The sequence below is a fragment of the Gastrolobium bilobum genome, unplaced genomic scaffold, assembly GCF_033153095.1.
Source record: "Gastrolobium bilobum isolate Gb01-03AN ecotype WA unplaced genomic scaffold, APGP_CSIRO_Gbil_v1 utg41031, whole genome shotgun sequence".
Lineage (NCBI taxonomy): Eukaryota > Viridiplantae > Streptophyta > Magnoliopsida > Fabales > Fabaceae > Gastrolobium > Gastrolobium bilobum.
Genome location: NW_026895403.1, coordinates 75,591 through 147,290, shown reverse-complemented (window position 1 = coordinate 147,290; position 71,700 = coordinate 75,591). Strand labels below are relative to the sequence as shown.

Genomic DNA, 71,700 nt, shown 5'->3' with positions numbered 1-71,700 from the left:
GGGGTAGGGCTAAGCGGAGCGAAAAGGGTTTCCCATGAGATGGGAAATGAAAACGATTAACCCCACATGGGGTTTGTGAATAAGTGATTGTCTGATAATGAGCAAGAAATATACGTCTTTCTGCTAAACAGGATGTATTCAGCTCATAATTCATTAGATACTTTTTATGAATGTCAACTAAGTATCGTAAGTAAATTGCTCCCGGTTGTTCAATCATTTGATAACCAGAGTTATTCTTTGATAAATGATCACTATGAGTCAGACTCAATAGAATTTGATCAATCCTTTTTTTTGTCGTTAAGGTAGAGAACTGAACCAAGAATTCTCTTTCTTTATCATCAATCGAATCGCTGTTCGAGACCCAGGATTCTATTTTATCATCAATCCAATCACCATTCACGTTTTTTTTTCTTATCAAGGAATAAATCGCTTGACTTGTATGACTTAGATGTCTCGTATTTCTCGAAAAAACGATTCGATTGATGGGATTTGGTATAATACTTATGAGATCGACGAGATTCCAATATTTCTTCTTAGAACGTCTTGATTTGACCCCATAAGCGGGACCACTGTAGGATACCTATCCAGAAGTTTTCGCAACTCAATCATGTATGATGGAATCATCAAAGATTTGACCTTTTCGAACTCTGTCTGTAACTCACTAGAGACTCGAGAAACAAAGAGAAGGTGTGTACGAACGAGATATCCAGCAACAAGAATAAGGAAAAGGATTAAATAGAGGAACTCCTGAACATTTAGCGATCTCAGATGTCCAGAAATGTCTGCGATCGAGTAAATAGCTCTACGAACGAATGGATCGGATCGAATTGGAAAATGGAAATATTTGTACAAGTTATACCCTTCGTCATCACTTTGCGGAAAATCGTTAGGTATCAATATGTTAGATACCTGTGACTCGATTGGTGAAATAGTACCTCTCTCCAAAAAAGCATGTTTTTTTTTACCGTCACACAAAGAAAAAATGTTGTTGCGAATGAATAAGATATTGAGGAATTGTCCACACGTAAAATCATAATTATTGATACAGGCCTTTTCCACATAATCCACATAAAAAGGTAATTTGTTGTTACAATAGAAGAAGTGATATCGATTATTCAAGAATCGAAGTCGATTTGCTTTATAAAAAGAGGATATCAATGAACTTCTATGAAATGGTTTCACGGGATTCAGCCAATTGTCTTGATCGTGGGATATCATTGAGAAATAGGAATCCGTGTTATCAAAAGATTTCCTTCGATTCTTTCTAGTATGGAATGAGTCAATCATCCACTTTGGTATCTTCTTGAACAAAAATGGTGATATTGTTTCTCCATTGATCAAGAATTTCGATTTTTGGGAAGTATCATGGTCATCCAATAAGAAGGGTTTCCTTTTTTTCAAATGAACGATTTGAAGACCTATTGATTCTAACAACTGATTACAGAGTGGATCACTCGGACCTTTCAATTCATAGATGTGGATCTCGGACCTATGAATGGGGATACTCCCGAAACTCACAAAGAAAAAAGGAAGTGAGTTAGACAAAAAGAGAAGAAATTTGGACAAAAAAAGAAGTAACTTGGACAAAAAGAAACAAAGTGACTTAGACAAATCTTTTTTGTCGATAACCTCAGAACAATCAATCGAATATTGATTAATACGTAATCGATCGAACACTACTTGAAAATGGCTATTCTGCTCAGAAATGAAATGTTCCAAATGTTCCTGGAGATTCTTGCTCCCATTGGACCATTTGTATCTATATGCATTAGGATCCCTATTCATGGATCTCTCGATTCGAGAAATAAAAATAAGAGGATCGAACCATCTCTTCTGACTCTTTTTCAAATTTGATAAATGTTGGTTGATCGTGTATTTCATTATCGTTCTATGATTCAGAGTCTCATTTCCTATTTGATATCTTTGAATTCCATATTCGAAGTTGCGATCGAATCGATTCTTTTTAATCAATCGATTTAATACATTTCTTATGTACCCATAGATGCTATATTGGATTTGAATCAGATTTCGGCGGATCAATCTATATTGATTGACTGCCTCCATTATGTTCTTGCTAGCAAAGACCACTATTTTTGGCTTTGGATCTTCCAAATCATTCCCGCAAGAGGTCCGGACCCATTTTTTTATGATCCTTCGATAAAAAGATTCATTCTCTTCATATGAAATAAATGGAATAGATGAAATAAACCAAAAAACGGATTTTTGTTCTTCTTATTGGAACCGTCCAGTTCATCCTTCGGAACCATATCCCATCCTGGATTTGATGAAATAGGATGAATTGAGACAAAATACATAATTATCTTGATGACGTTCTGACCATCTGTCAGAGAAAAAAGAACGGTTGGCTCTTGGCAGATGATTATTCATCTGCTTCTCACGTTCCATGAATAGTCGGCACATTGAGGAATATCCAGAACGACATTTAGGGAATCGCTCTGATTTTATCTCTGTTCGTTCCGTTTGAAGAAAGGTAGGATCCCAACAAAGAATCTATCTTTCTTTTAGTTGTTGAATCTCTCTTTGATTGATCAATGTGTGATATTTCGAATCCTCATTCCTAATGGAATCGAAATGATCCCTGGATTGATCACAAGATCCTTTCAATTAGCTAGAATCTGTTACTTGAATGAAATTAGATCTCATGGAATCATCTTGAATATTTGATGATACATTCCGTACCTTGCTAAAAAATTGATCCTTGTTTACCAATGACACATTATTTAACCAAATCCAATTCTCTCTCGATATGTTCCTAAAAAATTCCGATTCATGCAGATTTTTCCCCCAACTGACGAAGAGATCTTGGCGAAATTGCCACATATGAAATTGAGCACAATTTTGCAAAGAAATAGCCCACTTGTTTCTCAAGAAGACATAGGAAATATGCTCAAGAAAAACACATGGGGTTTGGATCAGTTGACCGATGCTTATGTGCGAGATATAGCGAGGTTGCATAGAGTCCCAAAGGACATAGTCTCAGATAGAGATACAAGGTTTTTATCAAACTTATGGATTAAGGTTCGGCAAGCTTTTGGAACCCAACTCAAATACAACACAACCTTTCATCCTGCTACAGATGGACAGGCGGATAGGATGATTCAAACTCTTGAGGACATGTTAAGAGCCTGCGATTTGGAATTCAATCAATCTTGGGATAAGTGTTTACCTTTGGTCGAATTATCTTACAAAAATAGCTACCATGTGAGCATCTATATGGAACCCTACGAAGCATTGTACGGTAAGAGGTGCAGAAGCCTATTATGTTGGAATGATTTTCGAGAAGATGGCATTGTGGGTCCAGATATGATTCAAGAATCGATGGAACAAGTTAAGGTGATTCAAGAAAAGATGAAAACAGCTCAGGATCGGCAAAAGTCTTATGCAGATCAACGACGACGACCAGTAGAATTCAAGACTGGAGAAAAGTATTCTTAAGAGTGTCACCGATGAATGGGGTGATGAGATTTGGAAAGAAAGGCACGAGGAGTCCAAATTATATTGGCCCATATGAGATCATTGAGCGAATTGGTGAAGTGTCATACAGACTAGCTCTTCCAATGGAATTGGAGAATGTGCACGATGTTTTTCACGTATCTCAGCTCCGGAAGTATATACCAGATCCTTTGCACAAGCTACAGCCTAAGTCTATCAAGATAGATCAGAATCTCACCTATGAAGAACATCCTGTAAGAATTCTTGATAGAAGTGAAAGAATTTTGAGAAATAAGTCAATCAAACTAGTTAAAGTTTTGTGGAGGAGTCAAAAGGTAGAAGAAGCAACATGGAAGGAAGAAGACGATATACGTAATAAATACCCGTTTTTATTCGAAGAAAGTACGCAATTAAGTTTCGAGGACGAAACTTTTCTTTTAGGGAGGGGTGAGAGTTAGCAATATATTAGTTAGCAATTCATTAGCATAAAAATACAGAAAATCATAGTATATTATCCTATAATTCCTATTGTCCTATACCATTTTGTCTACTTGCTAATTTGTTTGCGTACCACAATTTTAAAATTCTAGTACCTCATGCCTTTTAGCTAATTTGATAAGCTCAAACTTTTAAGTTTCGAAGACGAAACTTCTTTTAAGAAGGGTAAGAATGTAATATCCCAAGAAAATAATAGTAATATATTATAAATTAGTATTAATAATAATAATGTGTGTGTATATATTTAGGATTAGATGATAAATTATGATTGTTTGAATTATTAATTGATTGGTCATTTATGCATTAATGTTTGATTGGTAATGTTTGATTAGTAATTTGATTAGATATGATGAGTTAGCATTGAGTCAATAATGAGTCAGTAATGAGTTAGCGATATTATGAGCCATAAGAAATTAAAAATAATAAGGAAATAATTGCACGAAACCCATATCCGAGCCCAAAACTTCAACTATAAACAGAGGCCTAACCTAACCAAACCAATTCAATTTTCAACATTTCTCCTCTACTCTTCTTCTCCTCTACTACTCTCTATCTTCTTACTTCAAAAGCTTGTTTTATTTTATTTTTATATTCTTTTAGTTACCAATCAATTTTTTGCCTCAAATTATTCTTTTTCTTCTAGAAGTTAGCGAAAATGGAGACCGGATAATCTTAATCTCTATGCTCTCTTAGAATATTTTTGTATATAAAATTTGGAGTTCCTAGGTTCCCTTAGGTTATATTTATTTATTTATATATATATATATATATATATATATGTGAAATTTTGTATATTTAATCATAATCCCTATAAAATTTTAGGATGGTTTCAATTGAAATATGTAATCCTTAGGGTATTTAAATTAATTTTTTTAACTTTAGAAATTAATAGTATAATTATTTTGGTATTAATAATTGAATTAAATATAATTATTTAAATTAAATTTTAATCCTTTAAATATAATAAATAGAAATAATTGGATTATTTGAATAATATGATTGAATTATGTATATTGATATGATCGGATTTGAGTTTTATTTTAATATATTCTTGAATGATGATTTGATTTGGGCCTTACTAGATATTGAACATTTGGATTATGATATGATTGGATAATGAAAATTTTGATATTCTTAGACAATCAAAATTATACTCTTGATTAAATTGATAAGGAAATTTTCCAACTATAACAATTGTGACAAGATTGAATTTTGATGATTGTGTGTGATTGTAATTAATTAATTAGTGGGGGGATAACTTTGAGATGGTACCTCCTAAAGTGATGAACACAATTTTTTGGCTTTATGCCTCTGATATATTTATACGATGTGAACAGATATTATCCGTTCTTCCCAAAGTGGTGTCTGACAGAGTTTTTCGGGATACTAGTAGCAACTTTGGGAAGAGGTGTGTGCTCACTAGAAAGAGATGTTTTGATTATGGTCAATTTGATTATTTGTGACTATCAGGGTTTCCTAGGTTACAAGGTAGACGAACAGGATTTCTCGGGTCTACCATGGTTCTCTTCCCACTAAAGAAATTTAATAAAGATATTTTATAATAATAGATTTAATTATATATATATATATATATATGATGAATATTGAATTATTATTTGAGTCAGCTGTTATTTGAGTTCATCTTTTATATTAAGTTATATATTTGTTTTTGATTAAGATTAACAGCCTTGCTGACTTTTGTGTTTGTGTTTGTTTGACTACAATGATCCTTCGAGGGAGCAGACTTTCAGTGAAACAGGTTCTAAAAGATGGAACTAGCAGCGGACAGTAAGGATAACAACTCAGATATTTATAGTTAGCTCTAGGGTTTAAATAATTTTTTTTATGAGCTTAAATAAATATATAAGATATATTTCTTTCATTGAACTTAGTCTTTAGTTTTATTTTTTTCCAATAAATTTTAGCCTTGTGCTTGTCTATAGTATAAGTGCGGCGGTAATATTTTTTAAATTTGATTATTTTAAATTTTGTAATTATTTATAAAATTATTGAAAATATTATTATTATAAATTATTAGAAATTTGGAGTGTTACACAGTGGCAGAGGATGCTTTTGAGAGAATGGAGAAGAGGATAAAATTATGTGTTTACAACAAAAAGCAATACCTAACCACTAGTCTGCAACTGATTGCAGAAGAAAACATTTTACCAAATACCAAAGCCACTAGCGGTGAAAGATTTCGATAGTTTCTAAAAGATCATAGGTTCAAACCTTATTGCTACTATTATATAAAAAAAAATAAACAACATACGAAAGACAAAAACTATATATAAAAAGAACACCAACAATAGGACATTCTTCGATGATTGAAAACAGCAACATTAAAGTTGACACATAAAATCAAAGAAAAGAGAAATAACCTGACCTTTTGCGCCAATTTTCCCTATTGGTAAGATTTTTGGGTTGTTGCGATCCTCCTTCACATCAAGAAAACAACATTATAAACAAACGAAGTACATCTATATTTCACAAAAACGAAATTTTTTTGCAAGTATGGACCGATCATAATTGAACAGTAAAATTTTTTTAATGCTAAGCACCTCAAGAGTCGATAACCAAAGCTTTCTTTTACCTGTTTACAAAACTCTTTGGAGAAATCAATAGTGAAAAATCTATATTGAATTGAACTTTTTCCAATCATGAGCGATCACAATATATACTGTTCAAAAAGAAATAAGAATCAATCATAATCAATCATTAACTTAAAATTTGAAAGAACCAATCCTAATCGACCTAATGACCTTAAAATTTGAAAAGAATCAATCCTAATCGACCTAATTAACTTAAAATTGGAAAGAATCATCAAATACAAAGATTTTCTAATCGACCTAATGAACTTAAAATTTGAAAGAATCAATCCTAATCGACCTAATGAACTTAAAATTTGAAAAGAATCAATCCTAATCGACCTAATTAACTTAAAATTGGAAAGAATCATCAAATACAAAGATTTGATAAAACACAAGGATTCCCTTTCACCATGATGAAAGCCCATTACATGTGGGGTGCTTTTATTAGCCCAAACCATATAGCCCCTTGAGTAAAAGGGTTGAGATGGGTTTATCACGGCCCAAAAGTCCTTTTTCTCCCATAACGCACATATTATAAAAATAATATATGATTTATATACATTTATGAATTTAAAATAAGGAAAAAATATTTGTTCTTTTAAAAGACATATAGCTGTGTCATTTTAAGTGAGAGAAAGATATCATCTAGTATTTTTTATTTAAAATTTGAATTTAAAAAAATTACCCACTTTCTCTTCCATAATTTTTATTGTTTGTATCTTTCTCTCACTTAAAATAACATAACTCTATATACTTTAAAAAGACAAATACTAAACCCTTAAAATAAATATAATAATATTTATTCTCTATATATATATAATTATAGGGTTTGTTTTTTCTAAATTTATTTTAGATAACTTTATCTAATGTTCATCAAAACGACGTCGTTTTGGGGCTAAAATCATGTTACTTTTGTAATTTTAATTTATTTCAGGATTATAATAGTCTTTATCATTCTCAATTTTTAATTTTTCAACCCCAAAACGACGTCGTTTCGATGAACATTAGACAAAGTTGTCTAAAGTAACATCAGATACTTTTTTCCCATATTAGGCTTGACGTTTCCAATGCAAAAAGTTGTGATTCTGTTCATTCAACACAATCCCAAGATTCATAATAATTGTATTTTAATAAAAATTATTTCTGTTTTCAGTTTCAACAAAAATCGAAAAAGCTTAAAAACTTTTAACTTCTTCTGATATTGAAATCACGAATAAACAACTGAAACGCGGAGCAATATATACAGGACAACGATTGAAATTTTATCTTATCTTACATCGTTTAAGTGCAGCCTTTATATTTATATTAATTAAACCTCAATGAAGAAGGAATGGTCCATAAAATAATGTGAACTCATATAATATATATGGTCCATAAAATAAAATTATCACACACATAATTTATAATGATTAAATAAATAATATAATGAAATGTTAGTATAAATAATTAAATAATTTTATATGTATTATTTGATTGTTATTTTTGTTGCGACAATTGTAGGTACCTTTAGCAATTTTAGCAGCTAAATGGAAAAAAAAAAAAGCTTAATCCGATCTACATTTATGCTCTTTACTTAATTATGTTTTTTCACTTTGACTCTGCTGTGATTTATGAATTTAATATTTTATCATTGACTATCATTTTTTCACCGTTTTAAAAGCGAGTGTTATATTATTTTTAATTACAAATTAAACAATAAAAGTATAAATTAAATAATAAAACATATAAAATAGGTAGTAAAAAATTATCTTGTAATTTTTTAAAATTTTATAAATTTATTTTATCATTCATTATATAACATTTAGTATAAAATTTATAATATTAAAAAGTAATATGCTGTTCCTTTCTTTAGAGTTACAACAAAAATAAAACCCTTCATTTTTATTAGAAAAATGATTTATACATTCAAATTATGAGTTATACAAGAAATAATAAATCTATCTAAAAAAAGAAAAGATACATCTTTTAAAAAATATTATTAAATAAATTTTGTCATTAGATTTTATTATATTATATTTTACAAATGTTTCATATCAGGTAATAATTAAATCAAATGAATTTATAAATTCAATAAAGAAATTTGAAAGTGATAATTCTAAATGATAATTTTGCCTCAAACCCAAAGCGTATGTTGCGTGTTTTACTTGTCATTTTTTTGTACATACTTATCAAAATATTAAAGAGGGAAGGATTATCTATATATAAAATATCAAAATAATGACAATAATAAAAGAAAAACATATTTGAATTCATTAGTTGTTGAGAGAGAGAAATACAGTGTATAATAATATTATAGAATATCAAATTATATTATATATAAATTCTATTACATTTTATTTTCTTTAATTATACATATATAATTTCATATAAATATCATTTAATTTTTATAAAAGCCCAACATCAACATCCATAAGAATATTAAAAGACTGATTGATTACCAAAAAAAAAAAAGACTGATTGAAGAATCAAATTTTTTTTGACAATCACCAACTTTAAGTAATAATAAAAGGAATGTTAACTTAAAATTCTCTATAAATGTCATAAATCATACCGTGAAAGAAATTTTAAAAGACTGATTAAAGAATCAGACATAACAACACACCATTAACTGCCATTTATTAATCAATCAATTTCTCACCAAAACACAATTAAAATTTAAAAGAGAAAATTATAGATTAAACAAAAAAATATTTAAAATTATAAAAATTCAAATATAGTTGATACAAAATAATTTAAATTTGGAAATTAAATGAAAAAATAAGAAATGACATATTTATACTTTAAAAGAAAATAAATTAAAAATTTAACTTAAAAAATAATTCAAAAAAAGAAAAAAATTCGTATGAGTATTTTTTTTAAAAAAAGTAATATAAACGTTTTTAATTTATATGTATAACCAATTTAAAAAATATAAAATTTTAAATTAAAAGAGAAAAAGCGTACTTTAAAAAATATGTATAATTAATATAAAAGAATTTAAATTTTAAATTTTAATAAAAAATTAAAAATTTACATCTATGATTCTGTAAAAAATAAATTATTAAAATTTAATCACTATAAAAATGAATGACCATCCAGCTCATGCATCGCAAAAAGATATTTGCCATTAAATATTTGTACTTGATATTTATGGTGATTTAAACCACACAAAATGGGGAAAAAATAACAGTGAAGTGTAAATATATTCAAACATAAAAAAATAATAATTAAAGCCAACTTGGCAACACTTTAATTTGATCATAAATGATTTGACATTTGCTTGATGAAAAAGAAGGCCGCCTTGAATTGAAACTTCTATAAATAATCATGGGATAATTTCTCTACTTTTAAAAATTTCCCTCTATTAGCACATATAAATATGGGTTCGCTTTTTCTACAGTCAATGTAGATAACTTATCTATAGTGAGTCCAAAACGACGTCGTTTTGAGGCAAAAATCAAGATATTTTTTGTAATTGTAATTTATTTTAGGGTTATAATAGTCTTTTTTATTATAATTTTTTAATTTTTCAACTCAAAACGACGTCGTTTTGGGAGCGAATGTAGATAACTTATCTACATCACTTTAGACACATTAAAGCCTATAAATATTTAGACTAAAAATTTATAAAATGCATAATTTACTTAAAAACTATTTAGATTCTCATAAAATATAATGATATCAGTAATAAATCATAGATTTGTTTAAGTATACCGCTTTCATGATCAACTTTCATTAATAACTCCCACTATTTTCTCAATCGTAAATTGAAAGGCCATCTTTTAATTTTTCTACAAAATAAAAATAAAAGATAATGTAATAACTCTCACGAATTATGGTGTATTATGATGTAGTTGTATGCAAAATTAATTATCCCTCTGAATAACAGATTTTTGTTTGTGGTTGATATTTGCAAAGTTGTGTGTCAATGCTGTAATTTTTTTCACTTGGAATATAGAATAAAATAACAACACATTTTTTTGTAAATATAAGGTTTGCAGTGCGATTAACCAACCACGACGAACGACAAAAGTGTTGATCTTTTTTCCTGTGCATCGCACGGATAATATACTAGTTTTTCTAATAAAAATGAAGGGTTTTATTTTTGTTGTAACTCTAAAGAAAGGAACAGCATATTACTCTTTAATATTATAAATTTTATACTAAATGATATATAATGAATAATAAAATAAATTTATAAAATTTTAAAAAATTACAAGATAATTTTTTACTACCTATTTTATATGTTTTATTATTTAATTTATACTTTTATTGTTTGATTTGTAATTAAAAATAGTATAACACTCCCTTTTAAAACGGCGAAAAAATGATAGTCAATGATAAAATATTAAATTCATAAATCACAGCAGAGGCAAAGTGAAAAAACATAATTAAGTAAAGAGCATAAATGTAGATCGGATTAAGATTTTTTTTTCCATTTAGCTGCTAAAATTGCTAAAGGTACCTACAATTGTCGCAACAAAAATAACAATCAAATAATACATATAAAATTATTTAATTATTTATACTAACATTTCATTATATTATTTATTTAATCATTATAAATTATGTGTGTGATAATTTTATTTTATGGACCATTTATATTATATGAGTTCACATTATTTTTTTAAGATGAAAATTCATAAGTCAAATATAATACATTGAATTGGATAAAATATATTCAAAACTATTTATTTTTACATCAATTTATGTAAAGAAAAAACATATAATATATATGATATTTTTTTAAAGGCTCATGGGTTGCCCAACTCAAAGGATTTTATTGGCTTTTTGCCCGGCTCTAACCCACTTGAGCTTGTATGGGTTGACTTATTCAATAACTCACTTCTCTGTCACACTCACATAAAAATAAGTGAATTCCACTAATACTTTTTCTCTTTTCTTTTTACAATGGAGGCAACTAGGGGTGCTAAACGAACCAGGGGTCTTTCAGGGGCTTTTTGGCTCGACTCGTGAAGGTTACATGTCTAAATTTGGTTGTTGGCACCAAACTTGAACTTGTATAAAAGCTCGTTTAATAAAAAGATCTCAAGCTCTAATTCAAAAGCCCGGCCTTAGAGCCTCTCAGACTGGCCTAGTATATTATTTTATTTTTTTTGTTTTATATTTTTTATACTACTTGTAAAAGCCATCTCTTTCTCCTCAATCCATTTCATCCCATTTTATTGGCTAAATAGACTTTTTGAATGATTTTGTTCTATATTATGTTGATTGGATATACATTGAATTTATGAATATTTATGGAATTACTACTGTTGTTGATTGTATATTCTGTTTGGATAAATTTTTGTTGTCTTATTTTTTTAAATAGGCTAACAGACTAAACCAGACTTTTATATTTTGTAAATAAGTCAGGCTATAGACAGATAGTTATATTTATAACAGGTAACAGACTTAGTCAGAGTGACACATTTAAACACAGGCTTAACCTTTTAAGATCAAAGCTCGACTCGACTTAACCCGTTAACACCCCTAGAGGCAACTCACTTTTAAGTAAGTGTGAGAGATAAGTTTTCTCTGTAGCAAAAATAAAAATATTTTTTTCCTATATTTACATATGATTTACATTTGTGGGTTTATGGGAACCAATCTTGAGATATCGTGTATTTGATCGATGAAATGCCCGAATGAAGTGATACTCTCTTACAACAAGTTGTGTTTCTTGAATCAAGCAAGCAAAGATGGTTAGTATGTTACCATTGTAACTAATAGGTTGATTCTACAATGGTTTCAGTGACAGAGCATCCCAGGAGTAGCTTCACACTACATTCTTAAAAGTTGTAAGTTGTTAAAAGGCCAAAAGTAAGCACACTGGCTTATAGCCGCAGCTGTTGTCATGAGCATCTTTAGCTATATTTTCAGACATTTAAATTCATGTAGTTAAAATATATTTAAAAAGACAAACCTTGGGATAAATGATTAGTAACACCATAATTATTATCTAGTGAAGATAAATGAGGAGTGCAACATTGTGGAGGTAACAAGCAATAGAATATTGAAGTTCTCAAATCACATATATCTTGAACGTTAGAAACCAGAAACCACAGATTTAGCTAATGCTCCAAATCTCCAATGTAGAAGTCTTCAATCATGTCAAAGACTCGAGTGGCATGCTGTGGCCTGCAATGTGAAAGTAAAAAGTGACGGAAGAGGATGACAAGATGATAGTAAAATAAAAAAAAAGGTTTTTATGGACTTTACTGCCAAAGCAAGTACAGAGAAAACAAATGGAGAAATGATCAAGCAAGGGATCAAGCTTTGTTAAAGAGGGGTCTCTCACTTTTCCCTAGTTTTGAAACTGACATACGATTAATGTTGGAAGTTCAACTTAATAAAGTGTTGTGTTATAAGTTATGTATCATATTGCATCTATGTCCTGGGAAAAGCAACTGTTGAGATATATAGTCCCACATTGATTGGATGAGCAACTAATATGGCCTTTATAAGGCCTTGGGCACTCCCACCCCTTGAGCTAGCTTTTGGGGTGGTGACCTCAAGGTTCTTTACATGGTATCAGAGCCTCACCGTCCCCCGCTTTAAAGTGGAATTAAAATAAATAAAAATAGCACAAAAGGTAAACAAAAAATTGGGCCTGTGCAATTCCACGCTTCTAGCCTAAAAAGGCTCTTGCGTGAGGGGGCGTGTTGAGATATATAGTCCCACATTGATTGGATGGGCAACTAATATGGCCTTTATAAGGCCTTGGGCACTCCCACCCCTTGAGCTAGCTTTTGGGGTGGTGACCTCAAGGTTCTTTACATATTAGGAGTTGAGACAGTTACTAACTGTATCAACGTTCTAACTAATCTCCGTGAAATTAGGAGCTAAATTAACTAACACTAAAATTGTATGATAGAAAATACAGCTGATAGCAGCATACTGACCATAAAATTTAGAAGCTTTTTACTAGTTTGGCTGGTAGAGCATGTGAAAGAGAACACATGAAGTGCTTATTTTGGATGAGAAGGAAGATGTTACTGTTGAATTTGATACATCATCTGAAGGGGTTATAAATTATAATGACGCTCAAAGGATGCTTAGCTCATAGTTGTAGTCATATAGCATCGCATCATTCATTTTTTATCAAGTGAAAACCAATATATTATGTATGGCCAGATAACCTTCAACAGAGTCTACAAAGATCATTGTAATATATTGAAATAATGTGACAAGATGAGAATTTAAGGTCAGGTCATGTTATTATGCTATTGTTAGATATAAAATCATTACTGCGCTTTCATCTAACAGCATAAACTTTTGGAATAATTAATTTGCAGCCCACATAATAGGAATTTAACTCTTCATGTTTATTCAAAAGCATTCGTGGCAATGTTAGAAACTTTATGCTTCTGACTCTTCCTTCCAGTTCCCCCAAAACCCTTATTTATATCTAGAAAAAGAGAGTAACATCAGTAGTTCATGAGAAAAATAGTCACGGGAACCTTCTACTCGAACCTTGGTTGGTTAAGTCTAAACAGTTAACCTATAAGAACACGGTGAACATGCTTAATCCAGGTACATATCAAGAGAAAAGCAAGAAATCTTTTATTGGGAAAAATGAGACAAATTTTCAGTAGGAAAACAAATATACAAAGGAGATGAATCCAGAAAAGTATCTACATAACAGACAAGCAATGCGTAAAAAAGAAAGAATGCATACCCAAAAAAACCTTCAGTTGAATCATCTCCAGCATGTGCTAGAATGGCATCACCACCTGGATGTTCCTCCACATATGAGGTAACATCATATACCTACAGTGGGATGAAAGCCCAAGAAATGTAAATTATAGTGGTAAAATGGGAAATCATACCAACAGCAAATACTGTAGCACAGATAGGATCGAATGGTGAACAGAAGACTTGATATGGACATACTATTTGGTTTTAAACCAAATAAGTAGTGCATTCACAAGGTGCATCATATTAAACAGCAATAAAAGATCATACCTTGTTCTCGATGATTATCCAACAATCTGTTCTCTTGTTATGCAATGACACTTCAGTTCTACTGTAGGATTTTGATGCCTACAAGCAAAATACAGTATAGAAAACATGATAAAAATTCAATAATAAAGTTATCACTCACGCAAAATTATGTTTGAGCAACCATCCCCTATAAATTGGTAAAGTCGACATATTTTGTTCACAAGCAATTTTGCGCCCGACCCATACACACATTTACTTCCTGTCCAATCAAATTATTCACTGTCAGTGTTTGAAATGAAGCTTAAGGTAAGTGTAACTCCATCTTACCAAACTAACTTCAGGCTCAAATAATATAAGAAAAAAGAATGATAGTTTTCCTTCTAAATGCTAAGTGGGTCCAATCTTTCATAAGGCAAATTGTAAGCAGAAAAGATGGTGGTTCCACTCAATAAGCAAGGTTCTGAAGAATAGCCCTGAATTTCAAAATTTCAACCCAAAGCACAAAATGATAAAACCCTGATCCTTACTCAGACAATCACACTATGATAAAAGCTGATTTAATAGCCTCCTAAATGTTACACCTTTGCTTTTCTGTTGTTCCCAACTCAAATAAGTATGAAGTCTTCCAGAAATCAATCAAGCCATATCATTAACATACGTTTTCTTCATTTGGGGTAAGGACAAAACACTCAAACAACACCAAATCTTCAGAAATTTATCTCACTAATTGCGTGAAGAACATAAACCAAGACATTAAAACATTTAACTTGTTGGTTTCACCAAGATCCGAAATGTATTTGAACAAAGCCAGAGAGGCTTTTGCTCTTCCTCGGTAAAGGAAAATAGAAACACAAATAGAAATCACTCAATTCAACATAATGATTCTTTCACCTATGTAATAGCAGAATTCATAGTACCAAACTAAGCTATAATGAATACCTTATCATTGTTTAAGTTGAACTGAGCTTTTCCCTCATACCCTGAGAAGGGTGCAAAGAAATCATATAAAAACACATACATAAATAGCAAAAATTCAAAAGCATAGATAGATAATATCATATACAATATAATAATAAAAGGAGTAAAAAAAAAAGTACCAGTTTTGCGGTGTCGTGGGGTCATAAGAACAAAAGCCACGAGGAAACCCAGAAGCAATGCGAGTACAACCACCAATAACATTTTGCGAAATTCGGCGACTTTGGTTGTTAATCCAATCTGTAACAGCTAAAAAAACAAAAGGGTATGCAAATCATATTAAGGAGTGTTCAATTTCATATTCACAACATGTTCCAAGCACCTTTGGAGAGATAGAAACACAAGAATACAAGCATGTTCCAGTCACCACTCACCAATCAAGTTACAAACATCCAACACAAAGAATGTACGAAAATGTCACCACTCTCCAATGGTGAAAAAGCCGCGAGTCAAGACAAGTAAGAACACAATCAAGTTCCAAGCACAGAGAGAGAGAGAGAGATGATAGGTTTTGGGCCAGTAATTGGGTTGAGGCTTCAATCTGCAAATTCGACTGCCTTCTTCAAGCGGCCCAAAATAAGATTGGCCCAAAGTGGCCCAAATTGAGACGATAATCTCATAACCATAAATTACTAAGGGTTTAGTGTGTTTTCAGGAGATAATTTATTTTCTGTAAGACCAAAACGACATCATTTTAAATTTAAAAAGGGTATTTTTTATAATTATACTTTGAAGGATTATATTAATCTTTATTATTTTAATTGTTTTATTTTTAACCCAAAATAACGTCTTTTAAATTCACCAAAAATAACTTTGTCTCGAAAAAACACTTTTCCCAATTACAAAATAGGGTACATTATCATTTAAGTTAATGTCAGATTCAGATAAGTAGGTCAAGTTTTCTGGTTATACAATCATATAGTAATTTACGATTTGATATTCCATTTAATATATATTACGGTCTAAAGTTTCTTCTCATGTTGTGACTCAACTAGTGGTGGATCCCATATTTATTAAAAAATAAAATAAGAAAAAAAAAAGCTTTGCACGTTAATTAAAGGGTCACAAATTCTCATGCAACATAAGAAAATGTTTTTTCTCAATGGGGTTTGATTTTCTGATGTTGCATGAGAATTAAATTCTCATGTTGTGACTCAACTAGTGGTGGGCCCCACATTTATTACAAAAAAAAAAAGTTTTGCACGCAAATTGAAGAGTCGGAACATGAGAATTGAATTCTCGTAAAAAATATTTTTCCATTTATTAATTATGTAAACAGTTAGATGTAAATAAAATTGACTAACAAAGCAAATCGTAGAATAAAAAAAAGTATTTAATTTTCTCAAAAAAATAATAAATAACAGTCTGAATTGATGCCAAGATTAAGACTAAAAGCAACATTCGCCCTATCTGATTCGGTTTCTATCTCATCCTTTCGTTTTAGATTTTTTTAATACAGAATAAAGGTTTGTATATTTTCCTGCAATTGAAGTAAAGTATTCTTCAGAAATGTACCCAGAAAAAGGTATTCTTCAGAAAAAGAAAATTATATACATTATGCAACAATAAAGGAAAGTAGAAACAATGGGAAAAAAGAAATATTAGAACTTGAAACTACCCATCTCTTCAGCTTTATAAGAACTAGGAAGGCTCAGAATTGGTAACATAAGTATGAAGGGATAAAGTTAGATACTACACCAACTAAATTATAATTTATGAACTAACATATTAGAATTTATACCTTCATTTTCTTAGCAATTTTTTCATTTTTGATGCCACGTAACTTCATGTGATATAATATAAGTTGGTGTAATATGTACTAGATAGATAGGACGAAAAATTTATGCAATTGGTATTGGAAATCGACAATCACACAAATCGCAAACGAAAAGAGTTTTCGTCAGCATGCGAAGTATGAGTCATATCCAACATTTCGAAGGGTATCGTTGTGATCTTGTGTATGCATGCACTGTTGTAAATAATATTGATTTAGTTTTTATTTAGTCGTTTATTGTTGTATTGGGCCAAGCCCTTTGTTGTATTGGGCCAAAGCCTTTAGGTTAAAAGTAGGTCAAATACTCTCTATAAATAGAGAACCCCTTGTACACATTATTTACAATTCTCAAATATATCAGAATACCCTTTTTCAAGTTGGTATCAGAGCTCTCGATCTTGAGGGCTTTGCTTCCGCGCCTACGAAACCTTTTTTTGTTTTTCCATCTCTCGCTGCCATCAGCCGCCACCGGAAAAATTTTCCGGGGACCTCTTGGACCGAGAGATCACTGCTTCCTCAATAACAAGACCCCAAACTGAACCGTTCAACAAACAGAAAGCGTGTTTCACTATCTAAGAACACTGTTCATCGCGATTGACCTTCTTTCTGACGGCCATTCAACTCCGATCAGCCCCAGATAGGATCGCAACCCTTGGACGACCTTCGCCTGAAAAACCCAGCCAGATCGGACGTCGGACGCGCCTCCACGCGCCGCTTCTTTCTCTGCGCGTGAATCCCACGCGCCGCCAGCTTCACCGGCGCGTGACAGCGCGTGACGGTTGCTATTGGCTGCGGACCGGTGCAGTCTTGATCGACTCTCCAAGCTCGTTCTGGATCTGTGCTCACTTCTTTGATCGGACCTCGTTTGGTAATTTTTCGTGATTTTTTGGCTTCTTTGTACTATTCCTTGAGTTGTTTTGCAGTATGGCCGCTTCCGATGGTGATTCAACTCTAAACTTATCTGAAAAAAATTCTACCTCATCTGTGGTGACCCCTCTTGGTCACAATGATCTTCCAAGTCTACATCAGAGTTATCGATTTGACGGATCAAATTATTTGTCATGGTCTCAGTTCATTCGTACTACCATCAAGAGTCGCAATAAGATTGCTCATCTTGATGGCCCTGCTCCTGCTGCCACGGATCCCGATTTTGCTGTTTGGGATAATGAGGATTCTCTTATCATGACTTGGTTGTGGAATTCGATGACTCCTGAAGTGGGTCGTCATTGTATGTTCTTGTCTTCTGCTATGGAGATTTGGGAAACTGTCCGCTCCACTTATTCCTTGAAACAGGATATGGCTGCGCGCTATGAATTGCGCAATAAAATATTCACTACAAAACAAGATTCTTTATCAGTGACTGAGTACTATGGCACCTTGAAGGAGTTATGGACTGAACTTGATCAATTTCAGAGTTTGAAGATGAAATGTACTGCAGATGCTACTGCTTTAGCCAAGGAGGTGGAAAATGAGCGTATTTTTGATTTTCTTGCTGGTTTGAATTCCGAGTATGATCCTATTCGGGTTCAGATACTTGGCAAAGAAACTTTTCCATCCCTTTCTGCTGTTTTCAATACTGTTCGGGGAGAGGAGAATCGTCGGGGTGTTATGATGAACCCTGATAAATCTGTCATGTTATCATCAAAAGATGGTGCTGCTTCTAAACCCACTGATGGGTCTGCTATGATTTCAACAAAAAAGGATGGTTCTACTTACAGGAGTTCCTTTCCAAAATATTCTGATGGAGCATCTTCTAGACCTAAGAAAGATGATCGCTGGTGTTCTTATTGTAAAAGAACAGGTCATATCAAGGATCTATGCTATCGCCTCCATGGAAAACAAACTGTCTTAGAAAAGATGGCAAGGTTGCGTGGTCAAGCGCATTTTACTTCTTCTGATATAGCTCCTACACCTAATGAGACCCAACCTGCATTTCGTCCAGATGAGTTGGAACGACTTCGAACCATACTTGATTCTCTGAGTAAGCCATCTGGTACTAGTGATTTGGCTATGACTGGTATGAGCTCCAAAATTTCTTCTTTTCTTACTTCATGTATTGATTTTAAACATTCTTGGGTTGTTGATTCTGGTGCTACTGATCATATGGCTTGTTGTGCTGACCCATTTGTTTCTTATAACCCTACCATTGGCACTCATACGATAGCCGTAGCTGATGGCTCCCATACATCAGTTGCGGGTTCTGGTAACATAAAATTACAGCCTTCCTTACATCTCAAAGATGCTCTTCATGTCCCTAAACTTTCTACTAATCTTCTTTCTATTCATAAAATCACAAAAGATTTAAATTGCACTGTAACCTTCTTTCCTACTCACTGTGTTTTTCAGGATCTCGCCACAGGGAAGACGATTGGGGGTGCTAAAGAGCAAGGTGGGCTGTATTATCTGGTGTCACAATCTCCTGCAACTCATGTTAAGGATCACATCTTACTGTCACATGGCCAGTCAACTGCTGATTCTCTGATTTGGCTTCATCATAAGCGCTTGGGACATCCTCCATTTAGTTTACTCAAGTCTTTATTTCCGTCTTTGTTTTTGTCTAAGTCTGTTGAGTCTTATCATTGTGATGTTTGTGAGTTTGCTAAGCACCATCGTGTGTCTTTCCCTTCTAGTATTACTAAAAGTGTTGAACCTTTTGATCTTATTCATTCTGATGTTTGGGGTCCTTCTAAGGTCCCACATTCTTCTGGAAATAAATGGTTTGTTTCTTTTATTGATGATTGCACTCGTGTAACTTGGGTTTACTTAATGCATGAAAAGTCTGAGGTACCAAAACTGTTCTTTCAATTTTATAAAATGATTGAGACTCAATTTTGTAAAAAAATCAAAAGACTAAGGACAGATAATGGTACTGAATATGTCAATCACTCTTTTTCACAATTTATACAAAATCAAGGTATGATTCATGAACTTACATGTGTAGACACCCCTCAACAAAATGGGGTTGCTGAAAGAAAAAATCGTCACCTTCTTGAAGTTGCTCGTGCCTTATTGTTTCAAACACATGTACCCAAATGCTATTGGGGAGATGCCATTCTTACTGCAGCATTCTTGATCAATCGTCTACCCACTCGGGTCCTCGATCATGTAAGTCCTATTCACTCCATGACTTCTTTTTTTCCTTCTATTCCAACTTTGCAAAGTCTTCCTCCTCGAGTGTTTGGGTGTGTTGTCTTTGTTCATATTCATAAACAGCATCGCAGTAAGTTGGATCCTAGGGCTCTTAAATGTGTCTTCCTTGGATATGCTCCTGATAAGAAGGGCTACAAGTGTTATCACCCTGGAAGTCGGAAGTTTTTTGTTTCTATGGATGTTACATTTCAGGAATCTGAGTCCTTTTTCCAAGGTCCTCATCTTCAGGGGGAGAATGATTCACCAGAAGACTCATCACCTTCCTTCTTTGAAACTTCAGTGTCTACTCCTTCACCTGTGTCAGTGTCACTTCCTCTTGTTCCTGTTCCTAATGTGTCTATGTCTGATCCTCCTATGACTGATACATCAAGTACACAAGAGATACGGAAGATTGTAACACCTGAATTGATATATCAAAGAAGGAAACAGCCCACATTGCCTCAACAGCAACCTCAATCGTCTGAACCACTGGTAAGTCCTGAATCTCATATTTCTGATCATGATACTTCTGATGACTTACCCATTACTACTGCTTCTGATGATTTACCCATTGCTTTAAGAAAAGGAAAAAGATCTTGTTCCAAGAAATCTTGTTCTTCCTGTCCCTCTTGTACTCAATACCCTATCTCCCATTTTGTTTCCTCTGCTAATCTTTCTGTGCAGCACAAAAGCTTTGTTTCAGCACTAGATTCTACTTCAATCCCAAAATCAGTACATGAAGCTTTGAAAGATGGGAATTGGGCTCAAGCCATGCAAGAGGAGATGAATGCGTTGGAGAAAAATAAAACATGGGAGGTTATTGATAGACCCAACGGAAAGAAAACAGTAGGGTGCAGATGGGTTTATGCCCTAAAATATAATTCTGATGGCACTCTTGAGAGATACAAGGCTCGATTAGTCGCCAAAGGTTACACTAAAACCTATGGCATTGACTATGAAGAAACCTTTGCTCCAGTTGCAAAGATGAATACAGTGAGAATCTTGTTGTCCCTTGCTGCCCATTACAGTTGGGATATAAATCAATTTGATGTGAAAAATGCTTTCCTCAATGGTGAGTTAGAAGAAGAAGTCTACATGGAAATCCCGCCTGGTTTTGATTCTGTGAAGGGGGAAAATAAAGTTTGTCGATTAAAAAAGGCCTTGTATGGATTAAAGCAGTCACCTCGTGCTTGGTTTGGGAGGTTTACTAAGGTTATGATGACCTTAGGATATAGACAGAGTCAAGGAGATCACACTCTTTTCTTCAAGCACTCCCAAAACGGGAAGCTTACTGTGCTCCTTGTATATGTTGATGATATTATTATCACAGGTGATGATTTTGTGGAGAAACAGATTCTGCAGACACGGCTTGCCTCTGAGTTCGAAGTCAAAGACCTTGGGAAACTGAGATATTTCCTAGGGATAGAAGTAGCTCATTCAAGCAAAGGAATTTTTATCAGCCAAAGGAAATATGTTCTTGATCTTCTCAAAGAAGCAGGAAAGCTCGGGTGTAAACCCTCTAATACTCCTATTGAGCAGAATCACAAGATGGGCTATGAAGAAGAGAGTCCTCCAGTTGATAAAGGACAATATCAACGGCTAGTTGGGAAATTGATATATCTGGCCCATACTAGACCAGACCTAGCTTATGCTGTTAGTGTTGTCAGTCAGTTTATGCACGATCCAAAGGAAAAACACATGCAGGCAGTAGAGAGAATTCTTCAGTATCTTAAAGGTACTCCTGGTAAAGGATTGTTATTCCGACGTGATGGCAATCTATCTTTAGAAGTCTACACAGATGCTGATTATGCTGGATCCATGACTGACCGTCGTTCTACCACTGGTTATTGCATGTTTCTTTGCGGTAACTTGGTGACATGGAGAAGTAAGAAACAAGATGTGGTTGCCAGATCAAGTGCAGAAGCTGAATTTCGAGCTATGGCTCAAGGCATTTGTGAGTTACTGTGGCTGAAAATTGTACTTGATGATCTCAAAATAAAATGTGAGGGACCTATGAAGCTGCTATGTGATAATAAGTCCGCTATTTGTATAGCTCATAATCCAGTCCAACATGATCGGACTAAACATATTGAGGTCGACCGCCATTTCATCAAAGAAAAACTTGATAGCGGGTTGATTACCACTCCATACATTCCCACTGGACGTCAATTAGCTGATCTATTAACAAAGGGGCTTCCTTCGGACAGATTTCAAGAACTTACTAGCAAGCTGGGAATGATAAATATCTATTCCTCAGCTTGAGGGGGAGTGTTGTAAATAATATTGATTTAGTTTTTATTTAGTCGTTTATTGTTGTATTGGGCCAAGCCCTTTGTTGTATTGGGCCAAAGCCTTTAGGTTAAAAGTAGGTCAAATACTCTCTATAAATAGAGAACCCCTTGTACACATTATTTACAATTCTCAAATATATCAGAATACCCTTTTTCAAGTTGCACACAATGCAAAAAGAAAGAAAAAAAGTCAAGACATACATATTCCAGTCCTGTGAAAATTTCAACACAAAACTTATCAGAATAAAATGTACTAGATAGATAGGACGAAAAATTTATGCAATTGGTATTGGAAATCGACAATCACACAAATCGCAAACGAAAAGAGTTTTCGTCAGCATGCAAAGTATGAGTCATATCCAACATTTTGAAGGGTATCGTTGTGATCTTGTGTATGCATGCACACAATGCAAAAAGAAAAAAAAAATCAGGACATACATATTCCAGTCCTATGAAAATTTCAACACAAAACTTATCAGAATAAAAGAATAAATACTATGAGGACAATGATGGACGAAAGAATAATGCAGGTTATAATAAAGTATTTAATGTCACACTGAGAGGGCAAGCTGTGATGCTATTCCAGATTGTTCAACAAGCTCTTCATTTTTTTTCTTACACATTTCATATCATTCACAAATCACAAGGAACAGAATAAAGGTATGAATAAAAGCCAAAAACTTTTCATGTAACGTTTATCTCCATTAATATTCCAAGCGGTCCCAATTAGAGAGAACATAACAACAGAACAAAAACAGAGATGGGTTGTTGTTTCCGTGGCTCAAAAACACAACCACCAATGGAAAGAAGAACCTCCATGTCTGTTGTAAGTGTTGGAGAATTCTCAAAACCCAAAAGTGTCAAACAAGAAGTTCTGATACAAATTCCAGGATGCAGAGTTCATCTGATGGATAAAGGAGAAGCTGTTGAACTGGCTCAAGGCCAGTTCATGATGATGAAAATCATGGATGAGAACGTGCCTCTAGCTACCATCATAAAAGTAGGAAATGATGTTCAGTGGCCTTTAACAAAAGATGAACCAGTGGTGAAGGTTGATGCTTTCCATTACCTGTTCTCATTGCCTGTGAAAGATGGTGAGCCTCTTAGCTATGGTGTGACCTTTCCAGAACATAGTTGTGGAAACATGGGTTTGCTGGATTCGTTTCTGAAGCAGTACTCTTGCTTTTCTGGTTTGAAATGGAGCAAGAAGAATGATCTTGATTGGGAGGAGTTTGCTCCGAGGGTTGAAGATTACAATCATTTTCTGGCCAAGGCAATTGCTGGAGGGACTGGTCAGATTGTTAAGGGTATCTTCATGTGCACTAATAATTACACCAACCAGGTTTGTTTTTATTAATACTTATTATATGAATCTTGTGTGAGTAATGGAGCAACGGTGCGATTGCTCTTTGTAACCAGAAGGTTATGAGTTTGAGTCTGGAAACAATCTCTTTGCAAAAATACATGTAATGCTAAGGTTATGTATAATCAACCCTCACCCCTAGCTCGCAGGTCGGGGAGCTTGTGCCCTGGCTTTGCCTTATGAGCCTTGTAATTTCTTGAAGCTAGGAAGAATACATGTGTGTGAGTGAAAAAATATTGGTAATATTGTGTCAAGGTCAAATTGCAAGGTGTGAGACTTGTGACCCACGTCTCATGTGGGTTTTATATGGGTTTGGACTCTGATCACACCTCAATAGCTAGTTCTTGGAGTGTGTTAGATAATATGGAGAACTATGAAATTCTCACTCAACAACTAGCTTTTGAATTTGGTTGTAACTAGGAAGTTTAATATTATAATGCCTTTAAGGTCTGAGATGTTATGTTCCTAAAGGATTTGTTCTTCTTACTAAAAGAAAACTTTAGTTTATATTATAACTCCCCTGTAAAGAACTTTGGAATACACCACTCCAAAAGCTAGCAACCTTGGGATACACCACCCCAAAAGCTAGCTCAAAGGGTGGGAGTGCCCAAGGCCTTATAAACTTCACATACAACTAATGTGGGACTATATATCTCAACACACCCCCTCACACAAGAGCCCATTGGGCTTGAAGAGTGGACAATGCAACATCCACATTAGTTGCACATACAACCAATGTGGAACTATATATCTCAACACGCCCCCTCACACAAGAGCCCATTGGGCTTGAAGAGTGGACAATGCAACAGGCCCAGCCTACCTGTGCTAAGAAACTCCACAAGAGAAAGTGGGGGACGACGAGGCTCTGATACCATGTAAAGAACCTTGGGATACACCACCCCAAAAGCTAGCTCAAAGGGTGGGAGTGCCTAAGGCCTTATAAACTCCACATTAGTTGCACATACAACCAATGTAGGACTATATATCTCAACACGCCCCCTCACACAAGAGCCTATTGGGCTTGAAGAGTGGACAATACAACAGGCCCAGCCTACCTGTGCTAAGAAACTCCACAAGAGAAAGTGGGGGACGGCAAGGCTCTGATACCATGTAAAGAACCTTGGGATATACCACCCCAAAAGCTAGCGCAAAGGGTGGGAGTGCCCAAGGCCTTATAAACTCTACATTAGTTGCACATACAACCAATGTGAGACTATATATCTCAACACTCCCCCAGTCCCCCTCTTTATTTTAAAAGTAATCAGTAACCTTTTCATCCAAAACTTATTTTGAAAATCAGGTGCAAAAAGGAGGGGAAACGATCCTAAATAGTGCTGCAGATAAGAAAAATGGTGTAGTAGTGAGGGAAAGCATGAGCAACAAGACTGCTGGTGCCACAAAGAAGAATGGGGTCAACGAAAACCTCAAACGGTATTTAAAAGTTCAAACTGGACACATATTACAACAATACTCAGTGAACATGTGATTGATTATATCCTATAAGTAATGATTTGCTATTAAGGATAATGAGTGTTGTCCTTGAAATTTTCATCACCCCAATTTTTAAGGGGACACAATCTGACTCTAATTATTTTCATGTTTGCAATCTAGTGTAAGAAAGCTGTCAAATATGACAGAAAAGTTAACCAAATCTTTGCTTGATGGTGTTGGAATAATGAGTGGATCAGTGATGGCTCCTATGGTTAAATCCCAACCAGGACAAGCATTCCTAAGGATGCTCCCTGGTGAGGTGCTTTTGGCTTCTCTGGATGCTGTCAGTAAGTAAAGCCTCTCATAAAACCAAACTTAATTTATGATCTTAATAAGGCTAGCATGTTCTTCCTTTTATGGCTAGCAACACCACCTAATCTTATTCTTTTAAACAAGCAGCATCAACTTGATTTCTTTGTTCTCTTTTAATGCCGCAGACAAGGTTTTTGAAGCAGCTGAAGCTGCTGAAAAACAAACCCTTTCTGCCACCTCTCAAGCTGCAACCAGAATGGTTTCTAACAGGTAAAAAACATTACATTGCATTGAACAATACAGTTGAACTTTATAGTTGGATCACATTGTCATCTACTTGATTTCTATGTTCTCTTTCAAGTTTGGCTTAAATATACTTTTGGTTTCTCTAGTTTCACTAAAGTTCACTTTTAGTCCCTTAATTTTAATTGTAACAATGTTACAGTATAATTTTTAAATTGATGCAATATTAATCCTCTTGTAAAATTAATCTTTTATAGTGGTACTTTTTTTTTTTGGCTGATGTAGCATTTATTCTACCATATTAATTTTATATCAGCAAAATCAGTAAAAAACAATGCACATCATAAAATTTTATAATACATGAGCAAAAATAGTATCCATAGTTAACAAAGATACCTTGCTTATCAATATATATATATACATATAACTAGACCTGGATTCATTGGGAAACAGGTATGGAGAAGAAGCAGGAGAGGCTACTGAGCATGTGTTTGCAACTGCAGGACATGTTGCTAACACTGCATGGAATGTCTCTAAGATAAGGAAGGCCATTAATCCAGCTTCTTCAGCAACCACCACAGGAGCACTCAGAAATGCTGCCAAGAATAGAAATGTTAAATATTAAAATCCAATCATGTTGCTTTCTTTATATTCGAAAAAGATATATATATATATATATATATATATATATATATATATATATATATATATATATATATTTATTGCTTTCTCTTTTAGGTTTTTGTATTAAAGTGTGCTGTATTATAGATGAAGAACATCTCTACATGGAAAAGCTCCAAAATGGAATGTAAGAGAACAATGTTGCTTTCTTTTTAATCTTTTAAAAAAAAATTATGTCTTCTTCTTAACATTTCATTTACACATTCTTTTGCCAGTAATATTTAATGTTACTTATATATAAGGGTGTCAAAACAGGTTATGACATGCAGATCAACCCACGACACAACATGAAAAATTCGTATTCGGATTAATCTGTAAAAAAATTCGTGTCGTGCTCGGGTTGAGAAAAATGACTAGCAAAATATTTGTATCGTGTCATGTCCCAAATTCATGTCAACCTATATTTATTTTAATTTATTTATTATTTTTTCAATTTTTTTAATTTTGACCCATTTTTTTTAATTTTTTTATTAATTACCACTTTGACCTCTAATTTATGTGTTATTCGTGTCGTATCAATCCTCAACAAATTTGTGTCGTGTTCGTATTAAAGATTTTGACACGAATAAAAATTTGTTTTGACACCCCTACTTATATATCAAAAGAAGTTTTAATATTAAGAGTAATTCTTTTGGGAGGAATAGTCTATTATAAATATTTAAATTAACAATTACCATTTGTAAAGGCATTATGCTAATATCAAATAAAAATGGCGTAGGACCACCTCAATTTGGGATTTTAGGTTATAGTCTATTCAATTTCTAATTTCCAGAAATATCTTAATAATGGCCTTTCTTAACTTTATTTTTAGTGAATTTATCTTTTCTGCAACATTCATGCTTTTAGTCAAATATGGGTAAAGTTTAATTCTTAAAAAAATTATTTGGATCAAACAAATTTTGTCGTAATATATTTTTCATTTATTTGTGATTTGCTTTTTATATTTTTTTCATTTTTTTATATACATCTTTTTTTAAAGGATTTAATATTATGTCATTTTAAGTAATGAATACCTTATCAGAAAGGGTGCACTGGTCAACAATGTTAATATACTAACCCCTTATCAGGCCTAATTTCTCCCCCTTACGTCGAATTAAGTTATACATCGTTTTGATGTATTAAGGGATTCTGCTATATAAACTTATACTATACGATGGTCACACCAAACAACTGAAAATGTCATAACGTATAGTATAAGCTTATACTATCAGACCTTATACGTTGCACCAAACATGCCCTAGTTCCAAGCAGAGAGAGAGAGCGCGCAGAGAGAGATGAGAGGTTTTGGGCCAGTAATTACAGGCCTGGATTAGATTTTGGGCTCAAATCGGCCTGGATAGAATTGGGCTAAGGCTTCAATTTAAAAATTGGACTGCCTTCTTCCAGCGGCCTGAATTTCCAAAATGGTGCTTAATTTTGCGACGCGATTTGACCAATTACGCATTAGTACTGGAAAATATATGTTTTATAATCATGTAATCAAGAGTAAGGATATTCTAACTACCAAAAATTCTTATTACTAACTTACTACCCATCACATCATCATTAGATCAAAGAGAGAATGTTAAAAAAAATTTAAAGAGAGAGAAAATGTTAATCTAATAGTGATTAGATAAGTAGTAAGTTGGTAGTGAAAAATTTTGGTAGTAAAAATATCTCTCCTCTATAATTAATAACAAGAATTGATTTGCATACTTACTCAGAAATTATATATGAAACTATTGTCATTGAACGGGTCATTCTCTTTATTTATTTATTTATTTTTTCAAGTCTTCACCCATATATCTCCCCCACCTCTCTTTTCTACATATATTTACTCAGAAATTATATATGAAATCATTGTCATTGAACGGGTCATTCTATTTATATGAAATCATTGTCATTGAAACCAAGGCATTGTGGTGTGAACTCAGACTCAAAATTGTCAAAATCATTTCTCTAAATCAAATTGATAAGATTTGCAAGTGAATCGCGAGTTTAACTGTTTAAGATTATTGGTATAATACCAAAATTCTAGTTGTTGCAAAGTATTTACCCGTACCATTTGCTCCTCGTATATGGCGTTGATTTCTTAGAACTTTCCTAGTAATCAAATTCTTTTTATAACATGTTTCCATAAAGAATTTGACTAACCGAAACCCTTGTCTTAAAATGCATTTTTAAGAAGAACCTTGATATACCAGTTGAATTCTGCATGCAAGTCGTCGTTCATGCTTTAATTTATTTATAAAAATAATACATATATTAACACAATTCTCTTTACATTATTTTTATATTGATAGTAGGTATGGAAAACCAGTGATATTCAAATTTCAATACGTATCATGTGCTGCCAATTAATCTAATTGGTAGGAAATTAATAATTCAATATCCTCATCGTTATATAATACACTGCCAGTCGCGCGATTAATATCCTATTCATCACCTAATATACGCGGATTACTAATTATTCGTACAACAACCACTTATGCAAAAAATGCATTCCAGATGCCTGTATATCTCATTCCAGAATTTAGCTTACCAAAAAAAAAAAAAAAAACGTATGTGAAAAAAATAATGCCTGTATAAAGACTAATTAATTTATTTATTATAGAAAAATGGAAAAAGTTCAAAAAAAACCCTTGTGGTTTCACTTAGAATCAAAAAAACCCCTTTATTGTATAAAAAAAAAACCCTTTATGTTTTTTTTCTTATCAATTACCCTCTATATTTTATTTCTTATAAATTATCCCCCCTGTGTTTTCTCTTTATATTAATTGTTCCCTTATTCTCATTTTTAAAAAGTCTATTCTACCCTTTTTATAATTTTTTTTTCAAAATTACTTGTTTATCTTTTTTATACATTTAAATTTTGATTTTTTTTTTTTTTGGGAAATGGTATAAAATGAGGGAACCACAGTAATAAAAATATGTTACAGAAGACCTACTACTTAATTTTATTACAAAATTAAGCGATTCTTTTTTAAAACGATATTTTTGAGGAAAAATAAAAATTTACAGATTCCAAAATATTTATAGTGAAAAATCAAATAAACCATATTTTTATACAAAATGAAAAATATTGTAACAACTTTATACATTCAATTTGTCCTAAGAAAAATCTAAAGTCGTACAATTTGTCCGTTTTAATGCCACTGAAAATTAAATGTGATAATAAGTAAGTGACACTTTTATGAAAAATAAAATAAAATATAGGTATTTTTTATATCAGAGTCATACTCAATGAGATTAAATATATAAAAAAACTAAAAGTAAGAAACCTCAATTAACATGTAGATGAATTGACTTAAGTTTTATGTCTGACTTATTTATAAAAAAAATTATATATATATAATAAAAAAAAATTATAAAACTCAATAATATAATCAAGTACCACCCCATAATTTGTTTTTTATCGGTGATTTATTCCTTTATTATTATTGTTTGGCTAGAAAATATTAGAAGATAAAAGTTTATCAAAAAAAAAAATTAGAAGATAAACAAGTAATTTTGGAAGAAATTAATAAAAAGGGTAAAATAGGCTTTTTAAAAATGAGAATAAGGGGGAAATTGATTGAAAGAAATAAAACATGGGGGTAATTGATTCAAAGTAAAACCATAAAGGGGGTAATTGATAAGAAAATAAGCATAGAGAGTTTTTTTTATTCTAAGCGAAACCACAAGGGTTTTTTGAACTTTTCTCTAGAAAAATTAAAAGGACACACACACATTTGGGATAAAGACCCTCTCAAGTTTGTTTGTTTGTTGTTGTTGTTATTTTTATTTTATTTTTATAAATATCAACTGGTGTCCGACAGAAACTCTAACGTACAAATCATACTAATTCAGTTTTAGGTTTGAGACTTTCCACCCTTCCAAAGAGTCGCAAATCTTAGAATTTAAAATAATTATCCTTTGAGCAGGTCAAATCCTGAAACAGTGATCATTCTGCCACTATTCCATTTCTTATTTACCTAAATGCCACGGTGCTGAACTTATTTCCTAAACTCCCACGCAGACAAGTTCGTTGGGTGTAGTAGCGAACTAGGCATGATGATGTGTCAGCAAACTTATGGTGCCCAAGTTCGTTACTGACACAGGCGAACTTGGGTGCAATAAATTCCTCACCTGTCAGGCCACGTGGCTTGCACCCATGGAAGGTCGCTGGCCACATCAGCAAACTCTGTGTAACGGTTAGAATGCCACGTGGCTGACATGCCAAGTTCGCTAGGGGGCAGCGAACTTGGCGTAACGGCTATTTTTCCGAGCCTATATAAACCCCTCCCCGTGACCCCTCCCCTCTCTCTCTATAATTTTTCTTCTCTCACTCTTCTCCTTTCTTAATTTTCTTCCTCTGTCATTTCCATTCTTTCTTTGTCTTCATTTGAGGTTAGTCATCTATGATTTCTTTCATTTTTTACAGTTTGTGATTGTTATTTAATTGTTGTTACTTATATTATATATAGGATGAAACATTAGGTTAGATGACATATTATGTGCTTTATTATTTTAATGATTTTAATTAGTTTAGTAATTGCATGTTAATGTTAGTAGTTAAATATTTTATAGTTTAATTAATATATTTAATAACTTTTTTATGTGCAATATTTATTTAATGTATTTAGGTGAGATAATTTTTATATTAATGTTGTTATATTTTATATTTAATAATTTGTTAATTATGCATTATTTTGACATTGACTTATAATATGTATGATAATCTTATTAGGTGTAGTAATTTATATTAATGTATTATTTAATAATATCCTTTTATTTGATATTATTTATAGGGTTGAAATTTAGGTTAGAAAAAATATATTCTAATGGTGTTAGATTTTGTATTTAATAAATTCTTCATTATGCAATAATTAATATATTTGAATTAATTAACATTATTTAGTTATAGGATTGAAAAATAGATTATAAATTTTTTTACTGTAATGTATGTATTTATTTATTAGTAATTAGTATTTATTTTTAGCTATTATATAATTTTTGTTTAATATAATATATATCTTTGTATGCAAGTATTTATTTTGTAAATATAATATAATTTAATTTAAATATAATATATTATATTAGAGTTACAATATTGATTTATTTATTTCTTAGTAATTAGTATTTAATTTGTATATATTATTTAATTCTTCCCTAAACATCATATATTATTGTATTTTATATAATATATTTTATAATTTATTATATTATATAATTTTTGTATTACACAATTAATATTTTTAAATTATTGTATTTTATAATTTTATTATGCAATTGTTGTTACTAATAATCAGATAACATTATTTTGTTATAGGTTTGAAAATACCATTGTAGAATATTCTTTGTGTTATATTATTTATTTATTATGCATTATTATCCAAATTTTAGTATGTCATTAGTAGTGTTATTAATTATTGTAAGTATATTAATGTGGTTATTATTTATTATTTAGTATGTAACATTCAATTATGATTTTGAATTGTAGAATAATTAAATGTATGTTGAATATTTATTCATTTCTTAGTAATAATTTATTTATATTTTGTAAATAGATCCATGGAGCAGCAGGACCCACACGAGACTTTCATTGACCCTGGTCGATCCTCGCGTTCTCTCTTGACGTTGCAGGACAAACACATCTCCACGCATGTGTGGAACACATCAGGCGACGCAAATCCACATGATCGTGTCCTCAATGTCAGACATGCTGCTTCACCCGATCATTTGGATATACCCAAGGATATCCACCCTTACCTTAGGCAGGCAGGGTTTTATCACGTTGCGCGTCTGCGCAACCATGAGGTTAGTGATTCTTTGCCTTTTATAATAGGTGAAATAACATATTGTATGTTTAATAATTTGTGAAAAAATGTACTTTTTTTTGTCAGATTGATCACTCACTCATCTCGGCCCTTGTTGAGAGATGGCGGCCTGAGACGCGCACATTTCATATGTCGATGGGTGAGGTTACAATTACCTTAGAGGATGTCCACCATCTGTTGGGATTACCCACAGATGGAGAGGTTGTGTGTGGCCGCGTTGGAGGCCATCCCTTCTCGGTGCTGGTTAGAGATTTATTGGGCGTAGAGTCAAAGCGAGCGCGCGATCTGTATAAGAACCAAATTTCTCTGACAGTTCTGAGGGAATAGTTTCTACATTACCATGAACATGCTGGCACTGAAGTTGGCCGTATGAGATACACACGTGCTTTGATCTTGCGCATACTGGGTGGTTGCTTGTTTGTTGAGACTGCATCGAGCTTTGTACATGCGTGGTATCTGCTATTTCTGGATGATTTTCAATGGACGGGGATGTATTCTTGGGGTTCCGCTATGCTGGCTACCTTGTACAGGGAGTTGTGCAAGGTTACTGACTCACGACGATCTGATATGGGGGGATGTGCTCTGTTACTACAGTTGTGGGCATGTACGCGTTTCCCTACTATCTCACCAGGACTCCCTGAGATCACTGACGCGCAGGCTATTCTTGGGGCCAGGTCTCTGCCTTTTATACTTTTTTGTTGTCTTGCCTTCAATATACAAAGTTGTTTTATAACTCCATTTTTTGTGTCTATGACGTTAATCAGTAAAATTATTTTTCGTATTGTTTTGCAGATTTAATGTCTACACCCAGAGACGGTTTCGGTTCTCCCACATCAGACGCTATCGTCATCACATTGACGTTATGCCTATCCGCAGGATACGGTGGAGGCCATACCAAGGATTCGCTACACATCATCCATCGTCCGAGGAGTCGCGTAGATGGTTAGCTGTATGCCCACTCATACACTATCAGATCGTTGTGTACCAGCAGCCCGATAGAGTGCTCCAGCAATTTTGTTTTAGGCAGCCGATACCTAGCGATCCGTTGCAATGTTCTGAACTGCTTACTATCACCCTTACTGGTAAGGGTGACGTAGACTGGAGGGACCGACATGGACTGTATATAGCGCAGTGGTATTCCAGGGATGCCCTTGTTGTGCAGGGTTTACAGCCGGACGAGGGATATGGACATCTTTCTATCAACAACACGTACATTCAGTGGTATTTTGAGCATACGCGCAAATGGATGATGCAGAGATCGGCTATTCATTCCCATGTGGTATGTTATCTTGAGACGTTTCATTATCGTTTTGAGAACTATTTTTTTGACATAATGACATCTCATGTTTAACATTTTTCGCAATATAGAGTGATCGCATAGAGACTGTTGTTCATATGGCATCGGACGAGGCGCAAGGAGCATTCACATACCGTCAGATATATGATGAGGCCCTTCAGGCCATGTCTACGTTCGCTGAGTTTGGTAGACTTACCGATCCTGGAGAGCCCGTACCTCCGCCAGTTGTGGTCCAGACAGTGGAGCCTCCTCGTCCTCCGCGTCGATCCCAGCGTGCACGCCACGAGGGATTGCCACTACATCATCAAACTCCCGTAGCGGCTGACCGGCCTGTGCATGTGCAGTCTCTTCCACCACGTCCTGTCGGACAGTTTTACGCACCAGCGTACCCTTCAGGTGGCCCGTCACAGCCGTATTGGTGGACTTCGCAGTCAGTCCCTCCCACTGGCACCTTTAAGGACCTTGTTAACACACTCTAACAAGTTTGTAGTCATGTGGCCAAATCGTCTTCCTTCAACATCGTACGATATACTCCATTTTTCCTTTGGAATTCGATCAATCCATGCTGCAATTTATGGGCTTGATTCTTTAAATTTTTCCAAACCAGCATCAAAATCCAAACGCGACGTAGTATAACCTGACGCATTAAAAACCATTCATTAAAACAGAATTAATTAAGAAATAAAGTCCCTTGCAGTATCAAATAATCAAAAAGGCGCAGAACAATACCTAACTTCTTTAACTGCTTCTTCAACAGGATATTTTTGAACTTATGATTGAAATTACTAGCCACATGTCTCAGGCAAAAAACATGGTAAGCTTTCGGGGGTTGCCACCCTAGATTAACATTATTGACGGTCGTTATTATACCGGCATGTCGATAAGAAACAAGACATATCCCGTCTTTCTGAGTCACATGGATTCATAACATCGCCAAAAACCAGAACCAGTTGTCAATATTCTCACAATTAACAACAGTGAAAGCAACAGGCAGGACATAATTGTTACCATCAATGGCTGTAGCAATCAATAGTGTTCCGCAGTATTTTCCACACAAGTGTGTCCCATCGATCTGGAGCATAGGCTTACAATAATTAAATGCATCACAACACTGTTTGAATGTCCAAAAAACCCTTTTGAACACCTTGTGCGAGCCATCGAGGAGACCATCGATCCTATGTTCATTCACGTCCAGTTTATAAGCAGACCATGGGGGAAACAATAACATATAATCCAACCATCTCGGCAGGAATGCGTACGACTCATCCCAATCCCCAAAAACCCTCACAACTGCCTTCTGCTTTGCTTTCCAGGCCTTTCTGTATGATATATGAAATCCTAGACACGATGCAATCCTTTCCTGAATTAAGTCAATCTTTACGCTAGGCTCTTCACGCACCATTTCTGCGGTTTGACAAACAACACCATATTAGTGTTACGAAAAACGGTATTTATTGAAACATAGAGAGGCTGGTTGACTTACCGATGATCAATGAACAAATGAAATTAGAGTTCAGTTGTTTGTGATCCTGTGAAAGTGTTTGACTAACACATGTATGGATGTTGTTCCATATGCCTATTATCCATTCATGACCGCCTTTTTTAAGATATGCTCGCATTCTCCATGGACAACCATCATTGTGATTTTGACAAATCATTATCAACCTTTTCGTATCACTTTTTAGCACGACAGTTGTGCGATTCTTTGCCATACAGTATTGTTTGATGGCCATTTGTACATCCTGTTTGCTTTCAAACTGCTGGTCCTTATTGAGTTTTTGACCCATTTGCCAATTTGGTACTTGTGCCCCTTGCATGTCATCAATTTCTTGATCGGGGTGTGCCCAGTTAATGTTCGTGTAAAGTGGTATTTGCGCCCAAAATGGTACACTATCCTCCCCTATTTGACACAAGTTCGAATTTCGTTACTATTATCATTTCAAAAAAAAAATTAAAAACAACAGTAAATAACCTTACCTGGAGCAGGCGGTGGGTCATGCGTACCAACAATGCCCGGTGATGGAATCGGTTCAAACAATGCAGTAGACAGCTCCATTTCGAAATCACCATCAACATCTGTATCCGATCAATCACTGTCAGGGACAAGGCCTTCAACAACATCTTCCTCGAAACTATCAGTACGCCATGACAGATCATACGGAGCAGGAATCACATCTAAAGGCATTGTTAGTGGGGGTGATGGTGGTGGGGGTGAGACATGCATATAATTTGCAGTTACTTGCGGCTCCTTGTTAATGTCTATAGAGTAACTGGTTGGGACAAAATTTTGAGTGCTTTCCTCTCCATCGGTGTTTAGTTCCGCATACAACTCGATGTATGAGGACTCCTATCCATGCTATCGAAATGCGTCAACTACTAATGACACATCTTCATCTTCCACCACCTCCACAGCAACCCATTGCACCAGGTTACCAGAAGCACATCTAGCAATCAGTCGAGACAGGGATTGACCTCGTTGTAATCTCAACTTCTTGTATATTATTTTCTTCAGCTCAGTATATTTGCAACGCGAACTCATGCAGAAGATCTTCGTATCTCCTTCAAACACTTGACCGTTTGGTCCAAAATATCTTCTCCCAATGTAATATAGAAGGCATATTACATCGTTGTTACTCTCACTCATTATGTACTGAAATAGCAAAAAAAACCAAACAGAAATGGAAACTTTTAAGAAAAACGGACGAGAATGACTTTGGGAGAGGAATAAGGATGTTTAAATATCACTGAGTTCGCTTCCTGGGCCAGCGACCTATAACTGTCGGTAGGTAGTTCGCTTACCCAAGCAGCGAACTTCTAAGGGACAACCATGTGGCACGAAGTTCGCTACAGTGTCCAGCGAACTGCGTCACTGGCTGCCACTTGTCACCTAGTTCACTGGGCATTTCAGCGAACTGTGTGCCAGTTGACACATGGCAAGGAGTTCGCCTGGACCCCAGCGAACTGTGTAGGGGTCAGACACATGGCAAATCAAGTTCGCCTTGTCTATCAGCGAACTCATCATACGTGTCAGCATTTATTGCACCCAAGTTTGCCTGTGTCAGTAGCGAACTTGGTCACCATCAGTTTGCTGACACATCATCATGCCTAGTTCGCTACTACACCCAGCGAACTTGCCTATGTGGCAGTTTGAGAAATAAGTTCAGCACCGTGGCATTTAGGTAAATAAGAGTTGGAACAGTGGCACAATGGTCACTGTTCCTCAAATCCTGATGTCTAATTGGGTTTATACTAGATTAACAATTCTTAGGTCTACACTTTGTTTTATATATATATATATATGTGTATCTATATATATATATATATATATATATATATATATATATATATATATATATGTATAAAATCATTTGACACCTCAACATCATTTGAGGGGCATTAATTTTGCCTTGATCAACTATTCTGATTTGAAAGTATGTGACACCGTTGATCTGTCTTGATCTAATGACCCTCGGTTGAGATGTCAAAATTTTGGATTGATATTGGTGTCAAATTAAAGGATCTTATCACCCACACAGACACACACGCATATATATATCACTTTTAAAATTCATTTTAAGTTTGGTAAAATATTGATTAAAAATATATATTTGAAGTTAATGGCGGAATACTTCTGCAACAAAATATATTATAGCACTTGTTTGGTTTAAGGAATTATTTTTTAGTTTTATTTGAAAATATGCTTAATTTCAGTTCCTAAAAATAATTTTTTGTTTTTAAATTTTCTTATATTAGAAATCATGTTTAGTTTGTTAAACTCAACCATTTGTAGAATAAATAAATAAATAATGATACGGCTAGGGGTGAAAGTGGGCTGAGCTGGGCCAAGCTTTGTCCCGAAAAGCCCAAGCCTACGTCAAAAAATTTCAATTTGGCCTGGCCCAAGCCTAGTATGAGTCTAACTGTTAGCCTGGCTTGACCCGTTTATAAAAAAATAAATGGCCTGTCTTGACCCGTTAGCCTGTTGATTTTTAATTTCCATGTAGAACCATGAATCAATTTTACAAAGTACTCAAATTCTGTTGCTACACAAAAAATCATAATTTCAACGTCCAAACAGAATCATGAATCATAACAAAACTCATACAATATGTATTTAATTCATTTTCAAAAACAAAATGCTCAAACTAAATAATATATATTTCATCAGATCCAACAAACAAATCCATACTATGTAAATTAAAATAATTACACGAATTCAACAAACGCATCATGATGCTTGTAGTAAGTATAACATTTTCCAAAAATCTTTTAATATATTCATATACATAATCAAACATGTTGAGATGTTGATTCCTCCTATATAAGAAATAAAGTAAGATTTCTATTAAAATATAATCGAATATAATTAAGTTATAAATAATTGCAATTGATTAAATTTATATCTTTTGTTTTTTCTTCAAGGCATACTTATTATATTTTATTTTATTTAAAATAAATAGTACAATATAGGCCGACCTGTAGGCTTATAGACCCGACTTTTTGAAAGTGAGCCTACGACCTTTTTATTTAACAGACTTTTCTATGACCCAAGTTCGGCCTACTATACAAATTATACTAGGTTAAGTATGACCTGATATAGGCTGAGCTGTGGGTCCTTATAGGCCGACCCGACCCAGTTTCATCGCTAGATACCGCACTTCAAACATTTTGCACCATTTATGATTGTCGCAATTATATTTTAGACACAAATGATTTTTTCATATCATTTTCCTTTTAACTGGTTGTGGTCAAAATAATTATGGAAAGTATACTTGCATTCAGACCTCAGATACGAGGAACAAAAGTTATAGGTATGAATGAAGAATGAAGATCAGGTTGTCAACTAAGTGGTTGATAAGTTGGTATTACAACAATGGTATCTTGAAGTCCATAATTTTAATATATATTAGTTATTGAACACTATTTCTTTTATGTTTACTTTGAATAATTCTAAAAATCCAAGTCTCCGCTATATTATTTTTCATTCCCGTTGAAGTCAGTACAATGACATCATTACTGACAGCAAGGAATGTTGTCGTCAATCTACCTTCCTTTCAGACATATTTTATAATATGTAACAATGTTATTAAAAATTGCATATATATATATATATATATATATATATATATATATGAGATAGGATCCTTTGACACCAGTGTCAAATTTAAAATTTGACACCTCATCTAAGAGCCATTAGATCAAAAAAGATCAATGGTGTCACATGCTTACAAATCAGAGTCGTTGATCTTTTTTTATCTAACGGCTCTCAGATGAGGTGTTAAATTTGACACTGGTATCAAAGGATCCTACCTATATATATATATATATATATATATATATATATATGAGATATGATCTGTTGACACCGGTGTCAAATTTGAAGTTTGACACCTCATCTGAGATCAATGGTGTCACGTACTTACAAATCAGAATCGTTGATCTTTTTTGATCTAAGGGCTCTCAGATGAGATGTCAAACTTCAAATTTGACATCGGTATCAAAAGATCCTGCCTCTATATATATATATATATATATATGGTATTGTTCTGCCTAAATGACAGAGATGTCCAATTATAGATTAATATGTTAATATTGGATCTGTTTGTCCTCTCCCAAGTACTTATAGGGAAGATAGCATAAAGATCAGCGGATCACTGTACACTATAATATAAACGACATAGCCAAAGGGTGGAGTGTGTGCATACTGACAAGCTAAGAGAGAGGGTTTAGAATATCTGTACCTTATTGGCTTAATCCCTTATTTATAGATGGGTTACCGGGCAAGAGTGGACTTCTGGATCTCTTAGGAGTATTATGAGTCCAATTGTTGCTACATTATTGCCGTAATAGAATAAGTATAATTAAGGAATATTTCCTTAATTCTCTCTTAGCGATTAGTCCTATTTGGACTTTATAGAATGTGAGCATTTGTTAGGTTCATAACAAATACAAATAATAATTTGACAGTTTAATTATCAATATTACTATTTGATTTAAATATTGAGGATAAAATTAGATGCTACACTTACATAAATTATAATTATGAACTAACATAATAGTATTTACCTTCTTTTTCTTGGCAATTTTTTCATTTTTGATGCCACGTAAGCTCATTTATTATAATTTAAATTCATGTATTACGGGATCAATTTCTAATCTTCTGTATGCATGCACACCATGCAAAAGGAAAAAAAATGCCACGACATGCATGATTCCAGTCCAGTGAAGAATTCAACACAAAACTTATCAGAATAAGTGAATAAATAATATGAGGACAATGATGGACGAAAGAATAATGCAGGTTATAATAAAGTAATTAATGTCACACTGAGAGGGAAAGCTGTGATGCAAACCATAAAGTTTGGTCTAATAGTGAGGACTTTGAATATGTTGTATTAAGTTATGTTTAATTCATTAAAAAAAAAAAAAAACCTGTGATATTCCAGATTGTTCAACAAGCTCTCCATTTTTTTTTTCTTATACATTCTATTTCCACCTAAAGTCACATTACCTTAATACCATATTATAAAAGCCAAAAACTTTTCATGTAACGTTTATCTCCATTAATATTCCAAGCGGTCCCAATTAGAAAGAACATAACAACAGAACAAAAACAGAGATGGGTTGTTGTTTCAGTGGCTCAAAAACACAACCACCCATGGAAAGAACCTCCAAGTCTGTTGTTTCCGTGGCTAAAGAAGTTCTGATACAAATTCCAGGATGCAGAGTTCATCTGATAGATAAAGGAGAAGCTGTTGAACTGGCTCAAGGCCAGTTCATAATGATGAAAATCATGCAGGAGAACGTGCATCTAGCTACAATCATAAAAGTAGGAAATGATGTTCAATGGCCTTTGACAAAAGATGAACCAGTGGTAAAGGTTGCTGCTCTCGATTACCTGTTCACATTGCCTTTGAAAGATGATGAGCCTTTTAACTATGGTGTGACCTTTCCAGAACATAGTCATGGAAGCATGAGTTTGCTGGATTCGTTACTGAAGCAGCACTCTTGCTTTTCTGTTTCGAAACGGAGCAATGAGAATAATTATCTTGATTGGGAGGAGTTTGCTCCGAGGGTTGAAGATTACAATCATTTTCTGGCCAAGGCAATTGCACAAGGGACTAGTCAGATTGTTAAGGGTATCTTCACGTTGGCTAATTATTTCACCAACCAGGTTTAGTTTTCTACTGCTTTAACCTTGCTTCAACCCAAAATTTTAAGGTGTTGGCTGAGGGTCTTTTTAATGATTTATATTATATTCTGTAACACACCCCCTCACGCAAGAGCCCTTTGAGCTTGAAGCGTGGATATGGCACAAACCTATTATTGGTCTGCCTTGTGCTTTTTTTAATTCCACCTGAAAGTGCGGGGCAGTGAGGATCGAACTCGTGACTTCATAGTCACTGAAGCTCTGATACTATGTTAAAGAACTATTTCAACCCAAAACCTTAAGATATTGGGTGATGAGTTTTTAATGATTTATATTATATTCTCTAATAACTTTCTACTTCTTAATTCTTATTATATGAACCTTGTACTTTCTTGAAGCTAGGAAAAATGCATGTGTGTGAGTTATGTCAAGGTTTGAGACTTGTGACCTACATGTGGGTTTTCTATGGGCTTGGAAAATTTTGAGAGGGGCCAAAAATTTCAAAATTTACAATAGCTTATACAGAGTAACTCAGTAATAAGTCTATATATATAGCTAGATTTGAAGAATTTTCTAAATTTTCTTTATACATAAGGGGTAAACTTATGTTATACTATCTTTCTTTTAATGTAATTTAAGACAAATGTTTGATGAATTTGAGGGTGACATCACCCCTCTAGCCCTGGGCCCCACCATTTTTGGGGATCTCACACCTCAATAGTTAGTTCTTGGAGTGTGTTTGATAATATGGAGAACTATATATGAAATTCTCACTGAACAGCTAGCTTTTGAGTTGGGTAGTAACTAGGAAGTGTAATATTATAATACCTTTAAGGTCTGAAATGTTATGTTCCTATAGGATTTGTTCTTCTTACTAAAAGAAAAACATTAGTTTATACTTGATTTGAAAAGTAATCACTAAGCTTTTCATCCAAAACTTGTTTTGAAAATCAGGTTCACATAGGAGTGGAAACGATCCTAAATAGTGCTGCAGATAAGAAAAATGTTGGAGTAGGGAGGGAAAGCACGAGCAACAAAATTGCTGTGATTAACGAAAACCTCAAACGGTATTTAAAAGTTCAAACTGGACACATATTACCACAATACTCGGTGAACATGTGATTGTTTATATCCTATAAGTAATGAATTGCTGTTAAGGATAATAGTGTTGTCCCTGAAATTTTCATCACACCAGTTTTTAAGGGACACACATCTGACTCTAATTATTTTCTTTTTTGCAATCTAGAGTAAGAATGCTGTCAAATATGACAGAAAATTTAACCAAATCTTTGCTTGATCGTGTTGGAATAATGAGTGGATCAGTGACGTCTCCTGTGGTTCAATCCCAACCAGGACAAGCACTCCTCCCTAGCGAGGTGCGGTTGGCTTCTCTTGATTCATTCAGTAAGTAAAGCCTCTCATAAAACCAAACTTTAAGATCTTAAATAAGGCCAGCATGTTGGGACATTGACCTACTGCCGGTTTTTAAATATAATATACTTGAATGTTATGAAGTCGAATTTTTTTTCCAAACTGTCACGGCACCATAGTCGCTGAGGTAGTATGCTACTATGGACAGAAAACGTGTCACTTCTCCAGCGGCTAGAAACTAAAGTAGCTACTTTATGTAATGACTTTGGGTTGAATGAGTTGCATGTCCAACCGCTGGGGACGTGACACGTGTCCAGTCCATAGTAGCTAATTACCTCAGCGACTATGGTGCAGTTATAGTTTAAATTTTTTTTCGATTCCATAGCATTCAGGTATATTATATTCAAAAAGGGGCAGTACGGTCAATGTCCCTAGCATGTTCTTCCTTATAAGGCTAGCACCAACATCAAATTTTATTCTTTTAAACAAGCAGCATCAACTTGATTTCTATGTTCTCTTTTAATGCCGCAGACAAGGTTTTTGCTGCAGTTGAAGCTGCTGGAAAACAAACCTTTTCTGCCACCTCTCAAGCTGCAACCATAATAGTTTCTGACAGGTAAAAAAACATTACATTGCTTTGAACAATATAGCTGAACTTTATAGTTGGATTACCACATTGGCATCAACTTGATTTCAATAATGTTCTCTTTTATGTTTGGCTTAAATATACTTTTGTTTTTTTGTACCAAAAAATAAATAAATAAATAAACTTTAATTTTGGTTTCTCTAGTTTCACTAAAGTTCACTTTTAGTCCGTTGATTTTATTTGTAACAATGTTACATAGTATAGTTTTTAAATTGATGCAATTTTAGTCCTCTTGCAAATTAATCTTATATAGTGATACTTCACTTTTATCATGTTAATTCTATATATCAGCCAAATCAGTAAAAAAGAAGGCACATCATAAAATTTTATAATACATGAGCAAAATAGTATCCAAAGTTAACAAAGATGCCTTGCTTATCAATATATAACAGGTATGGGGAAGAAGCAGGAGAGGCTACTGAGCATTTCTTTGCAACTACAAAAAATGTTGCTAACACTACATCGAATGTCTCTAAGATATGGATGGCTATTAATCCGGCTTCTTCAGCAACCACCACAGGAGCACTCAGAAATGCTTAGAAATGTTATATATTAAAATCCAATCATGTTGCTTTCTTTATATTCGCCAAAGATATATATACTGCTTATTACTCTTATTAGGTTTTTATAATAAAGTATGTTGTATTGTAGATGAAGAACATCTCTACATGGAAAAGCTCCAAATGGAATGTAAGAGAACAATGTTGCTTTCTTTTCTTAATCTTTTCAAAAAAAATTCTGTCTTGTTCTTAACATTTCATTTACACATTCTTTTGCCTGTAATATTTAATGTTAGGGCTAGGCCCTCCATTTATATAAAATAAAATAAAAAAATTTAATGTTACTTATATATTAAAAGAAGTTTTGATATCAAGAGTAATTTTTTGGGAGGCACAGTCTATTATAAATATTTAAATTAACAATTACCATGTGTAAAGGAATTTTTTAATATCAAATAAAAAAAGCATAGAACCACCTCAATTTGGGATTTTAGGTTATAGTCTATTCAATTTCTAATTTCCAGAAATATCTTAATAATGGCCTTTCTTAACTTGTTTTTAGTGAATTTATCTTTTCTGCAACATTCATGATTTTAGTTAAATTTAGGTAAAGTTTAATTCTTAAAAAAATCATTTGGTTTAAACAAAATTTTGTCTTAATATAATTTTTATTTATTTGTGATTATTTTTTCTTTTTTCTTTTTTCTTTTTTTTAAAGGATTAAATATTTGTCATTTTAAGTAAAATAATAATATTTCACTTAATATTTAAAGGGAAAAACATCTATCTTTTTAAAGGATATAAACTTATATCATTTTATCTATCCTTCAAAAGGTTTTAAAGGATGTTATTCCCATATTTAAATTAAGTGATTTTTTTTTATTAATAACCTTTCATTTTCCTCGATCATGAACTTCGATCGTGTGACGCATCTCTTTTAATGTAAAACCTTAAACCCTAAATATTAAAACAAATCATTTTATTATTTAAAATCACATAATATTCAAATAAGTTATTCTTTTTTCATTCAATTTTTTTTTTCTTAAATAGATTGTTCACAACAGTCCTACGTTGTTTCAGGATCATTATTAGTACAGACATACTTTTTGTTTCCTTGTTGTCATTATGCTTATGATCAGAGACATCATTCGTAGTAATTTGTTTTCTATAAAGTTTGTATAAATTGTTTAGGAAAATATTACTCTCATTCGACACTCTTATGTATTCACAAATTAAGAGTGGAACTCATTCTGTATTTTTTTCTCTTCTTTATTCTCTCTCCTCCAAGTGAGAGAAAAATTTTCTCGCGGCGTTTGGGGTGTGCATGACAATCATTCTATTCCCTAACACTGTTTTTGAAAAGAAACAATTATTTTCTATTTCTGTGCCATGGAACAGTTTCTGAGAAAAAAAATGCATTTGATAATATGTTCTATTTTTATTCCGAGAATGAGAATTGTGTTTGATAACACAACAAATAATATAATAAAAAATAATTCCTATTAAATATAAAAAAATTCTGGATCATCACTTTCCTTTTCACATGGTGGCGACGGCGGCGGTACGATAGTGGTAGCGGTAATGACGTGGTGAAGATAGTGGTGGTGGTTGTGACAGTAGTGGATGCGACGATGGCGGTGATAATGGTGGCGACAGCGGTGGTAGTAGTGGGGATGGTGGTGGTGGAGCTGATGGCAATGGTTGCGACAATGGTGGTGGGTATGGTGGTTGGTGACGGCAACAATGGTAGCAGTGACATGGTGGTGGTGGTTGTGAAGGTATCATGGTGGTGGTGGTGGCAGTGGTTGCGGTGGTGGTAGTGGTGGCAATGGCGTGGTAATGGTAGTGGCGGGGGTGATGTAATGGTGGCGATGGTGGTGGTGGTGACGGTAGTGGCTGTGACGATGGTGGTGGTGGTTGGTGGCGGCGGCGGCAGCGACGACGGTGGTGGTGACGGTAGTGACTGCGACAATAGTAGTGGTAGTTGGTGACGTGGTGGTGATGGTAGTGATGGCGATGGGGGTGGTGGCAGTGGCGTGTGATGGTGATGACGGCAGTGTTTGCGATGATGGTGGTGGTGGTTGATGGCGGTAGTGGTGATGGTGGTGGCGGCAGTTGTGGTGGTGGTTTTGGTGGTGATAGGTGGAGGTGGTGGTGGCATCATGGTGGTGAGGACGACACTAGTGGTACGATGGTGGAGAGTGATTGAGAGGAATAAATGTTTTTCATTTTGTGCCCGAGAACAAAAATGCAGAAATTTTTTTATTCCTTTTTCTGTTCCCCAGCACAAAAATTAAACCGGTTCATCTCGGGAACAAAAAAATAAACTGGTTTTACCAAACGAGTTTCCTATCCATTTCTGTTCCCGGAAACAGAAATTAAAAAAGAATTGATTCCGGGAAGGTTGTCATGCACACCCTTGGTAGAGAAATTTTTTTTTTTATCCGATAATCTCGATTTTCAAAAATATAATTTTTACATTCAGTTTACGATAATATCTGAAAATTAAAAATTTAGAAAAATTCAATTTCCCGAAAATCCTGAGAAATATCGCGTACCAAACCCCGCTCAGAAAATAATATTTTCCATTGTTTATCTATGTAATCTTGTTCCCTCTTCAATAGGGATTTTTGTAACATGCACCCGGTCCATGATTTATTGGATGTTCCTTTTCTCAAAAAAGAAAAATTCTCTTCCATTTATACCCTTATCTTTTTTTTCAAATTCCTTCTCAGTCTTTTTTTCATTCTATTTTTGGACAAATCCCACCAAGGCCGGGACCGTAAAAAATGAGCTCCTTCAATAGGAGCATATCTTTGGTACTACTGTAATATGTACTCCTTTGCTAAAAGTTGAAAATAGTGATGGTTTTGGAGAAAATAACCATACAAGAAAAGATAAAATGATAAAAAAAATATATTATATTTTCTAAATTGAATAAATGATGTACGGAGTCTTCAATATTACTATTTCCCTTCAATAGACCCTTTAGATTTATAACTCACTCCTAAAGACGACGGTTTAGTAACCGCTACAATTTGCAATGAATCCGCGGTGGCGGTAAATGATTTTGCGCAACTATAAAAAAATAAAAAAAATTTGGGCAAAACCTAAAAACTCTTTTCTACAGTTTCAACTTCGTAAACCCTTGTTCTCATTGCAGCATAACGTTCGTCGCAGATTCGAAGCTACTCTGCTTCTCTGACATCAACTACAACAGTGTTGGTAAAACTTTATCTGTTCCACTCTTGTGATTTTCACATATTTTACTACGTTTCCAAATTCTGTCTTTTATCTCGAAGCATTTGTTTTGGTAAATGGAATGTGGAGGTTATGTTTATATATGATTTGCATTTGTGTGGGTTAATGGGAACCAATTTTGTGATGTCCTGTATGTGATCGATGAAATGCCCTAATGAAGTGATACTCTTACAACTAGCTGTGTTTCTTGAATCAAGCAAGCAAAGATGGTTAGTATGAACAATTATGACTAATAGGTTGATTCTATAATGGTTTCAGTGACACAGCAGCGCAGGAGTAGGTTCACATTACATGCTTGAAAATTTTTAAAAGACCAAAAGTAAGCACACTGGCTGATATCTGCAGTTGTTGTCATGAGCTTCTCTAGCTATATTTTCAGTACTTTTAAATTCATGTATTTAAGCATATTCAAAAAGACAAACCTTGGGATAAAACTATCTTTAAAATGTACTCCTCATTTAAAATGTTTTTGCTGCTTTAATGATTTGAAACCTACTTTTTTATGGCACCGTTTAATACCAAGTTGGAGACATCTTAGTTGTATTGGTGTACTTAAAGTTGTAACATGTTGGTTTGGCTATTTTGAGAATTAATTTACAACTCTTATTTCACGATTAGACATCAACCAAGGCATGAATTATTTTATGCACCTTACAGAAAAGTTCCAATTGGAAAATGGTTATGGAAATATGTCCAGAAAAATACAGAAAAGTTTAAATCTGTGGGTTTTTTCACATATTTATCCTTTGCTTGAAGCATCAGGTATTCTCACTAGAAGCCTGGAGCTCTACACTGAGTCTAACCTCCAGTTCTTATGTTCTGTGGTTACTTGTTAAGCTTTCTCAGAAATTGTTTGGTTATGTGATAGACTGATAGTTTATGTTGGAGTCTCGAGTCTATGGGAGTATGGGACTTGATAGCTACCTTTATAAGCTTTCATATGTTTAAATCGTTTTCATGCATTCTTGCCTTTCTATTAAAATATCCTATAATCGTTTCTATATATGGCCAATGTCTTCATTTGTGTGTTTATAATCGTTTCTATATATGGCCAATGTCTTCATTTGTGTGTTTATAATCGTTTCATGTGTTTGTTACTTGACATAAATGTTTCGCGTTGCTTAAATTTAGAAAGAAGATTACAAAGCAATGGATAAGTCATGGATTACGATGCCACAAAATTCACTTGTGTATGAGCAGGGAGTTAGGGGATTTATTGATTTTGCTTTTGAACATGCTTCTGCAAATGGTAAGATAATATGCCCTTGTTCCCTATGTCATTTTCAAGAGTGGCAGACAAGGGATGATGTGTATAACCACTTAACTCGTGAAAAATTCCAAGAAGGATACACTTTTTGGTTTTGTCATGGTGAGTCCAAAATAAGGGATACCAGTAATGTTGCTCGTAGAAATGTTTCAAATGTGATAAAAGACACCATGATTGATGGAGATCCAATCCGAAACATGACCAATGATGTTTTTGGAGTTGATAGGCAACATGAGAATGAAGTTCGCATTGAATCAAATGAAGACATTGGCCAAGGAGGAGGGACGATCGCAAATGTGACTCAAGAAGGGCATGAAGCTAAAGAGTTTAATGAATTAGCAAGAGATGGAGAACAATCTTTGTATGAAGGGTGTGCGAAATATTCTAAACTTTCTTTTATGGCGAGGTTGTATCATATTAAATGCTTATGTGGAATGAGTGACAAGGCTATGACAATGATATTGGAGCTATTACAAGATGCATTTGAACATGCAGATATTCCAAGTTCATTCAACGAGGCCAAGAAAACTATTACCAAGTTGGGTTTAGATGATGAAAAGATACATGCATGTCCAAATAATTGTTTGCTGAATTGGGGTGCAGATGATGAAATAAGAAAAACATGCAAAGTCTGTAACAAGTCCAGATGGAAACCAAAGGCAAAAGGTGATGAGATTATAACATCCGATGATGGAAACAGTAAGAATAAGGTGCCTGTGAAAGTTCTTTGTTACTTTCCGCTAAAACCATGCATACAAATATATATATTTTTTTTGAAGACTTGTTTTTTGTTAATAATGCAGGATATTTGTGATAAAAATGCTGCCAACCGACAGAAGCAAACCGTTTCTCATACTCTTAGGTCGGGAAAGAAACGTGAGCTGGTATAATTTATTTAAACTATTTACCTTTTCTAATTCTAAAAATTGAAGTAGTTATTTCATGATATTAATAATTTGTTACAAAATGTTAGGAAATTCAAACTTGGCTATCATATGATAGAGAAGAAATGTATTATATTGCTAGGACAAATCTTTAGTGCTACGGGAGTACCCAAGTGGGTATTCCCTTTTTCCAAATGCGGGAAATTTTGTAATATGGCAGGAAATTTTTATTTGAAAAGTGGAAGAAAATTTTCCACATTTGGAAAAAGGGAGTACCCACTTGGGTACTAAAGATTTGTCCCTATTGCTCAGAAGAGAAAGGATGGATCTTTTAGCAATGATGAGGCTAGACAAAAGATTGTTAGTACATTTTGTTTTTTACGAGTTTCTACTATTATTGAACATTTAACAACTATTACATGTAAGTCTTGCGTGCTTAATTACATGTTGTTTAATGTTCATTGCAGGAACTCTTAGAGACGCAAACTGACGGGATATCTTCTACAGAAGACATCTATACTGAAGATTTTGGGGAAGAGCATTCAGGACACGATCAAAGTATGGGATTTGATGTTTGCCGCTCCAAGGTCCTCAAATCCACTGGTGGTCCCACAGCAAATGAAATCAAAGAGTTGAAATCAGAAATTGATGCTTTATCGGAACAAGTGGCGTTTCTTGTACAACATTTAGGTGTTCAATTGCCGCTTAATCAGGTAAATTATCACAAGCCTTATAAAATGTTGTCTCAGTTTGATAAAATGTTTGAACCAGTGGTCTTCATGCTTACACTATGTATGGAGCTTGAGGCTTAATTATGTTTGTGTGATTCCTTTCATTTTCTTTTTTTTCTTGCTTCATATGTTTAGTAATTATGTTTGAACACTTTCGTTTGAAAAGTATTGATGTAATCCTTTTTGCTTGGTAATAAAGTTACCATTTGTTCATATTGTCTTGATTTTTCAAGAAAATAATAGATGGAAAAAGAGATAACAAAGAAAGAGAAATGAGTAAAGGAGCAATTGAACAAAAGCGGTGACAGCTCTGAAAAGCACCTTAAATTTTTTGACTATTTTAATTTATAACCTTTAATGTTTGGAAGCATAGGAGTTAGCACAAGAGGCATAGCTTTCTCAAGTAGAGGCTTGCAAAAGATATAAAACGAAAAGAATATTACATTTCTAGTTTTTGTGTCATACAAATTGTGGATAGCTAGCATATAGAAAAATAATAATACATCCTAAACTAAGTTTCAGTGAAGTAAATTATAAAATACATGTTCATATATTGATAGTCTTTGATTTCTTGCACAACACCAGGCGAAACCTGCTGTTTAGGCGGAGGGGTTAGCTTGGAATTTTTTCATGAAAGAATGCAGAAGCTGAAAATTAATGTAGTACTATAAGATAGAGAACAAACAAAACAAAACGTAGCATAAGTGGGAACCCACAATTTTAATGGTGATTAGAAGATCATATACATACTTTGTAAATACTGTAGAGTGGCATCATTTTGTGATTCTTGCGTTGAACATCATTCCTTCTCACTCTTGATTGTTGTAATTTTTTTATTGTCTAATTGCAGGTTACAGACCTAGACTCAAGATGTTCTAGTTCTTCCTATGCTAGTCACGAACCCCGAAGTCAGGGGCCATCATCTCCTCCAACTTAGTTTTTTATTTAAATTGAAGGGATATATAACACTACTAAAATATTAGACTGTTATTTTGTGTTGTTTTAACTTTCATGCAATGAATGAATTTCGTGGTTTTTTCTTATTTTTAATTTTTTTTGTAGGTTTTAATGATTTACAATATACTAGATACATGTATCTTATCAGGTACATTAATAAGTATAATCATCAAAAGTTTGGTGTTTGTCATTTTAAATGACATAAGTTATGTCATTTTAGGAGAGAGATAGACACAAAAACGGAAATCATGGAAGAGAGAAAGTGAGTGGTTTTTTTAATTTAAAATTCAAATTTTCTGTGTATGTATCTCTCTTAAAATGACATAACTTTCTGTCATTTAAAATGACAAACATTTTTCCCATCATCAAAACTATATAAATAAAAAATAGCTCTTAATCATATTTTTATTTGATCCAAAAATTTAATTTCTATTGATTTGAAAACCCCTAATGCAATTTAAAAATATCAAATCAAAACTACGAATCCAATATTTAAGCTTGATGTTTTATGAATGCCATTGTTAGGTCTATCACTAATCATCCATGCTTTTTACTTTACTCTTTTAGGTTATTTTGGTGGGAAATCCTTCAACTTGATACGTCACTAAATGGGAAATATAGCCACAGCCAATATATGTCTGCTAAAAAAAATTGATGGGAAGTAAGTAGGTGGGAAGATGTTTTTGAGATAAGAAAATTGATGAAAGACCGAGGAGTGCCGGTCATTTTTGCTTGGAGTTTTATAGAAATCGATCAAGGCATCCACAACTTTGTTGTTGATGATATTCAGGAGAAATCTACAAAGTCTCAAGTCACCTGGGAAAGAAAATTCAGAATTTTTGCAGAGAAATGGATGCCCCCCCCTTTTTTTTTTTTGAAATAGTACAATAAGGATGAAGAAATGGTTCGTATATTTAGATGCATTCACATGGGACAGTTGAGAGCACTCACATGAGTCAATTAGTTAGGGGGTTAAATAGGGGGAAATATGTTACCAAAAAAAAAATATAGGGGGAAATAGAACTGTTTAGAAGAGAGTGTTTCCCTTAGAAGAGGATTCAACCTCTAGTTATTCTTCATCTCCATCCAGAATAACAGAGAACCCTTTTCATTGTGGTGCATGCTCGTTCATAGCTAAAAAGCAACATTGATTTTAATGCCCTCGTCAATTTATTCAATAATCAGGGGCTATACAGAATTGGGGTTTGATTAAATGTTAAGTGCAATTAGCTATTGTTGAAAATTCAAGTGAGTGATAAAAAATCTCACAATAGGCTAAACATAATACATATAAGTGAAATGATTCATAAATCCAATGCCTTATAATTTTGGGTTGAAATGTGATGATGAGTTAAAAATATAGCTATGTTGTTATCAAAAAAAAAAAAAAAATATAGCTATGCAGAAACGCAAACACAATGTACTATTACCAAGTATATATAACAGATCAAGTCAGTGACCAATGACAATGCACTGCTAAAACAATTTCAGCTTTAATTCACCATACAAGGTAACCGAATTATGCAGCTTTAAAGAACTTTATATGGGACCGAAAGTTCAGCAATTCAAAGGTCAAATATTCACTAGCAGCAAGTGAAACTAAAAACTACGAATTTGCAACAGTCAAGACTCAGACACGGTCAAATATGCCATTCTATCTTCTTCAGCTTGCTCACTGTCTGTGTCTTCTTAAGGAAGTGAAAACAGAGATTCTGTATACATAGCCGCTTTGAATCCATATGGATCAACTGAATAGGAGCAATGCGATAGCGGCTTTCCCTTGTGATCACATTTCACTAATCCCCCACCATTTCTTCCAACAAAATCACCACTTTCTGTACAGCATATGGGGTTAAAGGCACTAATTTTCAGGAAACTTTCCACTTCCCAAGATGAGCTTACTTCGTATTCTTTCATTACCCATATCCAAACGAAACCGACATCTTTCACCGAAATAAACAGACTGAGAAATCCATCATGTACCCCAAGCGACCAATCAGGTAACATATCATCATCATAGTCAAAGTATGCATAAGTATCCTCTGGCAGAAGCATTTCTGAAAAAGTCCTTTCCACTAAATCAAATGCAACAATAACATTCTTGGACAAACCATTACTAAAAGCCAACCAATGAATAGCCGAGTTGAACAGTGAACCCACTCTGGCTATGGCTCTGGATCTGGGATAACCAAAGACATCTATAGAGGGCAAATGGTTACCCTTAATTTTTTTCCATATATTATCTCTCAATGAGAAAATTTTCCATTTAACTTTGTTTGAGTGGGAAGATGATGCTAGAACAATCAAGTAGTCATCCTTAGATGAATCATACCCAAAACCATACAGAAATTTTTCATTCAAACTATTAGACACTGATATCTTTTTGTGAACACCAGTGGATGGGTTCCATATATAGAGATTTTGATGACAATCCAAAAGTACAAACCCTCTGCAGGAACCCATAATTCGAACAGGAAAATCATGCTTTGGATGCAAAAAACCAAGCTTTAATGAAGCAGAAACAGAATCATCGTGATCGTCAAATGATGCATCTAAGTCCATAGATCGAATATTAGAATCAGAAGGCTTAAAGAACAAAACCCTATTGGTGCGTGCCCTAGAAAATTCAAAATGCGATGTTGCAAAACATGGATCGGATATAAGAGATTGCCATGACTTACACACACGCTTGAATCGCACCAGAGACTTCACCGGAACCCTCAACAGGATTTCAATTAACATTTCTTGAGGGACAAACACCGTCTCATTCTCCATTCTTCCTGGTTCTTCCATCTTCTTCATTATCGAGTCCTGCGATTGAAAATATGTTACTATTGTTGGTTTTTATTTTGTTTTATTTGATGGAATAGGATATTCTCACACATTTACGCACAATGTTACGACAACATCTTTACCGTTGATTTCCGTCAATCAACGGTTATCATTTTTCAAATCAAACTCATTAATTAATTATTAATTCGCAATAAATAATAACCGTTGATTGGCAGAAAACGGTAAAGACGTGGTCGTAACATTATGTGTAACATTATTTGTGTGTCACAATATCCTATTTCTTATTTTATAATTATTATTAGGGTTTGTTGTTTATCATTTTAAATGACATAAGTTATATCATTTTAGGAAAGAGATAAACACAGAAAAACAGAAATCATGGCAGAGAGAAAGTTGGTGGTTTTTTTTAATTTAAATTTAAATTTTCTATATATATATCTCTCTTAAAATAACATAATTTTCAGTCATTTAAAATAACAAACACTTGTTATAAAAAAAAAAAATAACAAACACTTTTCCTTATTATTATTGTTGTTAATTAGTTACTTATTAGTCTTTTGAATTTTGTTTGAATAAGTATCGGCATTTTCCATAAGCCTAACAAAGTGATAGAGGTAATCTAGATGGTTTCGATTTTTATGCATTTTATTGTTATTTGGCTTGTATGTGTAATTATCTATTTAATTAAAGTTTTAATGAATAAAATATTAGGTTTACTAATATAGATAATTTATTTATATTGAGCTCAAAATAATATTATTTTAAGACGAAAATTAATTATTTTTGTAATTATAATTTATTTCAGGGTTATAATAATTTTTTTTATTAAATTTTTTAATTTTTTAATTCAAAATAATATTATTTTGAAAACAAATATAGATAAATTATCTACATTTATTTTATAAAAAAAAAACCTAAAATATTAAGTTGAAATTAATTTGGCACATAGAGGGAAGGCTTTTTTGATAAAGTTATTATTTTTTTAGAGAATTGAACCGTTATGTTATATGAACATAAAATTTTCTTCCAATAGATACATAGAAAACAATGGCAGCTCTTTTTTTTTTTTAAGTATTGTTGATCCCACAAACATTGTGTTTGCAGGGGGGTTTTGTTATGCAACATTACAAACATAAATCCTTTTTTTTTTACGGGCAATATTTTTCTTATATGATATGAGATAATAGTCTCTTATATAGAGATATAATTAGGTGAGTCTCACAATTAAAAGAAATAAAAAAAAGAAAAAGAAATGCTGTTTAAATTTCGACAAGTGTATAATATGAGATAAGATTTTTTATATAACATGAGAGAAACATTTTTCATTTTTTTATTATGCGATTCTTTTACATCGCCATACAAAATATATATTGAACTTATAAATGAATCAACTTTGATCAACTCAGCAAAGAACATGTAAGGATCATTTTGATTTAAACTTACAAATAATTTATTAAATAAGTTAGCAAGAATGCTAAACAATATAGAAACTCAGATTGTAATCAACTTCCCGTACCTCTGAATGATCCAGTGAGAATCCTCAGTATTATTATCAAACATTAAATTGGAGGCCATGTGCTACGATTTTATTGCAAGGTTACCTTACGAACTAACTAATCAACTTCGATTCTTCTTCTTCTTTGTTTTGTTTTTTCATGGGTACGTTTTGTACAAGTTGCAATAGCTGCCAAAGCCACCGAAAGTGGGCTTTAGAATACATCACATATCTCTAGTGGAAAGGCCTTAAAACCTTTGGTCTTTTCTGTTGAAACGCGTTTGCGAGGGCCCGTTTGCTTCCTCCACCTCCACCCAGTTCCACTTCACAATGCAAAATCAGGTTTTGTAAGATCTGTTTCACACTTTCTAGGATTCGCCAATTATGTGTTCGTTAAGGGGATAATTTATTCTCGTTAACTTTTTTTTTAAGACTACTTTATCTATCATTTTCTAATACTGTTAGATTATATCTCAACTAATCTTTATTATTTCTATTTTCTCTTGAGATTCTGATATAACGATGTTCGAGAGTGGTAAGTAAGGTAAATGAAAAGAAAGTAGGTAGAATAATATATCTCTATTTCGAGTTCAAAACATGGCTTTTTGACCTCTCTAACGCCAAAACCAAGACATTTCATCTGTTTAAATTTAAATTTTTGTCAAACTATTTATCAGTATAATACGAGTGAAATACATATGGGGAGGATACACATGTTTAAGTCACACATTACCTAGACATTATTTGCATAAATTTCAAAAGGCATTTGTCACATTCTACAAGATGCACATGGGGTGCATATATAATTTAAACACACATGACCAAGGTATATGTGTCTTACATTGTACTTTTTTTTTTGGTAAGGGGGAAAAACCCCAGAAGATCAATTCAAAACAACTTTACGAAAAAAACAAACCGAAGAAAAATCAGTCAAATACAAAGGCCAAATACCAGGAGGGAGGTAGAAAAAATACACACATTATTCTCTAAATAATTGTCTAAGGGATACTTAGAGAGCCAGTCAGCACAACCATTGCTCTCTCGAAAAGCATGAATCAGGTGAACATCCCAGTCCTTCTGTAACCATGCTCGAATATGAGCCACCAGACGAGACTCTCGAGCTGCTCCTCTACTATTGGTGAGCAAAGTGATAACCGAACTAGAATCACTTTCTAAAATACATCTTCTCCAACCACCATCCCAAGCAGCTTGAAGACCTTTTAGGATACCCCATAGTTCAGCTACAAAAGCTGAACACTGCCCTATATGATAAGCCACACCATGTGACCATCTGCCTGAATCATCCCGTATAATGACTCCACAAGCAGCCCCACCACAAGCATCCCGTAAAATACATTGTACTTATTTTTGAATAAGTCATGCATGGAGATCAAACGCAACTTAAATGCGCACACTCCTATACGTGTTCGACTCATATTAGATTGATAAATTATTTATAATAAATAAATTGAACCCGTGAAATGTTGGTAATTTTACATTAAAAGGGTGAAAACTTGCCTTAAATGCCCTCTAGATGGTTTTTCATATATTTTTTTGGCTAAAATATAAGTTAACTTTGATCATGTCTCAAATTATCTATTGTAAATAGTAATTATGTAGTCATTTATTAGTAATTATGTAGTCATTTATTTGTATTAAATAGTAATTATGTAGTCATTTATTAGTAATTATGTAGTCATTTATTTGTATTTATTTAGTCCGTTACTTGTATTTTGGGCCAAGCCCATTAGGTCAAAATTAGGTCAAGAAGTCTCTAGAAATAGAGACCCCTATGTACAAATTCAAATACGATTCAATAATATTTCAAATACCCTTTTATTTCAAGTTGGTATCAGAGCTATCGATCCTGAGGGCTTTGCTTCCGCGCCTATTGTCTTTAGAACAAGAACCTTGTATTCTTTTTGTCTCTCGCTGCCATCAGCCGCCACCGGATTTTTTTTTTCCGGGGACCTCTTGGACCGAGAAGATCTCTGTTATACTGGATCTCTGTTACTGTTCATCGTCTCCATTATTCTTCATCACAAGACAGCATCTGTTCATCACAATTGGACCCTTTCCCGGTGGTTTTTCAACTCCGAACAGACCCAGAAAGAACCGCGCTCACCGGACGATGTTGCTCCAGAAATTTCAGACCGAACGGCCACCGCACGCGCCCACACGCGCCGCCCCTTCAATCGCGAGTGAAGCCCATGCGCAGCCAATCTCACCGGCGCGTGAGATCATTTTTCCGGATCGGACCACCGCGATCCTGATCTTCCCTTCATCCTTTTTCTGGATCTGTGCTCCTCTCTTTGATCGGACATCGTTTGGTATTTATTTGTGATTTTTTTGGCTTCTTGGAGCTTTTCTTTGACCATTTTCTGTGCAGTATGGCCTCTTCTCAAAGGAGTTCTTTTTCAAAATTTTATGATGGTACCTCTTCTAGACCTAAGAGAGATGATCGATGGTGTTCTTATTGTAAAAGAACAGGTCATATCAAGGATTTATGCTTTTGCCTTTATGGAAAGCAATTTGTCTTAGAAAAGATGGCAAAGTTGCGTGGTCAAGCGCATTTTACTTCCTCTGAAATAACTCCTACACCTAATAAGACCCAACCTGCATTTCGTCCATATGAGTTGGAACGGCTCCGAACCATTCTTGATTCTATGAGTAAGCCATCTGATACTAGTGCTTTGACTATGACTGGTATGAGCTCCAAAACTTATTCTTTCATTTCTTCATGTAATGATTTTAAACATTCTTGGGTTGTTGATTCTGGTGCTACTGATCATATGGCTTGTTGTGCTGACTCCTTTACCTCTTATCATCCTACCATTGGAACTCATACAATAGCTGTAGCTGATGGCTCTCATACATCAGTTGCGGGATCTGGTGACATAAACTTACAGCAATCCTTACATCTTAAGGATGTTCTTCATGTTCCTAAACTCTCCACGAATCTTCTTTCTATTCATAAAATTACAAAAGATTTGAATTGTACTGTAACCTTCTATCCTACCCATTGTGTTTTTCAGGATCTCGCCACGGGGAAGACGATTGGTAGTGCTAAAGAGCAAGGTGGGCTGTACTATCTAGTGTCACAATCTCCTGCAAATAAAGTAACAAATCACATCTTGATGTCTCATGGTCAATCAACTGTTGATTCTTTGATTTGGCTTCATCATAAGCGCTTAGGTCATCCTCCATTTAGTTTACTCAAATCTTTATTTTCGTCATTATTTTTGTCTAAATCTGTTGAGTCTTTTCATTGTGATGTTTGTGAATTTGCTAAGCATCATCGTGTGTCTTTTCCTTCTAGTATTACTAAGAGTGTTGAACCTTTTGATCTTATTCATTCTGATGTTTGGGGTCCCTCTAAAGTCCCTCATGGTTCTGGAAATAGATGGTTTGTTTCTTTTATTGATGATTGCACTCGTGTAACTTGGGTGTACTTAATGCGTGAAAAGTCTGAGGTACCACAACTGTTCTTTCAATTTTATAAAATGATTGAGACCCAGTTTGGTAAAAAACTCAAGAGACTAAGAACAGATAATGGTACTGAATATGTTAATCATAGCTTTTCCCAATTTATAAGAAATAACGGTATGATTCATGAACTTACTTGTGTTGACACCCCCCAACAGAATGGGGTTGCTGAAAGAAAATATCGTCATCTTCTTGAAGTGGCTCGTGCATTAATGTTTCAGACACATGTACCCAAATACTATTGGGGAGATGCTATTCTTACTGCAGCATTCTTGATCAACCGTTTACCCACTCGGGTACTTGACCATGTAAGTCCTATTCACTCTATGACTTTTTTTTTCCTTCTATTCCAACTATGATGAGTCTTCCTCCACGAGTGTTTGGGTGTGTTGCTTTTGTTCATGTTCATAAACATCATCGCAGTAAGTTGGACCCTAGGGCTATTAAATGTGTTTTTCTTGGTTATGTTCCTGATAAGAAGGGCTACAAGTGCTATCACCCTAGTAGTAGGAAATTTTTTGTTTCTATGGATGTTACATTTCAGGAATCTGAGTCCTTTTTTTCAAGGTCCTCATCTTCAGGGGGAGAATCCTTCACCAGAAATCTCATCACCTCCCTTCCTTGAGTTTGAATCATCAGTGTCTACTCCTTTACCTATGTCAGTGTATCCTCCACCTGGTCCTGTTCCTCCTGTGTCTGTTTCTCCTTTGTATGTTCCTCCTGTGTCTGATCCTCTTGTGAGTAATCCTCCTGTGACTGATTCTCCTGTGATTGATACATCAAGTACACCAGAGATACGAAAGATTATGACACCTGAAAGAAGGAAACAACTCACATTGTCTCAGCAACAACCTCAATCGTCTGAACCACTGGTAAGTCCTGAATCTCATATTTCTGATCATGATGTTAATACTTCTGATGACTTACCCATTACTACTGATTCTGATGATTTACCTATTGCTCTTAGAAAGGGAAAAAGAGCTTGTCCCAAGAAATCTTGTCCCTCATGTCCCTCTTGTACTCAATACCCTATCTCCTAGTTTGTTTCCTCTGCTAATCTTTCTGTGCAGCACAAAAGCTTTGTTTCAGCACTAAACTCTATTGCAATCCCAAAATCAGTACATGAAGCCTTGAAAGATAGGAATTGGGCTCAAGCCATGCAAGAGGAGATGAATGCATTGGAGAAAAATAAAACATGGGAGGTTATTGATAGACCTACTGCAAAAGAAAACAGTAGGGGGCAGATGGGTTTATGCCCTGAAATATAATTCTGATAGAACTCTTGAGAGATACAAAGCTCGATTAGTTGCCAAAGGTTACTCTCAAACCTATGGCATTGATTATGAAGAAACATTTGCTCCAGTTGCAAAGATGAATACGGTGAGAGTTTTGTTATCCCTTGCTGCCCATTACAATTGGGATATAAACCAATTTGATGTGAAGAATGCTTTCCTCAATGGTGAGTTAGAAGAAGAAGTCTACATGGAAATTCTGCCTGGTTTTGATTCTGTGAAGGGAGAAAATAAAGTTTGTAAATAAAAGGCCTTGTATGGATTGAAGCAGTCACCTCGTGCCTGGTTTGGAAAGTTTACTAAGGTTATGATGACCTTAGGATATAAACAAAGTCAAGGAGATCACACTCTTTTTTTCAGGCACTCCCAAAATGGGAAGCTTACTGTGCTCCTTTTATATGTTGATGATATTATTATCACAGGTGATGATTATGTGGAGAGACAGATTCTGCAAACACGGCTTGCCTCTGAGTTTGAAGTCAAAGACCTTGGGAAACTGAGATATTTCCTAGGGATAGAAGTAGCTCATTCGAGCAAAGGAATCTTTATCAGCCAGAGGAAATATGTTCTTGATCTTATCAAAGAAGCAGGAAAGCTCGGGTGTAAACCCTCTAATACTCCTATTGAGCAGAATCACAAGATGGGCTATGAAGAGGAGAGTCCTCCAGTTGATAAAGGACAATATCAACAGCTAGTTGGGAAATTGATATATTTGGCCCATACTAGACCAGACTTAGCTTATGCTGTTAGTGTTGTCAGTCAGTTTATGCACGATCCAAAGGAGAAACATATGCAGGCAGTAGAGAGAATTCTTCAGTATCTGAAAGGTACTCCTGGTAAAGGGTTGTTATTCCGACGTGATGGCAATCTATCTTTAGAAGTCTACACAGATGCTGATTATGCTGGATCCGTGACTGACCGTCGTTCTACCACTGGTTATTGCATGTTTCTTTGTGGTAACTTGGTGACATGGAGAAGTAAGAAACAAGATGTGGTCGCCAGATCAAGTGCAGAAGCTGAATTTCGAGCTATGGCTCAAGGCATTTGTGAGTTACTGTGGCTGAAAATTGTACTTGATGATCTAAAAATAAAATGTGAGGGACCTATGAAGCTGCTATGTGATAATAAGTCCGCTATTTGTATAGCTCATAATCCAGTTCAACATGATCGGACTAAACATATTGAGGTCGACCGCCATTTCATCAAAGAGAAACTTGATAGCGGGTTGATTACCACTCCATACATTCCCACTGGGCGTCAATTAGCTGATCTATTGACAAAGGGGCTTCCTTCAGATAGATTTCAAGAACTTGCTAGCAAGCTGGGAATGATAAATATCTATTCCTCAGCTTGAGGGGGAGTGTTGTAAATAGTAATTATGTAGTCATTTATTAGTAATTATGTAGTCATTTATTTGTATTAAATAGTAATTATGTAGTCATTTATTAGTAATTATGTAGTCATTTATTTGTATTTATTTAGTCCGTTACTTGTATATTGGGCCAAGCCCATTAGGTCAAAATTAGGTCAAGAAGTCTCTAGAAATAGAGACCCCTATGTACAGATTCAAATACGATTCAATAATATTTCAAATACTCTTTTATTTCAAGTTTATCCCTTGTACTTTTAATTGTTTCAATTAACCCCTATACTTTATAATTGTTTCAAATTAACAATTCTATTAAAATTTTTACAAACTTTGTTAAACCTCCTCACAGCCCTAAGCCCCAAATCTCAAAAAAAATTCTCTCTTTTTTTTCTATGTTCTCTCATCTTTTATTAAAATAGTTTGGAATGATTTCGATTTGGATCGGAGAAGATTAATGTGTCTCTTTTCTTCTATGTTCTCCCAATGTCCCTCTTAAATAATATTAACATCTTCTACGAAGGGGAAACAATCATCGCTGGAAACTTTGTGAATAAATAATCAAGAGCTAAAGAAAAGAGAGAAGAAAAGATCATCCAAATCGTAGAAGAAAAGATCATCGCTGAAAACTTTGTGTATAAATAATAACAAGATCATCCCATTCCAAACTTTGTGAAGATTCTTATATGTTAATCTTCTTTGATCCAAATCGAAATCATCTCAAACTACTAAGAAAAGATCAAAAGAAAATTGTAATAAAAGAAGGGAGAACGTAGAAGAAAAGAGAGAATAAATTTTTGAGATATGGGGCTTAGGGCATGTGAAGAGGTTTAACAGAATTTGTAAATTTTTTAATAGAATTGTTGATTTGAAACAATTATATAATACAGGGGATTAATTGAAACAATTAAAAGTATTAGGGGTAATTTAAAACATGATTAAAGTTCAAAGAGGTAACTTATATTTTAGCCTATTTTATTTTAGACATACTTTGTATTCCTCGAGACTAAATTACTAAACTAATATTAAAAAACAGAGAACTAAACCTCTCTTTAATGCAATGAACATAGAACGGGTCTCCGTTGGAGAGGCTTTGTCATTAGGATCATATAAGGCCACAGGTGAGTAAACAGTTTCAATACATTGCTTTTGAATTATCATGATACATTAAACAGTTAGGAACCTAAAAAGTAATGAAAACTAGAGCAGATGAATTGAAGTGGGTAGGACCTAAACTATTCAAAATTCCACTTTCAAATTTAAACTACAAAAATGTCCATATCACAACTTTGCATGCATCACATATTATATGATGTTGAGGACCGGCACTACTCTTAACTTTGTCTAAAAAAATTAAAATGTAAGTGCTATTCTTGCTAGGTAACTTATTAACAAATCACAAAAGCTTTATTTTATTTTATTTTAGGAGGGTTGGGGGGTTAAGAATAAAAAAACAATGCATTGTAGTCAATTAGAGGCACCAAAACAAAGAAAAGATGAATTTGATTTTAACCATGTGTTGTGAATTAATCACGTGGCAGTTAAATATGGATACATTGTCATTGGTTTTGTAGATAGTTAATGAGCATTTAACTAATCAATAGACCGATATTCAAAAAAAAACTAATCAATAGACCAACCATTGGATGCATTGTCATTGGTTTTGTAGATGAATCTCAGTACTTGGAATATGCAAAATGCCGCTATCTTGTTCGAGCCACTGCATTGGATTATCTTAAACAATCTTACTCATTGGCGTTGTTTAAAACCAAATTCAAATCCACTTTTTGTTCATTAAATGAAGCAACGGGTGCATTCACCCTAATTAGGCATATACAACCATTCTTTTTTAATAACAACACATGTTTCACATTGATTATAAACCCAACAAAAATTAATAAATAAAATAAATTTATGTGCGTCATGTGGACCAATCTTTATAGCTAAGGGGTCAAAGCAAAACTGAAAATTTTAGACTTTTTAGGCATGAAAATTATTTATTATTCAAAGACACCACACTAAGCAAAAAGTTGCACAACCTCTGATATGATTATGCGAACCTATCCTAGCACTTCTGTGTAATTACAAATTTGCCTACACTTATGTAGAAAATAATGGATCGTTGATTATTGATAGTTTTCGGCTTTTCGCTTCAGACGAGGAGAATTAATGAGTGTGATTGATTTTTTTTATTTTTTTATGGGTTTGGTGTTTATCATTTTAAATGACATTTATATCATTTTAAGAGAGAGATAGACACAGAAAAATAAAAATCATGGAAGAGAGAAATTATGTGGTTTTTTATAATTTAAAATTTAAATAAAAAAAAATTTATGTGTCTGTCCCTCTCTTGAAATGACATAACTTTATGTCATTTAAAATGACAAAAACTTTTTCCATTTTTTATATATATTAAGGATTTAAGCTTGCAACATGTACCGTTGAGAAATTTCGGTAAGCCTTCGCTGCATGCCAGCTCTAGACGACGATAAATGGCGGAGTCAGAATTTTTTACGAATGAGGTAAAAAAAAAATTTCAAAATTATATTATTATTAATAATAAGATAAGCTAACTATTATAAGTATTTTTTTAGGAAGGAACTAATTATTAATACTAATAATCTATTATTATTAAATCAATGCCATTATATACACAATAATAAAAAAAAATCAAAATGTAGAGAGAAATAACCGTGGATGCTCGCCCCTCCTTTCTATCCACCTTGACTAACTATGATAGGAACCATTCACATAAATATTTTGGCCAACTATACAAGATAATCATATAACTAAGAATAACATTCTTAAAAATACCATTGTTATTTACAAAAAAAAATAAAAAATACCATTGTTCTGTTTGGATAATAGAAATGTCTAGCCAAAAATTAGTAAATTTATATTGGATATGGTATTCTTTCTTAGATATCTAAAGATGAGATATTTTTGAGATTACTGATTAAGGGTGTGTATGGAGCGGTTCATAACCAGTTTTAACAAAAATCGAACCAAACCGGTTTTAAACGGTTTGATTTTCAAACCGAACCGGTTTTCTTCTTTTAAAATCGATTTTTAATTTTCTAAACTGGTTTGAAACCGGTTCCAAAATCGATTTATGGTTTATAACCGGTTTTGATATAAAATTGATTTTAAACTGGTTTTAATTCAAAATCGATTTTAAATCAAAACCGGTTATGAACCATAAATCGGTTATCAAGTTCAAAACTGATTTTTTAACAAATTCAAAATTAGGTTTTGATGGATTGTGCTATTTTTATAAGTAGTCGTTTGTTTCTCCCAGTTATAGGTAGTTGACCAACTATTTCTTGCTGGAATCTTCATTGTTTTGGAACTCTCCGGACGAAATGATTCTTATAGAAATTGTTTCACGTTGTTTTGAGAGTGATTGGTAGAAGAAAAATTGAATTATTTTAAAATTATAAAAAAATTTACTCTTCGTTCTCTCAAGATTTATGTTACTAAGAGTTTTATTTGAACTGATGGAGGAAAGTATGGGTAGGGGTGTTCAAAATGTCCCCAAGAACTAAATCAATCCATAATTAAGGTGCTCCACATTTTAAAAACCAGTTATTTTTAAAAATCGGTTTCATATGAAACTGTATTTTATTTTTATAAACTGGTTATTTACCAAACCATAAAAATAATTGGTTATCCATAACCAAACTGTTCTATAATTAAAGAACAAATAAGTAAATTCATTGTGAGTTGTCCTTTTAACGGCGCTCTCAGAGACGTTAAGCCAATTGATTAATTTCGTTGCCTTTTCGTTATGATTTTTTAACTTCATCTTTGTCATTTCAAAGCCTTCGCCTTGTCAAGTTATGAGTTTGTCCGGAGGTCTGTATGTGGTTATTTTATTGTTTGGAAGTTTGAGTCAATTGACTAATATAATAGGCATGATAAAAGATAATACTTATTTGTTCTTTAATTGTAAAGCAGTTTGGTTATTGATAACCATGGATAATCAATTATTTTTATGGTTTGGTAAATAATCAGTTTATAAAATAAAATGCAGTTTCATATGAAACCGATTTTTGAAAATATCCGATTTTTAAAATGTGGAGCAGCTTGATTATGGATCAGTTGATTTTTTTGGACATTTTGATCACCCCTATTACTGATCACTGTATACTATAGAAATGACATTTGCCAAAAGGGGTGGTGTGTGTGCACAGTAATAGCATAACAGTAATAAAGAGATTAGCCATATACCTATAGACTTTACATCTTATTTATAGAGTATATTTGTGAATCATGAAGTTCTTAACCTTTAGTGGCTTATTTGGGGCCTAAGTCCAATTGCTCGACTATTAAGATAAGATCGTCATTAACAAAAGATCATCTTCCTTTTGTGTTGACTCTTATTGAGCCTTCTAGAATATAGGCCTCTCACCAAATGATGGTAGCTCATTTGACACATAGGAGCTGAGCATGTGGGGTTGAGAGCATGTGTTTGATCCTCTCAGTAGGGATGTGCATCGGTCGAACCGAACCGAATTTTTTGAAAAACCGAACCGAATTGGTTTAAATGGTTCGGTTCGAAAGTGGTTCGGTTCGTTTCAAAACTGGTTTGGTTCGGAAGTGGTTCGGTTCGATTCGAAACCGGTTCGGGCCGACCCTCTTTTGAAAAGAAAAAAATTAAAAGTTTTAAAAAAAAGTTATAAAAATCAATTTGGTTCGGTTTGAAAATGGTTCGGTTCGGTTCGGAAACGGTTCGGTTCTTAAATCGGTTCTAAAAACCAGTTCGGTTCATGAACTGGTTCTTTAAAAACTAGTTCGGTTCATTAACTGGTTTTTAAAAATCGGTTATTTTAAGGGGCAGTTCAGTTCGATTCATGGTTCGGTTCAATTTTTTGATTATTTTGCACACTCCTACCTCTCAGTACCACATTTGGGAGGAGTTTAAAGCTTTAATTCTGGACCCACTCTGAATCGGATTAGTCGCAAAACGATGAACCGATGGAATATTTCAATATATATATATATAGGGTTTATCATCTATCATTTAACATGACCACAAAAAGTTTCCTACACACAACATTTTGTGGGGCCCGCAGCAAAAAAAAAAAACTTCAGCACGCAAAACGAATCTCTATAACATAACACAATCACTTTTCCTGCAACATAACTCTTATAAAACCCATATATATATATATATAGGGTTTGGTGTTTGTCATTTTAAATGACATAAGTTATGTCATTTTAGGAGAGAGATAGACACAGAAAAGTGGAAATCAAGAGAGAGAGAAAGGGGGTGATTTTTTTTAATTTTAAATTTTAAATAAAAAATATTTATGTGTTTATCTCTCTCTTCAAATGACATATCTCTCTCTTAAAATGACATAACTTTATGTCATTTAAAATGACAAACACTTTTCCTATATATATATATATATATATATATATATATATATATATATATATCATGATCATTTTAACCTATATAAGAATAATAAGTCTTACGCCACATCTCAACCGTTAATTTCCGTTTATAATTTAGGAAGTCATATGAATTAATTAATATTAATTAATCATTAATTACATTACAAATATTAACCGATGATTTTCGATCAACAGCTAAGATATAGTTGTCTATATATAGGGAAAAATATTTCTACAGCCACTTTAGATAAGGTTGTCTACAGCTACTCCTTTTTCACTAAGTATGACCGGTAGTACTTAGTTATAACAATAAAGTTGTTCTTTTTTTCTTTTTTCTCAGACATTGTTAGCTGACGTGGTGGAGAGAGAAAATATAATTTTAATGTACAGCCAATCATACTTAGTGAAAAAAGAGTAACTGTAGATAACCTTATCTAAAATGACTGCCAGAAATATTATATATATATATATATATATAGAGCGGCCTCTCGTGAGTCCATAACAACCATTGCTAGTAATATTTTAATCACAAAAGTGAATCAAACTCACGGTTAAGATATGCTTATTTGAGCGTGGGAAAAATAGTAAATAGTAAAAAAAAATTGACAATTGTTTTTTGTGCAATTAAAATATGGCGTTATAAAAAATGACGTGTAAAAGAGAGTTGAAAGTGATCTTTTTTTGTATTTTTTTTTCTAATTGTAAGTGAAGATTTAAATATTTGGGTCCACTTTATTTTCAATCCACAAAGTGGAGTTCACATGAGTATTCATACCTTCCATTTTTATCATTAGCTTTCTTTCTTCTCTCTCCTTTATTTAAAATATTGAATCATTGCTTCAATTGATAAGCACCAATTAAATCATATGATTCGGGTTAGTATATAAAAACTTATATTTATATGTAGAAATCTATAAAATATTCAAATACATATAAAAAATTATTATACTGGACTGCAAGCATATATAAATTTTTGGAGGATAAAAAAGTCATATATAATAACCATATACAATATGTTATAAAATAAATAAATAAATAAAATTCAAGTATCAGGTAACCGTATATAATTCATTTACTAAGTATCTTCAACTAATAATATTTAATAATTATACGACATTTACCAATCACTCTTCCCATAAAAATGAATTTGTAAGGAATTAATATGTCACATTTTCTTAATTTACTGTTCTGCAAATTGCATTCAATCTTGGAAGCTGAAATTTGAATTGACTGTAAAAGAGTATACTACTAGCAAATAAAACTACAAAAGTTTTTTAAAGGATTTCCACTTTTTTTTAAAGGGTTCGCTTTTTCTGCAATTACTGTAGATAACTTATCTGCAGTAAGTCCAATACGACGTCGTTTTGGGACGGAAATCGTGTTTTTTTGGTAATTTTTATTTATTCCAGAATTTTTTAAGATTTCAATACCAAAACGACGTCGTTTTGGGAATAAATGCAAATAACTTATCTGCTGTAACTGCAGAAATATTTTTTCCTTTTTTAAAACAAGACATGACAACTTTGATTTTTGATTTTTTTTAAATGCATGACCCGCCTGTTTTCATGACCCAATTGAGTCATCAATTTTAAATTTGATCGGGTGTGATACATGACTAATTCGATATTTGACTGAAATCGATCAAATGACTAGTTGGTCGAGTTTTGAGTCGCGACTCTGATAACTGATAATTTGTAAAGAGTAACCAAGTGTGCTGAAACCATGTGTCACACAAAACATACATACCTACCTTCGGTATTAGAAAATTCAGACCCTATATAACTGAAAGGAGAGATCTAGATTTAAAAAAAAAATTGATTAGTTCAGATAATATTTTACTATTTGAACAACGTATACCAGATAGCCTTGATATGTCAAGCATAGGTTTATTTTATTTTATTTTTCAACTATTTTCCGGGTAGATCCAAATCATGACCTATAAAGTATGTATTAACATATATTTAGAGAATTGTCATGTAAGTTTATCAAATAGTATTTTTCATATACTACCGATTTTATCAATCAAATCATTGAATAATGTCTAAAGCAAAGCCATCGAAAGGAAAAGCCTGAGCTGAGACTGCTGTCCGAAAAAAAATATCTTAATATATATGCTTAAACAATAATAAAGAATAAAGTGGTTTGCCTCTGAGATCAATACCAAGGGATTGATTAGGTCATACGCACTAAATTAAAGAAGAAGAAGAAGAAAAAGATTCAGGGAAGTTTTATATAATAATAGTAATAATACCAATAATAATAATTTAATAAGGAATTTAACAAAACAAAAAAAAACTGAAATGGGGAATATTGATTAGTTAAAAGCGAGTATATTACAAAAACATTCGAGTTAGCCAATGTTGAATGTGTGGCAATTTGTCAAATTAAGAGATGCTAAAATAGGTATCTCATGGCGTTTTACATCACATCCCAAAGAATAATATTACTTTCAAATTATACTTGAGAATCCTAATTAGAGACAGACAAGTGTAGAGCTTTAATGAACAATGCTGGGCACTAAGGTTTTAGAGCATAATTTAAAATGGCTGGAAATGAAAAGAGCAAAGTAGATATAATGCTTTAGAAATTAATAAAGGATCATATCATTCCTATAAGCACGTTTTTAAGGGTATGTATGTATATATGAGTGTCACACACAAAGAAAATGAGAGGTCCAAAACATACAGCTATAAAAATGTTTGAATTATTATATGGAATTTGATCTGTTCAATCAAGTTTGACCTGGCAGCTCACTTATTCGGGATAATAGAATATATATGCTGTATATATGAAGATTTCTTTTTCTTTTTCTTTTTCTTTTTTGGATACATATGAAGATATCTTCTACCCTGCTTCTGAGAAATACATATGCTTAAATATCATTCATACAATTAATAATATGGATGGCTATATTTTATTTCGTCTACATGGGGCTCCTTTTCAAATCTTCGTAATCTGTGAGAGGTGTATACTCTGACACAGTTGTCTTATATTAGTACCTTTATTCATTAGTAGCACATGTAATTACACGTTGATTCTAACCAAGAGCTATTTTTTTTTAAAAAGAAAACGTAAAAAGATATATAAATAATTACTTAAAAATGTTTTTTTTTTTCAAGTCACTTTTAAAATGTACCTAAGTATAAACAGAATAATTAATTAATTTTTTATGTATTAGTTCGATTAAATTTTCAACTAGAGTATTGCGAATCTACTTATATATGGATCCCAATATTTACATTAATTTTTAAATACATTATCTTATTTACAAGTTAATTTTCTCTTTATGAGAAATGGTGAGAGAAACCAACATGTTTTCAACCTTAATTAGTATATCTCCTCAAAGTCTTTAAAACTAATCATATATATTATCAACCTAATACTCGTCGATCTCATTTACATCTAACGATTCACATGACTACTAAATTAAAAATGTTAAATACAAATAGAATTGATAATTAATTATGAATTTAACACTTATATACATATATATGTCCTAATATAAGTTGAGAATTACCCAAAATTACGCAAATTACAAAAAATTCACCCACATTTCAATCCATGTGCCCGGATACTCTATTAAATATTTCACGGGCAGGGACATACATTACCACTTGAAGTGACTTTATATAAAATACAAAAAGCTTTCAATAAAGCAACAATATAGCCAAAGTGACCCAAATCAGAGTACTAATTAAACTAATACAAAGAAAGGAGCTAGCGAATGCTTTCATGGCAAATTGGACCTCTATCTTAATCATCTTTTTTTTTTTTCAAAACTTGACAAAAGAAACAAATGAAAAACCAAACAAAAAAACATCTTTAACAACCCCATAATCCCACATAAAGCTTGTGATTTTCTCATTGTGTGCTTGTCATGGAATATGCCACTCAATCTTTTTGAGTCTTGACAAAAGATGCATACTGTTCACACTTCACACTTCACACTTATATATAACAAGCCTTTGGAAATCAAGTACTTTATAATTCCTTCATATATAATTCACCTCTCTCTTCTTTCCTTCTGCATTGGCAACCTAATTAAGACTAAAGCTGAAAGGATCAAAATGGGTTCCCAAAAAAAGGATCAATCACAAAAGGGAGAGATGAGAAAAAAAGAGAGTGCTTCAATAGCCATCATTTTGAGATATGCTGATTGGTTTGATATTTTGCTCATGTTAATGGGTGCTTTGGGAGCAATAGGAGATGGAATGTCCACAAATATTTTGCTTCTATTTGCTAGCCGTATCATGAACAGCTTAGGTTATGGTAATAACCAACAAAATAATAATGGAACTTCCATGGCTGAAGTTGAAAAGGTAATTAAGCTAACGTTGACTTTCTCATTCTTGGTTCACTTAATTTTTCCACAATGTCTTCCTCTTATTAACACATAGGTCTAATCAACTTATATTTCTCTTTTTTTTTTTTTTTTGGTTTTATTATTTACAGTGCAGCTTATATTTTGTCTACTTGGGATTGGCAGTTATGGGGATGGCCTTCATGGGTATTCCAAATTCAAACCTTCTTTTTATTTGCTTTACTTTTTAAGGACAAAGGTGTGAAAAGTTTTAATAAGCATTAAGCTAGCATCTTATAACAGTATAGTAGGAGGCACCCTTTGTTTTTATATACATGTTTGGTCATTGATATGTATGTAGTATATGTAACCCTAAAAGGTAGAGAATTTTACAAAAAATAACTAGGAAATTACACTAACCAACAAGCTCAGTCATCTACATCTAATTAATATCTTGAATCTTGATGCAATTTAAGAAAAAACACTGGCTAAATTTTCTCATAGATTTGATCCTGAAAAATAAAACCAAACCACATAATTATAGATAAGATTTAAAACTTTTAAGAATATTATATATTGCAAGATCTAGAGAGTGAATATGAATAATTGATGATATTTTTGCAGAAGGCTATTGTTGGAGCAAAACAAGTGAGAGACAGGTGTTGAGAATTCGTTACAAGTATTTGGAAGCTGTCCTAAGACAAGAAGTGGGGTTTTTTGATTCTCAAGTAGCAACTACTTCTGAAATCATTAATAGCATATCAAAGGACACTTCTCTCATACAAGAAGTTCTAAGTGAAAAGGTTCATTTTCTTTTCTTTTCTTTTTCATCTTTGTAATTTTATGCACTCCTTGTTATATTTATATCTTTGCCTTAAGTATACCAGTTCAACATATTCTTTTATATATTTTCTTCTCATCCTTAATTTCCCCCTTTCATCTTGGTTTCTCAGGTGCCTCTATTTTTCATGCACTTATCATCATTCATCTCTGGGGTTGCATTTGCCACCTACTTCTCTTGGAGGTTGGCTTTAGTAGC

General features: G+C 33.4%; 7 protein-coding genes and 1 pseudogene across 13 annotated transcripts in view; 5 read left to right on the top strand and 3 right to left on the bottom strand.

Annotated features, from left to right (window-relative positions):
- The window catches only part of LOC133309496 (protein Ycf2-like), a 4,037-nt pseudogene extending 2,156 nt beyond the window's left edge, over positions 1–1,881 (bottom strand).
- A 10,462-nt stretch (positions 1,882–12,343) lies between these two features.
- On the bottom strand, positions 12,344–15,918 carry LOC133309618 (cytochrome B5-like protein). Its single transcript, XM_061510416.1, has 6 exons — positions 15,818–15,918; positions 15,566–15,692; positions 15,408–15,448; positions 14,490–14,567; positions 14,203–14,294; positions 12,344–12,662 (listed from the first exon to the last, which is right to left on the bottom strand). The coding sequence occupies exons 2-6, from the start codon at positions 15,645–15,647 to the stop codon at positions 12,596–12,598; spliced, it is 360 nt and encodes a 119-aa protein (XP_061366400.1). The 5' UTR covers positions 15,648–15,692; positions 15,818–15,918; the 3' UTR covers positions 12,344–12,595.
- A 7,431-nt stretch (positions 15,919–23,349) lies between these two features.
- On the top strand, positions 23,350–26,637 carry LOC133309539 (senescence/dehydration-associated protein At4g35985, chloroplastic-like). Of its 2 annotated transcripts, none has more exons than XM_061510331.1 (5): positions 23,350–23,979; positions 25,301–25,431; positions 25,618–25,778; positions 25,929–26,013; positions 26,440–26,637. In XM_061510331.1, exons 1-5 carry the CDS (start codon positions 23,398–23,400, stop codon positions 26,609–26,611), a joined length of 1,131 nt encoding a protein of 376 aa, XP_061366315.1. In that variant the 5' UTR covers positions 23,350–23,397; the 3' UTR covers positions 26,612–26,637. The 2 variants fall into 2 exon arrangements, with proteins under 2 accessions (XP_061366315.1, XP_061366308.1); XM_061510324.1 differs by having other exon boundaries at positions 23,355–23,979; positions 25,612–25,778.
- Positions 26,638–32,199: 5,562 nt separating this feature from the next.
- On the top strand, positions 32,200–34,241 carry LOC133309479 (serine/threonine-protein phosphatase 7 long form homolog). Its single transcript, XM_061510263.1, has 5 exons — positions 32,200–32,445; positions 32,532–32,708; positions 32,793–33,139; positions 33,258–33,744; positions 33,834–34,241. The coding sequence occupies exons 1-5, from the start codon at positions 32,200–32,202 to the stop codon at positions 34,239–34,241; spliced, it is 1,665 nt and encodes a 554-aa protein (XP_061366247.1).
- Positions 34,242–40,381: 6,140 nt separating this feature from the next.
- LOC133309470 (senescence/dehydration-associated protein At4g35985, chloroplastic-like) lies at positions 40,382–43,469 on the top strand. The gene is made up of 5 exons (XM_061510255.1): positions 40,382–40,936; positions 41,867–41,979; positions 42,159–42,316; positions 42,815–42,899; positions 43,322–43,469. Exons 1-5 carry the CDS (start codon positions 40,382–40,384, stop codon positions 43,467–43,469), a joined length of 1,059 nt encoding a protein of 352 aa, XP_061366239.1.
- Positions 43,470–46,459: 2,990 nt separating this feature from the next.
- LOC133309575 (uncharacterized) lies at positions 46,460–50,596 on the top strand. 6 transcript variants are annotated; one of them, XM_061510404.1, is made up of 6 exons: positions 46,460–46,654; positions 48,184–48,327; positions 48,561–48,667; positions 48,761–48,841; positions 49,309–49,554; positions 50,423–50,596. In XM_061510404.1, exons 2-6 carry the CDS (start codon positions 48,303–48,305, stop codon positions 50,507–50,509), a joined length of 546 nt encoding a protein of 181 aa, XP_061366388.1. In that variant the 5' UTR covers positions 46,460–46,654; positions 48,184–48,302; the 3' UTR covers positions 50,510–50,596. The 6 variants fall into 6 exon arrangements, with proteins under 6 accessions (XP_061366388.1, XP_061366380.1, XP_061366363.1 ...); XM_061510396.1 differs by having other exon boundaries at positions 48,184–48,363; positions 48,453–48,667; XM_061510379.1 differs by adding an exon at positions 46,949–47,009 and having other exon boundaries at positions 48,184–48,667.
- Positions 50,597–51,965: 1,369 nt separating this feature from the next.
- On the bottom strand, positions 51,966–53,332 carry LOC133309609 (F-box/kelch-repeat protein At3g23880-like). Its single transcript, XM_061510411.1, has one exon. The coding sequence runs from the start codon at positions 53,329–53,331 to the stop codon at positions 52,219–52,221; it is 1,113 nt and encodes a 370-aa protein (XP_061366395.1). The 5' UTR covers position 53,332; the 3' UTR covers positions 51,966–52,218.
- A 17,096-nt stretch (positions 53,333–70,428) lies between these two features.
- The window catches only part of LOC133309636 (putative ABC transporter B family member 8), an 8,211-nt gene continuing 6,939 nt past the window's right edge, over positions 70,429–71,700 (top strand). Inside the window, exons 1-4 of the mRNA XM_061510433.1 lie at positions 70,429–70,680; positions 70,814–70,868; positions 71,286–71,464; positions 71,615–71,700. The exon at positions 71,615–71,700 is cut by the window's right edge and continues 372 nt beyond it. Of these exons, the coding sequence (XP_061366417.1) occupies positions 70,429–70,680; positions 70,814–70,868; positions 71,286–71,464; positions 71,615–71,700 (572 nt within the window). The remainder of the gene's footprint in view (positions 70,681–70,813; positions 70,869–71,285; positions 71,465–71,614) is intronic.

Bases quoted from the DNA above. Each gene is read 5' to 3' on its own strand.
- LOC133309618 (XM_061510416.1), bottom strand. From the start codon at position 15,647: ATGTTATTGGTGGTTGTACTCGCATTGCTTCTGGGTTTCCTCGTGGCT. The intron at 15,449-15,565 runs GTACTTTTTTTT...CACCCTTCTCAG, and splicing joins CCCACGACACCGCAAAACTG to GGTATGAGGGAAAAGCTCAG. The intron at 14,295-14,489 runs GTATGATCTTTT...ATCCCACTGTAG, and splicing joins GGATAATCATCGAGAACAAG to GTATATGATGTTACCTCATA.
- LOC133309539 (XM_061510324.1), top strand. From the start codon at position 23,398: ATGGGTTGTTGTTTCCGTGGCTCAAAAACACAACCACCAATGGAAAGA. The intron at 25,779-25,928 runs GTAAGTAAAGCC...TTAATGCCGCAG, and splicing joins GGCTTCTCTGGATGCTGTCA to ACAAGGTTTTTGAAGCAGCT. The intron at 26,014-26,439 runs GTAAAAAACATT...ATTGGGAAACAG, and splicing joins ACCAGAATGGTTTCTAACAG to GTATGGAGAAGAAGCAGGAG.
- LOC133309479 (XM_061510263.1), top strand. From the start codon at position 32,200: ATGGAGCAGCAGGACCCACACGAGACTTTCATTGACCCTGGTCGATCC. The intron at 32,446-32,531 runs GTTAGTGATTCT...TTTTTTTGTCAG, and splicing joins CGCGTCTGCGCAACCATGAG to ATTGATCACTCACTCATCTC. The intron at 33,745-33,833 runs GTATGTTATCTT...TTCGCAATATAG, and splicing joins CGGCTATTCATTCCCATGTG to AGTGATCGCATAGAGACTGT.
- LOC133309470 (XM_061510255.1), top strand. From the start codon at position 40,382: ATGGGTTGTTGTTTCAGTGGCTCAAAAACACAACCACCCATGGAAAGA. The intron at 40,937-41,866 runs GTTTAGTTTTCT...TTTGAAAATCAG, and splicing joins CTAATTATTTCACCAACCAG to GTTCACATAGGAGTGGAAAC. The intron at 42,900-43,321 runs GTAAAAAAACAT...AATATATAACAG, and splicing joins ACCATAATAGTTTCTGACAG to GTATGGGGAAGAAGCAGGAG.
- LOC133309575 (XM_061510363.1), top strand. From the start codon at position 47,840: ATGGATAAGTCATGGATTACGATGCCACAAAATTCACTTGTGTATGAG. The intron at 48,842-49,308 runs GTATAATTTATT...TGTTCATTGCAG, and splicing joins CGGGAAAGAAACGTGAGCTG to GAACTCTTAGAGACGCAAAC. The intron at 49,555-50,422 runs GTAAATTATCAC...GTCTAATTGCAG, and splicing joins TTCAATTGCCGCTTAATCAG to GTTACAGACCTAGACTCAAG.
- LOC133309609 (XM_061510411.1), bottom strand. From the start codon at position 53,331: ATGAAGAAGATGGAAGAACCAGGAAGAATGGAGAATGAGACGGTGTTT.